The sequence below is a fragment of the Condylostylus longicornis genome, unplaced genomic scaffold, assembly GCF_029603195.1.
Source record: "Condylostylus longicornis isolate FDR11 unplaced genomic scaffold, ASM2960319v2 ptg000162l, whole genome shotgun sequence".
In the NCBI taxonomy this organism is placed as follows: Eukaryota; Metazoa; Arthropoda; class Insecta; order Diptera; family Dolichopodidae; genus Condylostylus; species Condylostylus longicornis.
In genome coordinates, this window is record NW_026578130.1 from 828,636 (window position 1) to 900,724 (window position 72,089).

The window sequence follows — 72,089 nt, forward strand, 5'->3', positions numbered from 1 at the left end:
TTTTTTTTGCTTAGAGGAATTTAGTTTTTTTTTTCGCTCATTTTCATTACCTATTTGGAAATTTCGACCGATATTAAACACCTTAGTACACATGTAATATATTCTTGTGTACACAATGTAAAAATATTTTTTTTACTCCTTTATTAGCAAAAAAAATTCGTCATTATTGAAAAAAAATGCTTAACTCATGATTTGAAAAAAAAAAAATTACACCATTAAATGCATTTTATTGCTATTTAATTGCTCAATTACTAATTTAATGGCATAATATTAAAAAGTTTAACTGTTATTTGTATAAGAGTATGTGTACACAACGATTTAAGTACAATGAAGAGCTTTTATATTTTTTTTTACTTTAGAATATATTGTAGATGACATTTCTATTTTGAATTATGTACTAAAATATTTAATTAAGAGTTTATTGGATTATTGGTTTTATGATATTAATATGCGGATTTGTATGTACATCCACAAATTGTAATGGCCTTAAGAGTTGCGAAATATTAAATATTAGACAAATTGAATAATTTTTTATACAAAATGCAGAACCAAATCGTTTTAAAATCAATTAAAAATAAAATAAGTCATTCATAATAATAAAACTTTAGTCAACTTCAGAAAGGAATAGTGAATATAAATACAAATTGATTGGTAGAACAGTAAGTAGTTCACGTTCTCAATTAAAGAGAGAGAGAGAGAGAGAGAGTGAGAGAGAGTCATAAATAAAAATAGTCAAAATTTAATCGGCAATTATTGTAGATAAATAGGAAGCTAATCATATATGAGGTTTTATTCCATGGGGGTTTCACATTGTTCAACACATATGACAATCTCTTTTCAATACCCTCAAAGAGAGAAAGAGAAAGAGAGAGTTAGATCATAAATAAAAATAAGATCTACAATTCCTGCAGACAAATAGAAATCTGATCAAATATAACGTCTTGTTCCACAGGGGTTTTACATTTCAGTAACCCGAAATGTAATAGAATGAGCAGAGATATTTTATGGCATTTTTCGACATAGTGCCGGTTTGCAAAAAAGGGCGACAACATAAGATGCCGAACTTACCAAGTACTTTTATTCGAGTCATATACATAAATGAGTCAGCTAACAACTCCATGAGGAAGACATATACGGGGAAGATAAATTTCTACTTAGACATAAACTTAATTTTCTGAGTTTAAAAACAGTGTGCATATTATAAGATAATGTAATTGTCACTATATCAGATCTATCTGTTTGATCACCATAAGACTAAAATGTAATTAAACCACTTGTAATTTAAGGCTTTAATTTATAAATGATTGTACTATATTCTCATTATTATGGATAGATTATATTTGGATTTTCATAAGAAATTCAATAAAATATGTTGTACTCAAATTTTGAACATAGGTCCCATAATGTAAGCATCTTTATTTGTTTTAACACAAAAAAAAATATTTTGTTACCATGTTATTTTTGTGATATTAAAAATTAACGGTTAGTCACGATCCTTTACATTATCATTTCAACAAAATAATTAGACAACATAAAACAAGATCCATAAGGAATAAAATATTTTCTTTTCTATTTTCTATATTTTTTTATATTTTTTTTGAATCTGTTTGCAATAAAGTTGATTGCAATGCACGCATAGATTATTTGAGATGATTCGCTTACTCTCAAAACACTTTATTAACATATCACGATTAAAATATCATTTTTAATATCACGATCGAATGTAAAGTTGCCATCAAAAATGATTTTGGTCGTTTGAACCGCTTAAATTTTTCAAAACATAACATATAGAATCTGTGTGCGCATCTTGAAAAATCAAAAAAACAAAAAATTTTAAAAGGCTAATATTTTTTACTATTCAATGAATATTTAATTTGTAATGAAACAGAACGGCAAGTCATTACAAAATACACTAAATGTCAATCACAAAAATAATAAGTTTGTTTATGTTGATTGATCAGACCGTTATTAAAATTAAATAGAAGAGACACGTCATGATTAAGTCAGAGTCAGAGTAAAACATAAAAACATTAGTTTTGCAACATGAAAATAAAGTTCTCTTCTCTTCTCTTCTTGATCATCGCTCTCCGTAAATTTTATATTGTAGCGCTAGTTGCTGATTTTTTATAACAATTATTAAAAGTTATAAATTTTAAAATATAATTGTAATTTTTAAATTTTTAGAATCGCACGTATACGCCATTAAAAAAGGAGTGATTCTGTGTACTCATTAAGTTATGATTTTAAGCGTGCAATAAAAATTTATTGGGAATAATAATTGTTAATTTTTATATTTCTTTAAAATAAAGGAAAAATTTTTAATAATTTCAAATTTAACAATTCTTCTAGTACAACCATCATGTCTAGATCCGGATTGTTTCAAATCAAATCTTGTCAATCATAGTTTCAGTTAAAAAACAAAAATCAAATTTTTAATTTTATAAATAACTTCTAACTGGAAGGTACACTGCATTTAAGAATAAGTTTTTTATAGAATTGACAGCTATTGGTGTTTGACATTTAATTTATTACAAATCAGTTCTTAACGTGGAATGCGGCCGTCACTGGCGGGACACGAAAAGGTGCCGTCATGCGAAAGTGTTTCTTCCGGCGTGCTCCGGCGGATTCGCCGCGGAGTTGCTGGGGATGAGCAGGAGCCGGGTTCGCACTATTGCGAATTTCTTCACGGGGCACTGCCCGGGAAAGTACCACCTGCATAGGCTGTGCACATTCTCTGCGACTGTCCGGCACTAGCTGTTCGGCGCCGCAATTGTCTTGGACATGGGTCCCTAAGTGTTCGGGAACTGTTGTCCAACTCCCTTAGGGATATCTCCGGCTTTGTGATTGGGACGGGGATATTATAGACGGGAGAGTGGGGTGACTACAATAAGTCAAAAATGGCTGCGGTGGCTTGGGGGGATGCTCCTGTCCCACTCGGTTCCCTTAGAATCTACAATCTACAATCTAACGTGACAGCTACTTTCTCAAATTGCTTTTATAAATGTCACAAATTGTTAAAAAAACATTGACAGCTTATAATATTTCTACTATTGGATTAGCTTAGATTTATTATTGATACATAAACAAGGAGAAGCGAGGAAAATATGGCAACATACAAACGTGAACGATAACCAAGGTGTTGTTGTTGAATATAGAAATGAATAAGAATAATGGTTCGGTTGAAATTGGTACTTTGATGGGGCAGTGTGTCTCGAGTAAGATTACCAAGATATTGGGATGTTAAAAGATTCAGCCATGTATTCAGCAAGAGCCATTTCACTCGTGAAACTGAAAGAGCTTGAGCTAAGTATCTCTTTTTTCATAAAAAAAATTACTTTTCTACGAAAACGAAAAATTTTGACATACGCCATTATTAATGTAAATTCCACCGTACTTTGTCTTTAAAATTCTTAAAATTAGAAACAACACAAAAATATGCAAAACACAAGTGCACCATGTATAATTGGTATAGAATGTATGTGTGCATATATATGTAAAATGATCACCTTTTAACCTCAAAATAGAACAATGACATTTTAAAGTGATTATCAATAAAAGAAGATCAATCTTACAATGAGCGTGTGTCACGTTAAAAAAAATCTAAAAATTTCAATTCAGTTCAAATCGTTCAAGTCTTTTTCTTATTCAATTCCTTTGTTACATCTGAAGGTAATCCTAAAAATTAAAACATTTTAAATACTGCAATTATTAAAATAAAAAAAAATTTACTTTAAAGAAGATTTTTTGTTTCTTAAATAACAAAAATTATTAGAGGAACAAAAAAAAAAGCAAAACAAAAATTAAATTTTACAAATTTTGTTTTTTTTGAAGATCAAAAGAAACAAAATTTTAATGCGGGAAGGCATTAGCTAAAATTTTGTCGGTGTATGCAAAAGAAGTCGAAGCAAATTATGAACTATAATACCAATTAGTTAATTTTCTGTTAAAGAATCAATTATTTATCGTCTTAAAAAATTAAGTATAATAAATTTCAATATGTAGATCCATTCATGGAAGCATCTAAGAAGTTTTCCTTAAATTGTTACAAATTCTTTTTAAAGAATTTCTTTTGTATAACAAAAAATAACAAAATTAAAATCATTGTTTCTGGTAACAATATACAAAAATGTTATACACGAGACAAAATTTAAGAAATATAATATTAAAATCACGATAATGCCAAAGGCACTTAATCATTTTGAAAAAAAAAAATTGTTAAACAATTGTTAATAAAAAAAATGGCACATGTTTCTTGTTATTAACTTTAAGGATTAATTTATCTACTTTTAAAAAATTATCTTTAGAATGACATCTGAATGAATTGAAGACGTGTTGTTTGGACAAATTTATTACAATTTTTTATCTCTTAAGTAAGAGATAAAAAAATCTCTTCTAAATTTAAGTAAGAGTAATTTGCAAGTAATATTATCACAAAGTATTTCCTTGAAAATGAAGAACAGATAGATGACATAGCTAAAGAGACGACAAAGCAGAAAAATTGTATAAATGTTCTCCTCAAATTAACCTCGAACCAGTTATTTCCCGTTTCCTGGAAGAGTGCAATATGAACTGATAGCTAAATAGATACAAATATTTTCATAGAAGAACATACTTTATTCTTTATTTGAAACAGGTATTTAACAATATTATGTACTAGATTTTAAAATGCAACTTTGATACTTCTAAAATTTCTGGTCCAATATCCAAAATTTGAATTACAGTAGAAATACAGTAGAATGCACAAAACAACTTTGTTTCATTCAACATAAAATTTCATAATACAAAACTTGAAATGTACCTATAATTGTAGCCAAATCCATGTACTTAGTCCCACTCCAACATATCATAGAATTTGAGATAAGACGAAAGTTTTTGCGTAAAATCATTCCTTATTAGATAATGTAAACCTTCAGTTTATAGAGTGAATATAACATTATACAAAATTAGATGTTACAGTTAATAATTCCACAAATTAAATGTACAATGCAGTAAAAATTATATGTATAACAGTTTTTCGTGAGTTGAGAATTTAAAATTTTCCAAAGAAGTTGATTTTTGATTCAATCATAATTATATCATCAAATCCTTATATACAGTATTAACAATAATATTAATTAACATGCTTCAGGAAATAAAGCACCTTTAGCAGTTGCATAATATACTATGTTTGTATAACAGTTTTATGTTAAAATTTAATTTATTTCATTAAAAATTAATGACTCTATAAGCAATAAATTAGTATATTATAAATAAATATTCGCTTCTTGTAATTTGTACATGATTCATTATAGCAGTTTGCATTATTATTAGAAACTATTAAATTATCTCAAATCATTAATTAATCAACTGTTCTATTTTAAAATGAGGAACTATAAAGCTTATTACAATTATGATTTTTTGCCTCCAAGATATTAACGCCTCGTTATTATAATATTGTCTGCCTCTTTGTTATAATATAAGAGTTTACATAATGTATTACATATAAGCGAGTAGAATATTTATGATTTATAAAAGTTGTCAAAGATTCAGGATGTTTAAAATTCATTGACAACATTTATACAAAATGAAATTTAATATGGTTATTGTTCATTACATGCATTTCTATATTTTAATACAGAATAAAATATTGAGTTTTTCAAGACCGATTTAAAATGTCTGTAACAATGAATACTTTGATGTTTTTACTTACTTCTACAAAAATTATTAATACCTTTATTATATTTTTTTAATATTTTTATTTTAATAAACTACAAGGTTAAATTATTAATAGTTTTAATGGCTAATTCATGATTGTACACAAAGGTATATGTAAAATTCATTGTTGTAATATTGCCAATATGTTTGATGGGTAATATAACAATTATTACTATATAATTTTTAAATTAACATCCTTTTATTAATTTCAAAGAACAGGGGGAGGCTTTAATTAAAAATTTCTATGGAAAAATAATACGAGTAATGTACCCATTATATGTGAATAAATTTATGTAGATGATGCGGGTGGTCTTCTTGGTCTTCAATTATTAATGAATTATAATACTAAAATACACACGTACTTATACCCAGTTGTATTAATATAATGGTATTGACATTTTCTAAAGGTATTTTGTTTCTTTCTCTCTAATGGTTTTGAAGAAAGAAATCAAAGTATATGACTACTAAATTTTGTTTTTATTATTGAATGCAATTTTAATAATAGAAAACTAAATTTTTATTATTATTTTTGTACTTGAAATATCGACCATGATTCATTATAAAATTCCTAATATACTTATACTGTTTTTTTTTTGCAAATAATTTTTGGAAAGTCATTATCGAAATTGAGATCAGAAAAGATAAATTAAAAAAAAAATAATAATATGCAAATCATAAATCAAAAAAAAAAAATTAATCTTAATTATTGTATGTAAGGCTGCCAATTTCATGAGAATTTTTTTAAATTAAAAATTTTAAATTTGCATTTAAAGATTTTGGCCCTAATTACACGTTCAATATTGTTTCGCAAGGCAGTAATCGATGCCATTTTCCTGATTCTAGACCTCTTGCCTATTCTAATAAAGTATGTTAGCAGCCACACTAACATGCTGAGTAATAACCCCCTATACTTCAATATTATTATCGTTTTCCTCTTCTAACAAGAGTCTCTCCTTTCAATTTCCTTACCTATATTCCTGAAATCCTTCAATGGCAAAAACAAAAATTCGTCCATGTGATATATATCATCGGACAGGCCGGCCCTACCAAGATCTTTTACTACCTTATTTCCCTTTATGCCGGTATGTATGAGAACATTCCACACTGTCGACCTGCTTATATTGCAAAACATTCTTAGCGCGTTCACTCCACTTAATCCACCAAAACTGACCTAACTGAATAAGACCCGAGGTCCTTGGCTACCGCACAAAGATAGCAAGATCACCCCCTTTCACCGGTTTGGCTGCGGCCAATTCTGGAGCTCTGAGCAATGTCAGAAACTCTGCCTAAAAAAAACTCCAGAGACATTAGATAATTTAATCAATAACGGCAAACCCAACTGTTTTATTCCAAGATATTTTCGCCCTCTTACCATCACCAGCCTTAGAACTATCCGTGTAGATGAACATTTCAGCATGCGTCGGTAGCCCTCCAGAACGCTAGTTCTAAACTCTTTCAAAAACCCATGCAGTATATTATTCTTCATAAATTTTACAAATTCCTGTTGATTGTTAACTTCTAAAAATAACTCTTCTTCAAAAGTATGTAAAAAATTTTTATAGTTATTTCCTTTTTACAACAAATTTCTCTTTAAAAATACATGTATACCGAATTAAAATAAATAAATATTTCATGGAATAATTATTATAATTAATTGATCAAATTAAGATATTACCAGGTTTCTTTGAATCCAATACTTTTTTATTATGAAGTTTCGTTACATCTTAACAAATTTATTCTAAATATAAGCACATATTATTTTAAATAGATTTTGAAGTTTACTAGAAATATATTATGTTAATTTGGAAAGATTGTCATGACATCGAAGACAATATGAACTTCACTTAATTATGCAATCAATTCTTCATAATATGCAATTTTAATATTGTATAATAGCAATAATTTATTCCTTCGACAAAGGTGGGTGTCATAATAATTTTCCAGAACCGGAAGTTTAATTTCGAATCGAATATTTAATATAATAATATATTTGATTTCAATTGTAAATTTTTCTAGATAAATATTAAATTATGAAATAGTAATTTTTATCGTTTGTATTAACAAGGTCTAGTGAATAATAATATAAAATTTAATATAATTATTTTGATAATGTATTTTAGTTAAGTTGTTTCCAGGACACTTCAAATATTTTTAACAGTCTAGTTCTAGGTAACAACGCATTGAGACCCTAGAAGATAATTCCTGTATAAATAAGAGTGCTTTACACGAAGAGGATAATCACCAAAAACATGCTTCCACTTTTCTTTCCCTAGACATGCAACTGTATAAGATAGGTTGATCTAGTCTCAACTTACTCAGGTTTCCGGTTAGTTGGCAATATTCCATTAGGAGAACCATGGGAACTATTATCTTGTTCTTCCACATCACTTCCTTGAACCAGTGTTGGTTATAGTTATCCAGAAACTTCTTAGCTTGTCAAAGACTAGAAATATTTCTTCAAAATTCTGACAATTTCCTCATTAAGTAATTTTAATTTTTTTAGCTGTATTGCTTGAAACTTTTGTTCATATAACTTCAGAGTTGAATGGTCGATAAATGAAACGAGTGAGTAATAGCATGGTATCGAGAAATGGATAATTGAAGCCAGTAATTGGCATAAGAGTAACATATTAAAAACTATATCGTATTCAAAGAACTGGAAACGATATACTTAAGTGTATGCTTATTTGTAACCACAGAAAAATTAATTTTTGAAATTATTCTGCATTGGCATCAAATTCTCTAATGCAGTATTTTTGTTAATTTCGTTCTAGTTAAATTTATAAGCATTAAAATATTGAAACGACCATGCAATTAACATTAACAAAAATTTTTAATTATTGAATAATTTTGTTTAATTTTAATAGAATTACTGTCTACTCGTTAGAGAAACCCTTCCATCACATTATGTCCAATTGTGTCCTACTTATATTAATTTTCACATACTTCATTAAAAATCTAATTAAAATATAAAAAGAACAAAACTAAATTTTCTAATATCATTTGCAAATTCAGTTAACAAATTTAACCAAAACTTGTGCCTTCACAATAAATTTCTTAATCAATAATTTTTTATTATCATGAGAGACGTCAACTACAATGTAAAACTATTAATTAAAAACAAAAACGTTAAACGGTTAAGACTTAAATGAATTTTTTTTATGTCTTCTTCTTCTACTTCTTTTTGGAATTGTAAATACCTTGTTTTGAGAAAAAATACAATATTATTACATAAAATTTTTAATTTTTTTTCAAATAAATATTTAAAATGAATTTTTTTTTTCTAATTGAATTGCCACGCTTAATTGTAATCATTTTAATGACTGTGCGCATTTTAATGTTAATTTTTGTACTATAAAATTTATATAGGTATTACAAATATATAATATAATTCTTCTGAATTGTTATAAACCCTAACTGTATTACAAGTAAATATGTGATCGTGTAATAATATTGTACAATAACATTATTTTTCGTGTATCTCATCAGAAATACACAAAAAATTAAAAAGTAACACAGAAGAAGAAGGTACTTTTATTTTTCTGGTTAAGAATTTAAAATTTCCATTCATACTTACTGGTAATATGATTACATATGGTTAGGTAGTATTAGAAGAAGCTCTTAAAACACATGTTATGAAAGACCTTATAAGTGAATATACAATGAATTTTTACATGAAAACACAAATTGCATTTAAGCCCCAACAATGTTTTTCTCTCTTCTTTTCACAATTTTCTGGCATTTTTAGCCTGGAAAGTAATATAACTAAATCTTCCCATCTTCAATACAAAACTGAAATATTTAATTTTTATTTTTATTTGTAAGTGCATGTGTATGTATGTGTATATGGGTAAAATATTATACGTGTATGTGCTTAGACCCAAATTTGAATTGGTTACTCGCGCAAGATCACTAAATTAAATTCATATTAAAATATTACAAGAAATTACATCAAATTAAAATAATAAAAAAATAAAAAATATTCTCTAAGATTGATCATTATGCTGAAGTAAATTTAACTTTTACGAGTAACATATTTTTTTATTATTTCTCTTCTTTATGCCTTTACTGGTGATTATGTGCAACTGTTTGTGTGTGTGTATGTTAAAAAATTATACTATATTATTAGATTTATCATTTTTTTTTGTTTATAAAGTTTAAATATCTGGAAAAATTTATATAAAAATATTTAAATACCTTTTTTAATTTCGCGAAGCTTTTATAAGGCGTTATAAAATTTTTTCTGTGTGTATTCATTTGTACAGATAATGTTTGCAATTATTGTAGTGGCAACATTTTTATTCTTTGAATAAAATAAGTGAATTAAGATCAAAATAAAGATTTTTAAAGCAGTCCATCTCCAATTTTTTTAAATAAATTTTTATATAAGGCTTAATTATTGCATACTTATAGGATAATAATAAAATCAAAAGTAACATTTAATTAGGTAGTTAAAACATTATTTAAATTTATATTATTTTCTAATAGAAAAGGGTAGCAAGGGTACTTGCATAGTAAGGGTGAATTCTTTTCTATTAAGTTTCTGAAAATTTTTTAAATTTGACGAATTGTGATAACACGGCAGCAATGTAAGGTAGAATAAAATTATCTTAAAATTTGCTAATTATTTATTGATATTTCAAAGTTTACTTTAGATTTCGGAATTAAAAAAAAAAAAATGATAATACTTGTATATGGCATTTTAGTACCAATAAAGTTGGGTCAAACCAGTGGTTTGTATTGTAGCACTTTTCCCTTCAACAAGTGAAAATTCTGCTTTTAAATACAGTCTATGTATACCTATCACACTATTAAAATTATTTTCCTTCATATACAAAACTATTTCTAGGATTGCATATATTAAGGATGACCGATTTATGCAGTCTTTGAAATAAAGCAAAAATTAATATAAAGAGGGTTAACGTAATGCGAATTTAAGGGTCAATTGTGTGAGTTAAGAAAAATAATTATATTTTTTAATGTCATGGAATTTACCGTTAGCTTTTTGTGTTTATAGAAATTTGAAAAAGCTTGCGGTTTCGGAAATATAAGGTGTCAAAAATTCAAATTTTACAAATTTCAAGAGGCAATAACTTGAGCGGGGGTGGAGATGCAAAAAAATTTTCTTCTAACGAAATGAACTCTTTGTTAATGTCTAAAAGCCCCTAAAGCCAAGCTTGTACAGGCTGGGGTTTAGAAGAAAAACGAAATCAAAAATTTGGAATAAAAGGACTTTAGATAACGGTAAATTTGAACGGCCATTTTGTTTTTATAAAGTTTAACTATAGTATAAAAATTTTAAAAATGCTTATGGTTTCATTGAAACAAATAGTTAAAAAAGGTCATTTTTAGGGTTTTGGTGAGGGAGGGGGGGGGGGGGGGGGTGGGTAAAACTTCTAGAGGGGGAAAGAGAGGTAAAAATTTTGTTCAATGAAAATAGGTTTCTAGTAAAGATCTATGTACGTATAAAATTTCAGCTTTCTATCTTCAAGGCTGTAGAAGTTTTGTAAACAAACGCAAGGACGGATGGACGGACAGACAGAGTGAAACTAATAAGCACTTTTTTTCAAAAAATTTTTCGAAAAGTGCTAAAAACCATAAGAGCTATTTTAGGAGCCATACTCACTAGATTTAGTTTGTATAACAGTTTTCTTCTGGAAACATAAGTTTCTTAGGACGATCTAATATTTCAATACAAAATTTCGGCTTTCTATTATTAAAGAGTGTAAAAGCACAATAAAAAACTAATAAGCGGGAATTTTTCTTAATTTTATTGAATTTTGTTGAAAATATATTAAAAAATGATATTTCTCATAGTCTTTAACATTTCCAATAATCTTTTAATATTGAATATCAAAAGATTTAATTAACATTTTCTACAACAAACTTCGAGAAATTTATTTTGAAAATAATAAAAATTATTACTTATACATGTAGCTTAAAAAATTTTCAAAATTTATCCTATAATATTAGGAAACACTTTTAAATTTACTTTTAATTTTTGACTATGGAAAAACTTTATAAAAATCAAAAAAAAAAGAAAACAAAACAAAAAGTATTTATTCCTTTTTTATTTTTCATCTTCTTATATCTGTGTGTGTCTCTGTGTATGTGTGCCTCTAAATAACATGGTATGTGCATTACAGAAGATCAAATTCATTTTTCATTCGAATTACTTACATTAAATAAAATATTTAAAATAAAATGTATGTTTGTATGTATGTGCATTTGTATTTAAAATAAATAAATAATAAAAAGTTTAAAAAAGTGAAGATGAGAAGAACACAGATGAGAAGAAGAAAACTTTTTTTTTTACAATAATAATTGTAGTCTAGATAGAAAACGAAAAAAAACAACAACAATAATAAAAAAATCTAACGTTTAAGAAAAAAAAAAACAAAAAGTACCCATCCAATAAAACACAATGAGATGTGAGATGCAAGTATAAATCAAAAGTGTGTTTTTGTTATTTCGGTGCCATTTAGTAAAGTAACGATAGTAAAAAAAAAATAAGACAAAATTATAATGTAACAATTTTTTTTTTTATATATTTTGGGAAAGAATTAAGTTTGAAGATAAAAATAAAAAAGAAAAAGAAGAGAAAAAAAAGTAACAACAATTTTTACAAATAAAATTTAACTATAGTTGGGGGTATATAAGTAACAGAATTTTTTTAATAACCTGTACATTAAATCTAACATTATTCAATAGATCGGATGAAAAACGACTCTATATAATCTTCGAAAAATAATAAATTCGAAATTAAACTAATTTTATAATTAAAAAAACAATAAATTTCATTAAATTTAATTTTAAAATAAAAAATAAAATTTTTAATTTAAAAAATTGAATATTTTAATTAAAAAATTCATAAAAGAAAAGGATAACAAACGTTTACTCTAAAGAGAACCAAGTTCTTGGATTAACAATTTTTTTTTTTTGGGATTACATACACGCACACTAAGAGGACATTCAATTTTTTTTGTTCATTTTTGAAAAAAATAAAAATGAAAGCGGTGAGTATTAGAAAAATTAATATCCTAGTAATTGAAAATTCTTTTGCACTTAAAACTCAAATAGATTCTTAAAATTTCAAAATTTAAATTTTGTATCTAATTAGTGTTATACATATAAATTAAATTCAAAATAAATTTTTATATTGGCATGAACACAGAAATATGCTCTAAAGTACAAATTGTTTATAATTGGAATTGAAAGGAAGTTGTTAAAAACACAGTGGAATAAGTGTAAAAATGAAAAAAAGAAACAATTAAATGTTATATTAATTTTAAAAAACTGTTATACAAATGAAACTGTTATACAAGTAAAACTGTTATACACATAAAACTGTTATACAAATAAAACTGTTATATATATATGTATATACATTTGATACAAAATCTAGATAACTGCATTAATTAAGCTTGTGTTCCATTACTTTCCGAAAAAGTGAAAAAAATTCTGAAATCGTTTTCAATTTTCAATTTAATATCCTCAAAATCTCGCGCAAAATATAAATATCAAATTATAATCAATAGTTTAGAAGTTTACAATAATGAAGAAGTCAAGGACAAAAATCGAAATTTCGCAACCATTGGTCTTATTACAACCTATTGTATCTTTCACGAAACTTGTGTATTTTTTCTATATGTTACTTTTCAAACTGTTAAAAATAGAATATATTGAATTGCAAACTCTTTTAAACGCTAGATCAATTGAAAATTATCAGAATTAGAAACCACAAAGAAAAAAACAAAAAAAATACTAACTTTTCTTTCTTTCCAATTCCAGTTCCATTATAATTAGTATTGTTAATATAGAATTTTCCCGATTTTAAGATCCTAAAATTTTTAAAGTTAGCATAGATTTCACATACCATTTGTACAAACACATGTACTTACCGTTTTACAAACCCTCATGACATGGTAAATTTTTTATATGGGCACAACGTTTCAAACTTTTCTGAAATACGATGATCTAAAGTTACTCTGTTTCTATGTCAGATAGATGTATATTAACAGATGATTTGGAAAGCAAACAACAAAGATTTTCTTATGAATTTCTACATTAGTTATAATACTGATTCCAGACTCGAACCGAATCATATGACTTTAAATTTCGAAAATTTAAAAAGTTTTAGCATTTCACTTTTAAAAAGAACGTCAATTTTTGTATGGAACGTAATGTTTTTTGTTATGCAAATATTCAATTTATGAACTAAATTTCTCGCGTTTTAATCGTTTCTAATACGAAGAGCCTGAGCCGAATCAAATTTCATCTTTCACTGATATTTCATTTCATACTTCATTTATTCAGATTATACTGTTCAATATAAAAATTTTTTTACTCTTACAGTTACAATAAATACCACATTATAATTGAAGAAATCTAAAATTATTGAAATATGTAATTAAAAATTTAGAATTCTAAACTGATTTCCATGTATTACATTAAAATTACCACTTCTTCAGTGAAAAATATACTAAAATAATTAACAAATAGCAAGCTCGAATTAAAATCAAAATTTCCTATTTATTAATTATAAGCTTTAATTAATTTTATGACAATATTCTTAAAATTCATTAATAAATGCAGAGATGGTGAAAATTTCAATTGTCCTCAAGTCAATCTAGTAATTTTCCCAATTTTAAGATACGTATACTCAATTATTGTAAAAGAAATTACGAAACTATATAAAAAAAATACATATACAATTAATTGTGTTAAAATTACTCACGTATATGAACGTATTTGCAACAGTTTTCAATTATTTACTTTGGAGTATAACAAAAACATCTCAATATTTCCAAAATTACAAATTTAGTTCCATAAATTTCATAAATTACCAATAAATATAGTCATTTAAATTAAATAATTGCATAATTTTTCACAAATAAACTATTCTATTGTGACTTGAAATTCACAATTTATTACAAATAGTAACTAGTTACTACTTTTGCTTTTGAAATTTATACAACTTACTTATTGTTCAAATTGACTTATTTATCTAGATCTCTTTTTCGGTTTAACAATGCTTTTTATAGATCTTATCAGAGAAGATTTTCTACTTCTCAAAAATTTTGCAAACTCTTTATTTGCAAATTTATGGTACTTAATATACTAATTTGTGTACTAAAACCGAAATATAGGAGAATTTGTTATGTAATGAAAATTACAAAATAAATAAAATGCTATTACGTAGATCTTTAATTAATTTTCCATTTAAATGAGGGAAACAAATTCGTAATAACCTTTTAATAATATTTATTTTACATTAAATAGTTAAAATATTTTTTTAAAGATCATAGTAATTTGGATAACATTTAGATAAAATCTTTGTTATGTTTAAAATTATTACCGAAAATAAATTCAAATTCAAGATAATCTGAAAAATGAAAATTCCGAATCGAAAATTAAGTCATAATTATATTACTAAATGATGATTATCTAGGTATAATGAGGTTTACAAGTTAAAGAAGAGATCAGGTAGCATTTTGTTGCCCAATTGTAATTGTTGGTAATTTTAAAATTATTTTTTGCATTTTTAATAAAATTATGAAGGTGTTTATTTTATGGTTCTTTTGATTAAAGATTGTGATTTAGGTTAGATTATTTCCGATAGATTAAAAAAAAATTATGAGTAAAAGAAAAACTGGAAAAGAAAATTAACTATTTGATTTTGTATTAGATTTTTTGTCTTCAACTCCGGAAAGTATGCAATTTTTTTTGAAATTATAAAATTTTTTACTTCGAATTTTTAATTTTTAAATTTTTTTATAGGGCAATTAATCATAAAAAGAAATTATTAATTAAATATTTTTATTGTAATAATTAAGTATTTAATTTTAATTTACTCTACTAACTCATTGCAACTTATGACTAATTGCAACTTAAAGTAAAATGTTTTCTCATTTATTACATAATCTGAAAATTTAATAGTACCTTGCACATTTAAATACTCAATTCTCCGGCTAAATAATTTTTTAATAAAATTTTTATTCTTCAATATAATTATTATTAAAATTTTTTAAATTATTAATTTTTTAATTGAAAATTTTAAATTCTCTTCTGAATTCAATAAAATTTTAATAACAATTTACTACAATTTTAATATGAATTTTTTTTTCATATAAATTAAATTTATTTACAGCCCGGGTGTAATTGCAATTTGCAATCTCATCAATTTTTAGCCATTAAAAAAATTTAATTTTCATAAATTAGTTTTTGAAATTCTTCATTCCTAACATTTATTTTTTGTAACTCAATAATTTTTTTCTTTTGTTATTGCATTACTTAATACATAGACTTTAAATTTATTAAAAATTTTGCCCTTAAAAATTTTATAAATATAATTTTATTCGAAAAACATGTGTCGTACTCATGTCAAAGTTTAATTGTTCAATTTTTTTTATTGTTCTTTGTTAACGCAACAACCCAATTACTTTTTCTGTATTTATTTTGTTGATAGGCTATTTTAGACATACTTACTAAATTACATAATAACTATAATAACAGGCATAAAATAGCATACATTTTAAAATTTTGAAATTCAATAGATAATATAGGTAATCATAATTGTTACGATATTGCGTTACATTATTGCTAAACGTGTTAAATGGCACATACAATTGTACAAATTTAAGAAATGTATATATACATATGTGTTTTCGTACATATTTAATTTATTCATCAGCTCTATTACATAACATAATTATCTGTAAATTTGGGAAAAAATTTTTTTTTTTAAATTACAACATATAATTTGACGCCGCGGCCTTAATCTCATGTATATTTACATTATGTAATTTTATACTCTGTATTTTTTTTGTATAACAGTTAAAATAATCGATTATAACCGATTAAAAATTTAATATTCACCATATTTAACATTATTTTTAAAATATTTTCATGTTTCAATTAATTTCATGTATATTTTAACATGGTCAATCATTTCTCCCTGCATACAAATGCGATGATAAGTAGAGTTTTCATTTGATACGACAATTGACATTCTTAAAGTCATTTATCTATAACATTTAAGATATATTTTGTAATTAAATATTAAATATATAAAATATTATAGATAAAATTACAGAAAAACTACTGCAATTGATATTGTACAGTTTGTGCTGTAGAATATGGATTCCAGTTCCTTTAAGATTTTACAAATAGACACACAAAAATTTTCCATTTTAATTAGATTTTTCAAATTAGCAGTTAACTTTTTATAATATCTCGATTTTATGATAAATTCAATATTATTATTTATTTTTCAATTTATTCCCAAATTTATTTTAAAATCACAAAATCTTAAATGAACTTTTTATTAACATGAGCACAAAAATAATTTTATTTGTTTAAAATTTTTGGTTGTACTTACATGTAATCATGCATCTACAATGACTCATCTCAAACATTCTGTATATCAGTTTATCCAAACATTGTTGTCGTACTAGTCATTATTAACTGTTTACATAATTACTTTGTTGCTACATTATTTTTTATAGAAAAGAGACAATAAAACAAAGAGAAACTACATAAGAGACAAGAAGAGGCTTTGTTTAGGAATTTAAAGGCTATAAAGGTTACCAGATTCAATTTTAATTCAACCTTAAGACAAAAAATTTTTCACATTTTTTTTTTATTATTTTTCTATAGCTACCATTTAAAATGTTCTTTATTGGAATTTTTTCAGAAAAAAAAAAAAAAATTTCAATGAATTCTAAAAAAATTATAATGAAGAATTTTATAAAATTGAGTAAAAAATATTTAAGAAATGAACTTTCAATATTTTTACTACTTTTTTGTGTCCCGAACATTAATGATTTGATTTCATTAAAATACCAAATTCCTATATGTGGTATGTACCAATATTTAATATTGTTAGTTTGGTTTATTTTCTATTTAATACCAACATGGTAAAAATGTTCAAACAATACAAGAAAATCGTGATCTGAATGATCCTAGTTTTTTTTGTATGGTTTTTCTTTAACGAAGAAACCTCCAGTATTTTGTGTATCGTGAATTCATCTTTGCATCTTTTCACTTTTTTTTTTCTATAGATGATCCTCTAAAAAAAAAAAAAATAACACAGAATTTATATGTGATCCACCCATTTTTTTTTTTTAAATATTTGTTTTTTTATTATTTTATGAATTAACTTGAACTATTTTGGGCTTTTTATAATATTAGAAAGACATACACATGCACTAATGTATGAATTTTTTTTTTTCGATAAAGAGGAGCGCTTAAATACTTTGCGATTATTTTTAAAACTCATATACGTAATAAAATGTAAAGTCATTATGTAATATAGCGGTAATATTCTTCTCTATCATACCATGTAGAGAATATCTGTGGCTTTATAGTCAACTATATTATTGGTGATTTTATTTTTGTTAATTAAATTTACTTTTATTTTATTTCAATTTACTTTATTTTTAACATTGTTTCGTTTTGTGCACCATGCATTTATAGAAACCAATTAAAAAATCAATTGGTTTCACACAAGAAATTGTCAATGCAAAAATTAAATGCATATAGTGAGAAAAGAACGATAATTCTTCTTTATATTTTGAAAATTAAAGAACATTAATTCATTCAAATGATATTCAAGAGCATTTGAACAGAAAAAGAAAAACAAAAAATTACTAGTCTATTAAGTAAGCTTTCAAATGATTTATTTGATTAGATTATTTTAGATTCATAAGTTCCTACAAATGTGCACAATACAATTCTAAATTAAAATTACTATTAATTTTATGTAATTTATGTTCAAATATTTGAAAATTTTCAAAGCTATTATATAACAGTTTAAATCACCATTAACATTATATAACAGCTTAGATCAGAAAGAAAAAATTAAATATTCAATTAAATCTAAAATTATTTATTGAAAAAAATTGATATATTTTAATGGTTATTCCCATTTATTATAAATTAGAATTGTGTTTAAATCTTCGGTGTCGCATTTACAATGTTAATATACACTTAGACATTAATTCTCTGTTAATTTGTTCCCACTGGTTTTGTTTTTTCCAAGAAAATTAATGTTTTAATGGTGTTAATATTTAGATTTTTATTGTTTAAATCCAATTAGTTTTTCATTTGATTTTCAATTAATTGACAGTCGTAATAATTAACAATATGTTATAATCTTATAATTGGAATTAATTGATTCTAAAATAAATAATTAAAGTATAGTAAAATTTAATTTATATCCGGATTAGGTACATTGGTCTTTCAATATATTCAACGAATTCAATTCTTGCACAGTGAACATTTTTTTCACAAACTAACATTTTATTTAAATTTTTAAGCGATTTTCAGCGATTTTCTAAAGTTAGAACGTTATTATTATGTCTCTAATATTGTCCATGCATAATCCGCGGCTAGATAGCAGCAAATTACACATATGTCGTATATTTTTAATTATATAAGTATCATTAAGATTAAATTTCAATCAAAAGTTATACAAAAATTTTTAAGAAGTATAATATTAAAATAATATTATATAATGATATTTAACTGTTATATTATATTTTAACATCATACTGTTACTAGCAATGTTCGGTAAAACATAAATTTTTATAATTGTTATATACTTAATAAGAAAATGGATAACATTTTCAAATTTAAGCATTATTTTAGAAAGAAATTTAAAGTTTATTCTTATTTCATTTACGACAAATTTTACGACAAGTTTTACGACACATTTTACGACAAATTTATTTTTCTCTCATAACTATTAAAATTATTGAAAATTCAAATTTTTTATATGTTTTTCATAATTTTAGCTTAATCGCTTATTCAGTATTAGAATAATTTACAACTGATCCGTACTTCATATTGGAATAATTATTAAATTCGCAAAATCTAAAAATCGTCTCAAATATTTCATAGCACTTCTATAATATATACGTACTTTAATTATTTCCAATAATATTAAATTAACTAATAATGAATTACAAAATTTTTTTAAAAAAAAAACTAGACCTAAATTATTATACTCCCATTTTATTAATCTATCTTCCTGGATCACAGGCTACACGTACCTACAAATAAATGTAAACTTGTAATATATTTCTTAAAACACAATTTTTTTAAAAAATAGAAAACAAAAGTAACGAAACCAATTTCTCTTATTTTTTTATCAATACACAATACTTTTTTTCTCAAAATTCAGGTTAAAAGATCTTTATTAACTCATTTTTCTAATTTTTCTTAAATTCAGAATAACAAAATTATAGATTCACATGCAGACACAAACATTTTAAGATGAAAGAAAAAACTATATTGTACATAAAGATTAAGAAGAGTCAATAAACTTTTACTCTCATTTTCAATCAAGATTTTATTGTAGTTATATAACAATAATGAAATTAAGAGAGAGCAACAATAAAAAAAATTAAAAACGTTTGTGATTTATAAGCGTTGTGTCGTGATATCAATTTAAAGCAATTTATTTAGTGCATATATAAAAGGTTTATAAAATTATAACAAGAAAAAAATTTTTCTAAATAGGGCTTGTTAATTATATCAAAATCATTGTGTGTTTATGTAGAACGCCAATAAAAATTTAGTTCAAAAATTTTCTCATTATAAATAAATTTTTTAATTAATTTTTATTTGCATCTCTTTTTAATCTTAATTCTCTAACTCTAGATTTACAAATTTTTACTCATCTTATTTTCTGTAATGAAATTCAATATTATTCTGTAATGTTAATGTTAATAACAATATTAATATGATAATTATGCAGAAAAAGCACAATACAAAATTATTAAGAAGTCCAAATTTTTTTTTTTTCAATTCACGAACATGAAATATTTTAGTAGCAAGAGGGGTACGTAATAATTTTTTTTTTGCAATACTAATTTTGTATAGCAAACAAATATTAAGTTAGAATTAAATGCAAAGCAACAATGTAGTCAATGTAGTACAAGTAGTTTGAATTCGAAATCTCTTTCTCTCTCTTTTGTTATTAAGAATATTTAAGAAATTAATAATTTGCAGAGTTAATAAAATAAATAAGTACAGTTGTTTATTGACAAAAAAAAAAAATAATATGAGAAAATAAGAATAACGTGCAGAAAAACAAAATAATAATAAAAACATAAAAATAAAATTAAAGCATCTACATACCAATGCAAACATTCATAACACAATAAGAGTGTGTTTATTTTTCTAGCAACATTGAGAATTTATTAATAGCAAGAGTAGTAAAAAATAAAACCGCTACAACAACATGTTGTCAGTCATAATGTTTGAGAACATTGTAAAGTGAATAGCGTATTTTTATGCTCCAAGAGTTTATAATCAATTTTTTTTTTTAGTTTTCGTTTTGCTCTTCTCAATGTAGCAAGAGTTCAAAAGGTTAAATAAAGCGTTTTAATGCAAAACTCTTTAAAAAAAAACAAAAATTTTTATCGTGCTTCTTAATAAATATAAAGCGCGTGTTCTTTATAAATATTATGTTTTTTTTTTTTTCTTGGAATTTATAATTGTAAGGAGAATTTTTTTGTTATTTATTATTATTGGTATATAAAAGGCAATCATTCTCATCTTACTTCTCTAGGCTATATTGTGTTTATTTTTATAAAATATTTGATTTTTTTTTTTATAATAATGCTTTTAAGCATTTTTGTTACCGTAATGTTGTCTTTACAGGAAAATTTAAGAAAACTACCAACCAAACACAGTAAGAAATAATAATAATAATTGTGCTTGAGCCCAACCCTCTAATCGCACTTAAAGTTGTAAAAATTTATGATTATTCTGTTTCTTAAAAAAAAAAACAAAAAAACAAAAATTGTCATTACTTTATTAGATTACTTATCTCACACTATGTCAAATTAACATTTTAAAGTCAAAATATTGTTGATTTGTTTAAAAGGCTTCTCATTTAATTTTTATTATCTCTGAGATGGTAATAACTATTAAAAAGGTATTTATAGGTACTATATCGCATTGTCATTCCCAGTTAATTCAGTGTTAAAGAAATACATAATAATTTATTTAATATGGAAACGTATAAATTATCAATATCATTATCAGTGATTTTGATATTTTTTTGAAAATCAAGATTTTAAGAATGAAAATTTGCTCAAATTTATATACATACTCGTACATACCGTTATAAACCATGTATATATGAGTGATAATAAAATGTAAAAATTTATAAAAATATTTTGTACGAAAATTTAAAAATCGTGATTAAAATTTTTTTATTTTGCACATGCATAAATCTAGAATTGGAAGATTCTTGTTATGCTAACTGTTATATTTGTTATACTACAAACATGTATACATATAAATTATATTTAAATAATATTATTAATATTATTATCTGTTTTTTCTTTGTTTCTCTATTTATAGCTTATTGTAACCATTTTATTGACTGCAAACTGTTGGGCTGCCAAATTAGATAATAAATATTTACCACCAGCTAATGCAGGTATGTATGTATATTAATTTAAATTGGAAAGTTTAATCCAATATAAATATTTACCTATAATAATATGATGCATAAAAGTTCAAGTTGAATTTTTCACCTTACTATGGTATATACGACAATAAAATATTAATATAGAATTAGAAATAAAGAATATGATTTACCATATTGTCATAAGAGATTAGAAGAGATTAGGGAAAACTATTAAAAACAATGGTTTAAGAAGCTCGTAAAAATTTAAATTAAGTTAATTATTATTGCCATAATATTAATCATAAATTTTGTATTTGAATTTTAAATAATTTCGATAAATTGGACACAAGTGAATTTGGATGGAAGGCAATTAATTTTTAATTGTTTTCTTTAATTTTAAATTATAAAATTCAGCTTTATTGCTTGACATTATAAGCCTAAATTCATGAATTAACCAATAATAAATTGATGGTGGTGTTCGTATTAATAAATATTTAAGATAAGAAATGATATTGAGAAAAATCCGAAGGATATATACTTATAAAATTTTCATAATTTTCAATATAACAATGTTATCAATACCCTTGCCTGATAGTCACTAAATGCGCTCACAATATTTTATTTATTTAGTTTACCAGTTATGAACTAAATAATTTTAAAACATACAATGTTCCTCAGTTGGATGAGGTTTCTGTGTTTGATAAGATGCAAGAGCACTGCCTTACAATAGATAAAATTTTACTTGATTACTCCAAAAATTAACTCCCTTAATTATTGCAGTTGTAAAAATTGGCACTTTCAAAAATTATAATTTTTGCAACTTCTACTTATCTTATCCAATTTAAAAGTTTCCAAATACTAGTATAGTTCAAACAATACCTTTTACATAAAAGATAAATATTAAAATTATACAAAATTAAAAATATTCATGCTCGTTTACAATTGCTCTAAAACATGACATTTTTGTTTGCGTGTTACAAAGTAATTACATGAAAGTTGCTATTGAATTTTTTTCTTAAATCGCACTTGCATTATTATGTTAATGCTTTAAAATATTTTTAACAGAAACCTTTTTAAGTCAAATTTCTTCACACCTCATAAATAAGTGCAGAATAATTATTTAGTTGTGTAAAATGGAAAACTAAATCAAAAAAAAAAAGAACGTGAGAAATACTTTTAGGAACATGTTTTTAGAAACATTTTTTAATTGTTGCGAGGATATTCTTTTCGAAAGGCCACTATTTGTACATAGTTGTAATATACAAGTGAAGTTTTTCACATTCATTAATATTCATTACTGATATGGCAATGTTATTTGCATCATACAAGTTTTAATTAGATTTGAACTAGTAAAATATATTTCTTAATTTTCTTTAAAAATAGGTGGAGCTGCTGGAGGTCCTGGGTTAGCTGCTCCTGGTGGTGGTGGTGGTTTCGGAGGTGGCCGTGGCCCTGGTGGAAGACCAGGTGGTGGAGGAGGCGGCGGTGGTGGTGGCGGATTTGGTGGTGGAGGCGGCAATGGTGGATTAGGTGGTGGTGGAAGACCAGGTGGTGGTGGAAGACCAGGTGGTGGTGGTGCTGGTGGTGGTGGTGGATATGGCGGTGGTGGTGGTGGCGGCGGAAATGCCGGTTTAGGTGGAATCGGAAGACCCGGGCCAGTTCCCGGTCCAGGAAGTGGTTTTAGTGGTGGTGGCAGACCAGCAGCACAACCACAACAACCGTCTGGTCCCGTTATAGAAATTTTGTCATTTGAAAATGAGCCACCATTAGATGGTAGCTATAGATTTAGTTATGAAACTGCAAATGGTATTAAAGCACAAGAAGAAGGTGAATTAAAAAATAAAGGATCAGATAATGAAATACAATCGGTGGCAGGATCATTTTCATATACAGCTCCGGATGGTCAAGTAATCAATATTCAATATACAGCAGATGAAAATGGTTTTGTACCTCAAGGAGATCATATTCCAACACCTCCACCAATTCCAGAAGCCATAAGAAAAGCATTACAAGCACAAGGCATTGATCCCGACAATTATGCCACAGCTGGTGGTGCTGGAGGCGGCGGCGGTGGTGGTGGTGGATATGGAGGTGGTGGCGGAGCTGGAGGATATGGAGGTGGTGGTGGAGCTGGCGGAAGACCAGGAAGCGGCGGGGGTTATGGTGGTGGTGGACCTGGTGGACCAGGAGGACCAGGTGGGCCAGGCGCACCAGGTGGACCAGGTGGACCTCGAGGACCCGGGGGACCAGGAGGACCAGGTGGACCTCGAGGACCTGGAGGACCAGGTGGGCCAGGCGGTCGAGGACCTGGAGGCCCTGGCGGCCCAGGCGGTCCAGGAGGTAGACCTGGAGCTGGTGGAAGACCCGGTGGTGGTGGCGGTGCAGGTGGCGGAGGAGGATTTGGCGGCGGTAGACCAGGTAGCGGAACTTTCGATCCACAATCAGGATATAATTATTAAAAAAAATTAATTTTGGCTTTAAAATTCTCCGCCACCTTTTAGAAACTATTCTAAATTAATAAAATATGAAAAGGGTAAATAAAAATTTCGAGGCAAAACTGTAAAATATTTAAAAATTTTAAATTAATTTTTTATATTTAAAAAAAACAGATGAAATTTATTTCTCATATTAATTTGTGATCGAATTTAATTTTTCCAGTATTTTTTTATAATTTTTTTATTTTGGAATAATTTATTCTATTTTAATTAGACTTATAATTCAATTATATTATTTATAGGTATACATTACATTAAATGGCGATATACTCTAAAAATCTCAAAATAACTTTTATAAATTATTGTAAAATTCTATCTCTAAATATAAAATATTTGTAATATATTATTAAATTTTTGTATAATAATTTATTTTAGAAATTATAAATAAATTTTATTATAAAACAATTTTTGCTTTTCAAGTTACCAATAGAACATTTTGCTCTTCAACTTTATATTAAAATTGGTATACACCACATCAATTCTTTCCTGGTTAAAAAACACTTATAAATTATTTTTTACTCCCAATGAAAATTTCGATTCCTAAAAGTATTATATGGCAACAATTTTGTTAAAGTCATGCTTATAACTGCCTTCATTGCACATTAAAATGTTTATATTTTAAACTTTATTACTTAATATTTAATTACAAGCTATAACAAGTTGTTAAGCATTCAACATTTTTTAATTTCGATAATCAATTACACGTCCCAATAACAGCTATAACAGTATTAATTGATTTTTTTATCATTAAATCTATGAAATTGCAAGTAACTTGTAGAAGCATCTTACCTGAAAAATTATATTTTAAATCAATAAACAAATGTTTCTTATCACTTAGACAACATCTTTAAACGTCTGTAACATTATTTGCAATAAATAATTTTTCAATCACTATGCGTATAACAGCTATTATACAACAATAAGAATATAATAGAAAATTTTGTGTTTATTAAGAAGACAACTCAATTAACAGAAGTAAAGTTGAAAAAAAAAAATTATTTTGCTAACAACATACGAGTACCATCGTCTGGCATGAAACATAGCATAACTCGCTATTTCTAAAATTTTCAGGAGACACCATGAAAACTACTTAATTTTATAATGTGTGTGAATGGAGATTTCCAAAATTATCATTTTTTTACGGTGTTAACAATAGTGATTACAATAACTTTGGTGCAAAAAGGTTGCTGTTGCTGCGCAATTTAGGATTCAGTAAAAAACTAGGCTTTGAAAAATATGCAAATAGTACGGTATAGTATGTGATCCGATGATAGTGTAAGTAAATTGCAAAACATTGACTTTTCTGCATTTAAATGTTGTTATAGTAATTGTGCATTCTAAATTGGTCTTCGCATAAAACAATCAAATCCTTTTCTAGTGTAGGTAAGTAAATTTTAAAATAAATTTAATTAATACAAAACACAAATATTTTCAGAGATGTAATGAATATTTTTGACCCGAAATATTCCATATAAATCAAAATGTGATCTTATCGTTTTTAATTATTAATTCAATTGAATAAAATATTTTTAAAATTTTCAAAACCGAAAATAAATTTTGCTAATTCATTCATTCTTTCCTTTAAAAATTTTAATGTAGATATACATAGAAGATAAAATTTTAATTAAATTAGAAAATTTTAAAAACACTAAGATTTTATAATGCAATGAAAATTATATAAGCAAAAAATAATAGAAAAAATGGCAAAAATAACTAAAACTTGATTATACTATACGAAACCCCCATCCCCCACTCCCCCACTCCCCTAAATCTCTCACTCTCCCTCTCTCTTTCACTGTGTGCAAATACAATACAAAACATCCAAGGAGCAGCTCATATACATACGTACAGTGAATTTATTACGTAATTTTGTTAAAATTTAAATTTTCACATGAATATTTATCATTAAAATATCTAAATTTGGTTATAAATTTCAAAAAATATCATAATTCATTTATGAGACCACCTGACAATTAAATATATTTAAATTAATACATAACAAGTAAATTTAATATAAAACAATAAATTTTTCTAACATCTTCACTAATTGCAGTCATAGCAACAAATTTTACTAACATCAATGTAAATCAAATAATCAATATGATTGCATGAACATTGTAATGTAATTTTAAATGTCATAAATAATAAATGGCGTTATCTTATATAAAAAAAAGTAAAACATAATGTAAATTTTATTTGAATTTGAATACGAGTAAGTATAAACATTGCTGTATAGTTTGATCAAATTCTATACAGGTATAATAACAATGATTGTAATTTTAGAATGCTCTCACTAATAGTATTATGAACTAATAACACTGCTGCGACAGCAACAGCTGTTGTACGAAGGGTAAAAATTCAGTTCAATGCAAAATATTGAAATTAAATTTACTGTCATTGCCATACTATAAAAATATAAACAGAATTTGGGCAACAAAATTTCTGCGATTTCTCTCACGACTCTCACTCTCGCTATGTAAACAGCGCATATCTTCTTCTACACATGATTGTTGCTAGTTTGAAGTTTTTAAAAACAATGGGATACTATTAACACGCAAATTATAGTATTTTAATAATAATTATTACTGTTCCTTAAATTTTTGAAAAATTAATACCTTTTTTGCAAATCGACAATATGACTGAGGTCTTTGCTTTACATTTTTCATAAATGGATTCTTATAACAAAAAATTTAATTTTTTCTGTACTATATTGAATGCAATTAGGACAACATGATTTTGATTTTATTGAAATTCTCAAAAAAAAAAAAATGACAAGCAAAATCAAAGAGCGCACGGATAAAAATCATTTATAACATGTTTTTAGACTTAAATTATACACAAAAAAAATATTGATTTGGAAATTTGAAGAAAATTGTCAAGAAAAAATTGAAATCGAAAATGATTTTAAAAAAGGAGTGGCCCTTTTAAAAAGAGCGATTTATAAAATTTTTTTGCACGAAATTATTTTTAAAATTTTTGTTATTCTTCTAATTGTTTTTCTACTAAGTTTAAACTATTTAAGAATGTTTGCTAAATTTATAGGGAAAAATATTGGAACAAAGAAAGAAAATGTTTGATTTTTCTGAAAGGAAAAATCTACAATGTTCAATTCTGCATTTTGAAGCTCAGTTTAAGGCTTCAACAATATAACAGTAGCGAGTTATAACAGAGAATTTCACGAGTTATAACAGAGGATTACTTAGACACTCTAAACTTAAGAACATGAAAATTATAAGTAACAATTTTTCAAGAATATTGTGTCAATGTTTTTGACTATTCTCCGTTTTGAGCCTATTCTAAGGGGAGCGAAATAGGAAACTGAATAAAAATTTGGAAATGATTGCAAAATGTGTAATAGTAACAGTAATAATTGCTTATGAAAACAGTAACAGCAACATTTACTATTAGTAATAATTCCTAATTTAAATATTAAGTAAATAATAACGGTTAAATAAACTGTTTGTACGAATACTATGAACAAAATTTACTTGGTAGTATTAAAAAAAAATATACTACTCCGAAAAATATGCAATTATTTTTACTGAAGTTAATAGCTACCAATCTTTTCATCCTAAATTTATTAAAAAACTTTTCTAAGGAAAACTAGTTAAACGGCTAATTGATTAAAATATTTCGGAGGTACATCCTAAATATATGCAAAATTTTCGTACTTTAATATTTTAAATAAAACCGTATTCGGAATAAAATTTGAAAACTAAGAATTTTCACAATATGTTAAAAATTAAATAATTAAATATAAATGGATGTGAACATATAACACTTTAGAGACCACCAAAATAATTAAACTGAGAGCATTAAAAAAAAAATTTATTAAAAATAAACGATTTAAAATATTTTTCATAAAAATTCTAAATTTAAATTAAAAATTATAATAAATGGTTCAACGCTACAACTACGTATAAAATTTAATATATTTACGCATAATGGTTGTTAATGTCATTATTAATGTTAATGTTTCCGTTCAATTTATTATACTATTAAAAAAATTAATGAAATTTTATTCAACCCTTATGACTTTAGTTGAAAAACGCTTTACTGTATTATTAATATTATTTTTCACCAATTCCTTTTTATAACGTCGGAATTTATCGTAACCAAATTGATTAATAATTTCATTTGATCTTCCTTGAAGTTGTTGAGTTGGTAATAATTGTTGCTGTTGCTGTTGTTGTTGTTGCTGATGTTGTTGCTGTTGAAAATGTTGTTGTTGTTGAGTTTGTTGTAAATGTTGCTGTTGTTGTAATAAAGCTGGATTATTTTGGAATGTGTTACCCAAAAATTGTCTTTGTTGTGGTTGTTGATATTGTAGCTGAGGTTGATATTGTCCTGCCTGTTGTAGTAAACGACTTTGTTGTTGTTGTAACTGAATTGGTGTTAAATTTCCAACATTACGTTGTTGTTGTTGAAATTGTTGTGGTACTATTGGTGTTTGAAGTGGATTTATATTTGGTGCTATTAAATTTTGATTTAAATTTGATTGTAAATTTGGACTTAATGGATTAATATTTGCATTATATGGTTGATTTCCGAAACGTATTGATTTTGCTATTTCAGGTGGAATTGGTGGTGGTGTTGGAATATGTGCACCTTCAGCACGAAAACCTATCAAAAAATTTATTCCAATATATTATTAAATTTTTGATGTAAAATTATTAAAAATATTATGAAAATTTGTCACCATTTTCATCGGCAATATAAACAACACGAATTGGTGTGCCATCTGGTGCTGTATACGAATAAGATCCTTGAACTACTTGGGTTTCTAAATCTTTAACACCTAAATTTTTTATATATCCTTGAGCTTGAGCTGTAGTACCATCACCAGCTGAATAACCATAAACAAAACTGCCATCGTAATTTAATTCATTCTGATAACCGGTGATTGGAACAAAATTTTGTGGATTTATTTGTGAGTATCCTAATCGACTGTTATATGGAGTCTGTAAAAATAAGGTAAATATATTTAGATTAAAAATATTAAATTATATAACATAATTTTCACTAACCTGTTGAAGTAATGGCGAATATGGCTGTTGACGATTATAAATATTTTGTTGATTGAAAGGAAATTGCTGTTGATTTCCAAAAACTTGTCTTTGTGGCTGTTGCTGTGTTTGCAATGTATTAAAACTTGTTTGTAATCCACTCCGAAACTGATTTTGATTAAACAATGTATTTTGTTGTTGTGCTTGAATTTTACAACCGTTTAATAATATTGTTAAACAGATCCAAAGCTTTAATTAACGAAACTCAAAATATTATTCCGTAATATTTTTTAATATTGTTGGTCTTACCCAAAATTTTGTTTTATCCATTTAGAAATTTATTTCATGAAACAAACAACGTACTTAATTTTAAAATTAAATTTTTAAATAAAAAGAGCACATAAATAAAATATTTTTATTTTTAAATTTTACGATAAAAATAGAAATAACATTAATAGTAAATCCTTGATTTTATGATTTTGAATTTTTTTTCGAAAACTGTTACAATAGAATATTGAAAATTTTCTCAACACTTATTCCGAATAAGGACTATAATGATTTTAAGAATATTTCAAAAACGAATCTAATGCAACTGAATGAATAGAACTGAATTCTAATTACTAAAAATCTAAGTATTTATACAGAAATCATCTCAAGTACTATAAAAATTAATCCACAAATTGGCATTGTTTAAAAATATAGTTAAAAATGATAAAAAGATGAAAACAAATAAAACTGGATGCAATAAAAAAATCTAAGTTAAACTTCTTTCATAAACAAATATAGAAAATATGTGAAAAAGTTAATGGAGAACAGAATTTCCTGTGTAAACTTTACATTATTGACCTGAACACATCATGCGCACAAAAAAACAAACATTGAAAACCTAACAAAATTATACCAAAAAAACAAAAAAAAAAATTAAAATTGCATTCTGTAGGAAAAACTTACAATATACAACTGGAACGCTACAAGAATTGTAGATCTTCGAAAAATTCAATAACTAACAATTTGACAATTTCTTCTTTATAATAGAAATATCTCTTTTAGCATTTACTTCTTGGGACTCCCTGAAATTTAGTTGTGAAGTGTGTATTTTTACGTGCAGGAACCATCCATCGTGATCCACAAAATTTCTTTATTGTGCTTCCTAAGCCATTTATATTGTATCTCAACTGAGAGCGTTCCGTCAACACCCACTTTCTTAATAGAGTCGAATGTTTTAATTATTAGCAGCTCTTTTGCTGTAAAATTCAGTTTGATTGTACATTTTTTCCAACAAGTATTACTAAAAAAATAAGGGTTGTGCAGGAACCAGGTGAGAATTCTCACCGGTGCCTTGACGGGGTATTGCTGGCTTAAGAGCCACTCTAAGAGCATGAGCCTATATAGTCAAGGTACGTGCAGATTCTGCGAGGTGGATAAGGAAACCTCAGTGCACCATCCTCTTCCAGGCGGGGCCCTCAACCCTAGGAGAAGGAAAATGTTTTGGAACTGCGCACTCACTCCGAGTGAATTGCTGAACCTTCCAACTTAACAGAATTAATCGTGATGGTGGTTTTCGAAGGGCTGTTGTAGGGGCGTATGCCATAGCTATAGTGGAGCCATAATAGAACAATTGTGTTAAATCTACAAGTATCACTAATAAAGTCTTACAACTGAAATTCTGCTACCAAAATACATTTTCAATTACAGACAGACGAACGTGTCATAAATAATTAGCTGTAAAAAATATTTCTTTTGCTATGCGTTAAGAAAAAATTATAACCAAAATAAAAAGTTTTCCATGAAAAATTTACGTGTTTTTGCAATGACACAGACACACAGTAACAAATTTTTCTCATTTAATTTAAATGTTCTTTATGGGTTTGCAATTTTTGTTTTGTTTTTTTTTCTTAACAAATTGGAATTACTCGTCTTTAGAGAATAATAATGAGAGAAACAAAAAAAAAAGCATTCTTGAATGGCCTTTTTTCCATAAGGAGTTTTTTTTAATTTTAGAATTTCAGTAAAAAAAAAACAGCTTTGCCATTTTATAATTATCTAACATGAAATTATAAAGTTCGTCTGTCAAAAATAAAGTTGTGGAATTCACGTTTCACTGGAATTCACATATCAAAACTATTAAGAGTCATCGAGAATACCGTAGCAACACTTTAAAAAACCTCTAACTATTATATTAGTATTACAGTTTTTATAGTTTGAGTATAACAGTTCGAAAAATAATTGATATTTATTTATTTTTATCGTTTCTTCGAAGCTGTTGGGGATGGATCGAAATTAGGTTTGCGCTACTACTGATTTCTGCATATCGTCTGCATAAAATGACAGGATAAAGAGCCCGGATAGAGAGGAGACAGTTGTACAAATGCTGAGGGGCTATTCTTCTCTGGGCTTCAGGAGGCTCGAATGTTTGATCGGAGCCTTCTCAGTGTTGGACAGCTCGCGTTCTAATCCAATTTTCTGTGGGATATCTTCGGGTATTTAATTGAGACCGGGGTAGTACAAGTGGGGACACAACAATAAGTTATGCCTGGTTGTGGTGGTTGTAGGGGAGGTGTTACTTTGCTTATATCTCTCTTCCGTGATTTACAATCCACAATTATATTTGTAGGCTAGATTATGATTTTAGTCATACATCGTTCATAGCAATCAATTACTTTGAAAAATTTACAATCGAAAGCCCTATCATTTCCACTCTTTGCAATTTGGCAATTACTTCAACGGACACATCAAATACTTCTTTTCGAAATGCAATTTTTATATTATAATTGAATATTAAGGAAAATAACTATAATGAAAATATACGGAAAACATTCATTAGAAATAAAAAAAAAAATGTTTAAGACACAATGAACTTCAAAGTATCAAAAGCTTAAAAAAAAAACAAAAAATAAAAATATTGTTATATTCGATTTTATCGGAATTATAATCGACATCTTTAACTGAATGAATATAAAAATGAAAATCTAATAACCCTGATAATAGAATTAATTTTTTTTTTAACAATCTTCATTTATTCCAAATCTAGCATAAAGTACACACATAATCTTCTCTGATGTGTTCAAATGATGAAGATTGAAGAAGTTAAGAAAAATAAGATGGAAAAATATTTTCTTTTAATTAGGCGGCTTTTCAATTTGATTAATTTTTGACGTCATTTAATGAACGTGATTTTTCTTTTATTTGAATTGAATTAAAAGAAGTTTACATTTCAAATTGTTAAAAATTCAAAATGAATATTCATTTATATAAAGTTTATGATTTTGTAATACTTTTTTGATCTTCTAAGTGCATATATAAAAGTGTAGATGGATGTGGGTAGTATTTATAGTATTTTTAAAAATTACATAAACACATATATTTAGTTACTGTAGTATGAATGACATATGATTATGATAATATTAATGTATATATATCTATCTGAATTTTAGAAAATTCAAATTGAGTTATGAACCTGATGATGACCGCTATAAAATGAATCAAAATTGATTCGTAAATTTCGTTATTTAAAATGCAATAAGTTTCCGGTAGGTTTTGCTGTTGCCTAATCGATTTAATTGTATCTTAACACATTTCTGAATTATTATCAACTGCTGAAATCTATTTTTAATTCAAAAGTTATTCAAAACTTATTCCAGTCAGCACATTTTACGCATAGTTTGACAACTTTCAAAATAAAAGCTGAATTATTTGACATTTTCAAAATATCAGTCTGTAGTTGCATTTACTAATCTTCTATATTTATTCTTTTACAAATACTCTAATATATCCATTGATAAAGCAATAAAGGCTGAACTCCGAAAAAATACACTAAAAACTATAAACGGAATGAATAGTCAAAACGCAAGGCAGTTGAAAATGAATGAAGAAGGAGGAACGCAATAATGATTTCTTGAGTAAAACTTCTTGAACTAATATTTGAATTTAGAAGAATGTGGTCAATAGAAAGACAATTAATTTTGTATTGAAAAAGAGTTAATTTTGTATTGTATAACAACCGAATCTGTGATATCGAAGTTTAAATGACTTGGAGTAGAATTAAAAATAATAAACAAAGAAATCACCTACAATGACAAGACTGACACATATAAAGAATTTAGTAAATGACAGATAGGGATTAGGTGGAAATCATATTCTCCTGAACGAAATCACTTTAAAAGCGGAAATTCAGCCACTTTCAATTGAAGAAAATTTTCTATTTCTCACTTAAACTCTTACCTACTTACAAAAGCCAAAATCAAAATAAATTATACAAACGAAAACCTACAATTTTTGACATTTCGTCGACCTTGAATAATTTGCAATTTAAAATGAATTTTTTTTGTTCCATTTCCCTCTTTACCTAAAATAAACGAATCGAAATTGAAATCGAAAGTAAATTAAATAATATTTTTTATGCCTCAAGTTATTTCTCAGATTTCAATTCACCCGAAAAATATAAAAATAAGAAATAATAAAAATAAGCGATTTACGGTACTTAACCGTTTCGTTTAGCATTCAAACACAAAGAAAACACACAAAATCATGATCCCCTTAACAATATTCATTTCATTTTTTTTTTCCATTTCATTTTCATTTCGTTTTCTTTCATCTTCCCATTTCTTCAAAATGCACGAAAAACATTTTATAATCGATGACATAACTTTCTTTGGCCGAAATTTTTAATGTTATATTTCTTGTTTTTTTTTTTTCAATTATATTTTTTACAATCGAACAGAAAAAAAAGAGAAAAAGAGATAGAAAATCATTGGGAAAACATTAATTTTTATGAAAAATTATTGAAACTGCAAAGAAAATTTATTAGTACCTATAAGTCATAAGAACATGAAGTTGTCAAAATTTAGATTTAAATTACTTGACAGCAATAAAAATTAGCTATGTAGTCTCTTTTACTATATATTGAAAATATGCACCCATTTTCTTGTATAATTTATTCGAGATAATTTTCTTTTCAATATAATATGAATTTATTATTCTGTAGAAAGAACATAAGTGTGACGTTCTGACAACTATAGGATTGTAGATTGCAAAGAATGGGTAACAATGGACCGCAACCAGTAAATATATAGATCTATTGTGTCTCCGAACTAGATGTGGGACGAAGCCCTGCAATACCCTTTCGAGACTCACCCTCATCCGCAGCTGCGCCGATGTGAGCGAGTACCTATCCGCCGGTGGAGTTCCTAAGTAGCTATCTTCTCATGTGTGCAAGGGCCTCGTATTGTGCTAGAAGGTGTGCCGAAGATTCCTCGTCCTGCCCGCAAATCTTCACTTTCTAGGCCCAGCATCCTAAGGTGACCCTTAAGTCTACAATTCCCCGTCAAAATACCCGTGAGAATTTTCACCTGATTCCTGTCGAACCCTATTACTTTTCTATAGCGACTCTGGTCGTAATTTCCCAAAAGCTTCTTAGCCTGTCGAAGGCCCGGGAGGCCCTTCAGCACTCTGAAGCCCCTCCTCAATTTTCTTCGAATCGTATATGGAAATAAATCGTTCGTGTAAATTGATATATGTTCGTGAAAATTCGTACCATGTACTCAATATTGTAATTCATATTATCGAGATTTAAAAACGACGTGTAAATATACTTACTAAAATAAAGTTAAGCAAATGGAAGACTTAACCAGAGCAAAAATTTAACTTGATTATTAGCAAAGCAAGTTACTTAACACAATACCTTGTAAACGAAGTACACTTTAATTAATTTATTCATTCTTATTGGAGTACACTTGCTATAAGCAGAAATGGCATTAGCAAATTGACACACCTTACTGTGTACAAGTGTAGTAAACTGTGAGCTCACAATAAACTCAACAAAAATTAAAAAAAAAAATTATAACTCTTTTTCTAAATTTTATTATTTATAATAATGACTCTTTTTAGGTTTTAGATTCAACATGAAAAAAATCTAAGATGAAGAAAAATTTGGTTTTTTTTATTTTTGGATCATCAATAATAACAATAAAATTATGTAGGATAAAATTTTCGGTTAATAAAGTTGGGTCAAACCAATGGTTTGTATTGTAGCACTTTTCCCTTCAACAAGTGAAAATTCTGCTTTTAAATACAGTCTATGTATACCTATCAAACTATTAAAATTATTTTCATTCATATACAAAACTATTTCTAGAATTGCATATATTTAGGATGACGCATATATGCAGTGTTTGAAATAAAGCAAAAATTAATATAAAAAGGGGTTAACATAATGCTCGATTTTAAGGGTTAATTGTGTGAGTTAAGAGAAATAATTATATTTTTTAATTTCATGGAATTTACCGTTAGCTTTTTGCTATTATAAAAATTTGAAAAAGTTTGCGGTTTCGGAAATATAAGGTGTCAAAAATCCAAATTTTACAAATTTCAAGAGGTGATAACTTCAGAGGGGGTGGAGATGGAAAAAAATTTTCTTCTAACGAAATGAACTATTTGTTAATGTCTAAGAGCTCCTAAAATTTCAAGCTTCTACAGGCTGGGGTCTAGAAGAAAAATGACATCAAAAATTTGGAAAAAAAGGACTTTAGATAACGGTAAATTTGAACGGCCATTTTGTTTTTCTAAAGTTTAACTATAGTATATCGCACTAGGGGAAGCAAGCCACTGCCTTTCTACGTTTGCAAAATTTCAAAAATGCTTATTGTTTTATTGCAACAAATATTTAAAAAAGGCCATTTTTAGGGTTTTGGGGGGGTATAACTTCTAGAGGGGGGGGAGACAGGTAAAAATTTTGTTCTACGGAAATAAGTCTCTAGTAAAGATCTATGTACGTATGAAATTATGTACGGACGGACGGACGGACGGACGGACGGACAGAGTGAAACTAATAAGCACTTTTTTCAAAAAATTTTTTGGAAAAGTGCTAAAAAACTAATTTCTAAGAAAATTATTAAATTTTAAAATATTGAAAGTAATCGTGAAAAATAAAAAACAAAATCAAATCTCTAATGTAAAATTGTAAAATAGAAAATAAATTAAATTTTTTATTGAAGTTAACAATTCTATATGATAGTGAAATAAAGTGGTCACTAGTACAGTATTTTTGGTTTAATGTAAGTTTTTGTTCAACAATCAGCACAATATATTTAATTGGGATTACGGAAAACAGTCCTATGGGTACATTCAAAATTGTTTAATACAATATTATTATTATATGAAACTTGCACATACACTACCGGAAAATTTGACGAATGCTATTAACAAGCACTGCAAATGGAATCATAACACAGAGACTGCAGTTTTATCAGCCAAAAATTTATAACCGGCCACATTACAGCAGTGTTGTCTGCACAAATAATATTATTAAATTGTTTGCCAGTTGATACAAATCAGTCATTACTAATTAAACTCTCTGTTAAGGTCGTTCCACAGTTGGAATAGTTTTCAATATTTTTCAGCTTTAGTTTATCATAAACTAAATTAGTCATCATTTAAAATATTTCATGCATTAAGTTACAATACAATATTTTTCGTTTTGGTTCACTCATGCAATAATTTTATTTTTCAAGAAATAAAAATAGACAGGCTAACTTCCAAGTTTACCTTGTTATATATTATATTTAAATTCACTATTAAAAATATAAATACTTAATTCTCATCATTAATACGGATGTAGAGTATTAAGGATGACAATAAAGTATTTTTAAATTAATAAATTGCTTAATTAGTGACCAAGACTTAAAATTTCAATTAAATTTAATTTTAATTAAAATAATACTCACTAAGTCATATTAATTTTATTTTATATTTATAAAACAATTAATAATAATTAAAATAGTTTATGTTAATTGTAAAATGGCGCATACCTATTAACTTATTAAAACTAAATAATAATTAAAGGCTTTTATCTTTGATTATTCTTATTGTTCCTCAATTCTTGTGTATATACATATTAAATATCTTAAGTATGATTTTTCACAGAAAATCGTGGTATAATTTAAATTTTGAGCAAATCTCTCTTCTCCGCCAGTTCGTATAAAATGAGTGAACGAATGAGTTTTCATAGTAAATGAGGAAAAATATTATTTCTGATCTGACTATAATTATAACAATTATATAAGTCTTTATATAATTGCAGTCTATATATTCATAATGATTATTTTATTATTACTATTATTACCATTTAAAATTGTGCTCTAAGGAAACTCTAGGAGAAAATCGAATAGCTTATAAGAATGAATAAATACCGTGTGAAATATAAAATTGAAATGTTTTTTTCTAATCTCCGACAAGCACTAGGATTACAAAAGTCGTGTCTACAAGCTTTACACAAACAATGCCAATCCTGTACCCCCACCTCTTTTATAAAGCGTAATAAGTTATCTAGAGATTTTACAACTTCCACAAAACTCATAAAAGAACAACACACCCAATAAGCTCACCTATAATTCAATTTAACCCTGATAAACTTTCAAATATTTGATGCTCAGTTTCATCACGAAATATCACGAAATTGAGGACAAGAAAAATGTCCGGAAAATCGATAATCCGTTCGCTTTTGCAGCAAATCGTTAAAGCCTTCGTCCTTGTCACATTTCTCTTGTATCAAACTGTGCGTACTCATACATTATAAAAATAGCAGCAGTAATATTGCATTATCTCAGGCAATAAACCATCTTTATCCTGTTGTTTTTTAATAATAATTCTTACCACCTTTTAAGTGAGTAATTCAAAAATTAATTCATCGGAAACAAAACAAAAATTATTGAAATTCAACTCCCTCTTTATTTGTAATAATGTAAATATTAATAGAAGTACCTATATATGTATGTATATATGTATTATAAAAAAAAAATATTTGTATAATTTTTCACGGATCATCTCATTTTTCTGAGCCATATTGAGAATTGAAGAATATATGTACTATTGTAACATGTACAAAAATAGCTAATACTCGTATCTTATTAAAGAAGAAACAAAAGGAAAAAACAACAACAACGAAAAAAAAAGATGTTAAATAAGATTAATATAAGATAGGTTTACAAGCGTGTAAAGTAATTTACAATAAATCAAGATAAATTTAAAGATATAAAAACAATCAAGTATATAGATTTGAAGTGGGTATGAGTATGTATGAGTGTATAACATCCAGGGGCAATTTCAATAATTGTTCTTTTTTTTTACAAGACGTAACAAATTGTTTACAGTGTTGTTTATTTTGTATGCGAATTTAGAAAAAAATACCTACATATATGGCATTTAAAAAGCTACAAAAACAGAACCAATAATAAAGCAGAAAAAAAATTTATTCTACTACGAAATAATTCTTAAATTCTATAATCCGGTATCAGTTAGTCATCTATGTACATCAAAAAATCTAACGATTACCAATACATATGTATATGGAATCGTAAATTACTGTACTTAGAATATTTGGAAATGTTGACATATATTTGCGATATCTTAAGCTTTGATAGAATAGCGATATTCTATAAATGCGGGAGGAGCGATCGAATAAACATCTTCTATAGTTAAGCTTGCGCATAAAAGACTAATCTTTCTAAAGAAATTACGTATAGATGCAATTCTCTGAAGAAGAATCGGGTATCGGGTATATCGGATATATATCGGGTATATTCATTATGAGGTGGATGTATATGTATTATGAGGTGGATGGTTTTTCCTTCCTTGAATTTCGGGAGGGTGGCATGGAAGGAAAGGAATTTTTCTAGTACCAATAGGAGAGGCCTAGAATGATTGCAGAGACTTGCATGCATGTATATTACTGGATGTATGGGATAACGTCAGCCGCCAGAAAAACTCTTCAGGACAAGGGTGATGCGGGTTAAGAGAGGCTTGTGAGATTGAGAGATTGTGAAAACTTCTCGAAGGACTTCATTCTTCTCCGTTTCTTCAGTCGACATCTTTCGAAAATACAGCTTTAAGAAAACTTTTACCTCACATCCGGAAAATAGGGGAGCCACCAACTGGATGTTAATCCACAGCAGAAGGAAGTCTGTGGTTGGCTACGTTCTTGCAACAGGAGGGCTACAAAAGAACGACCCTCATACGAGATACTCGAATTTCTCAAAATATATAAATATTTGAGACTATGACATTTAATTCTAACGTCAGCAAAATGACAGTTCGCCTAGTCATTAAGATATCCTTAAAATCTAGGAGAACTATCATTTTTACATCGCCATTTAAAAAAAAAAACTTATTTTTTTCTGAAAAACCTACAACTTTAACAAAAAAATTTTTAAATTTCTTAATTCCTGAAATTTTGTCTTTCAATCGTGTTAATGAGTACCTATACATATAAATAAAATGTCATTATAATTACACAAACTAATATAACAATGCTCTATAAATAATATCAAACTATCTATAAAAAATGTAAAATGCCAAGAGGTTCCAAAATCTTCCTAATATCTTATAATATAATTTTTATCTCACATTTCTGTTTTTTTTTATGAATAATAATCTACATATTATTATGTAATTTCAAAACTATTTTAATTCGGCCACACCATATTATCATAAACGTCAATAATTAGCTAGACGTTCTCCTTTTTCTTTTTTTTTTTAATAATTTTCATATTAAAAATCCATTTTATTAACTAAGTACAATAATTTTGTACACCATAGAATGTAAAAATCAAAAATGCCAAAATATGTTCCATAAAATAGTTTCTTCTTCAATATAATTTCATGTGCGAGGCAGAAAAAAAAAAAAAGAGTTTATGAAAAATTTATAGCCTGTAACAAAATGAATTAAAATTAAAAAGTAATAATAATAATAATAGTTAGTTTATGTAGAAAAAAATATAAATATATGCAAATTTTGTTATAAATAGAAAATATAATATTATAGAAAAAAAATTTTAGATAAATTATTATGATTTTCAATATTTTTTCTTATTTTTTTCGCAATATCGCAAAAAAAATTCATTCAACCCACCCATATATAAAACATCAACAACTAATTTTAGTTCACTTTTCACTGAATTAAAAATTTTTCTATATAGGGGGGGAGTCATTACAATGTGTTCTATCAGATACCATCGCTTAGGCCAACAAAAGTTAGACAAAATTTGTCTAATTTAAAATTTGAAATTTCAAGTATGGTGTCAAATTTTAAAAATTTTGAAGAAATTTTCTTCTTTTTCAAGTTCTTTTCCCTATAACGTCTACTCCAAGAAAGATAAAACTTTTTGAAACGGCTAGTAAAAACTGGAAATTAATCCTATGAAATCCTATTTTGTATTGTATGAAATCCTATTATGTAATATACTTTCGAAATAGCGAGTGTGTTTATTTTAGAAAAGTTCAAATTGCTCCTTTTTTTAGTTTTCTTCAACATGATAAATTCGTATGAAATTTGTTGAAACTTCAAAAAAAAAATTTATGGAATTTTTTCCAGTAAAACATTCAAATACCTTTAATGGACCAGGAAATAGAGCAAAAAAAAACTCCCATTTGAATTTATTTATACATCACCCTGTAGATCAAACATTTTTAATCTTAAATATTTCTTTAAATGAAGCAGAACTTAAAAATTTAAAATACTTTTGCATAAATACATACAAACATACAAAATATTATATTTTTGGTTTGAGAAAAAAAGACAAAAAGTTATTAAGATGTGATGAAGATTATATAAGAGATGAGATATAGAACGTCCTTTAGTTTCCGCACCTATAACTTTGACACAATAATTTTAGTATTTTTTATTTTTCTCTCATTTGTTTATATCGTTTTTGTTCTATTTTAGCGTGAAAAATTATTTGCTATTCATTCAAACGACAAATAAAATAACAAGTTGTAAAATGATCCAAGATACAAGAATATTCCACGCCATTTATACTGGCATTATATAATTCTCTGTGTATTTTTATATGAGTAATGCTCATAAAATCAAATGAAACGAAAATGAAAAACAAAAAGTATAAAAAAAATGTATAAAATCATAGATGGAAACTGAAATTATGATAGAATTGTAAGGTAAATTCATAAAATATTTGATCAGATACTGAGTATTGTATAGTTTAAGTCTCAAGTTATAAGATTATAACAATAATATCTATTGCAGTCTGTAGTAAAAAATCCAAAAACGAAAAAAAGTCAGTGACGGTTCTTTAAAATGTAGGTTGTATAGGTAGTATTGAGAGGTGGTGACGAAAAATATTGAATCGCCGAAGGGGGTTTTTAGAACGCGATTCTTCTGATGCACCGGGGTAACTTATGAGATCGGACAGAGCACAACCGTGCCTTATTATCGTGTTATTGGAAGAATTTGGCTTCTTTTGTGGATCAATTGCCCAAATTCTCTTAGAAGGTATGCAGATGTCTCACTCTCTACTCTACATATACTAGAACAATTATTCTCTTCTAGGCCAAGTTTCCTTATCTCTGATTCGACAGCACATATCTGAGATCCCTTACTTGGTTTCATGTACATTCTCATTATTACTTTAGATCGTTTTAGTCATAGTCGTCTGAGTAACGTGTTTCCACCCGTCAATGCAATGGAGGATATCTTCAGTGCTCGGATCGCTCACCCTCTAATTCCTTCCTTAGCTCTGCTGGAATTATATGAGGCTAAAATATCTCTAAGCACGTCTTTGACCCATTCGTATAAAGCAGAATGGTATGTGACCCACCCTTCCCCCACGGTCCAGACACTTCAGTTTCTTCTGTTACCTAATATCAGAGGTAAGATCTCCTTCGAGAGTCGCTCTTGTCCTGGCTTCCAGTTAAGTTGGTGTGTATTGATGTTTGGTGAATATAACTCTGGATCTTTTCGTTCTAACCTTTGACTATATTCTTGCACTAACACGATTCTTGTATTAAAGAATGAAAAGCTCGTCACTAAAGCTCATAAATAACAAAATAAAATAAACAACACTTTATCATATTTACCGTAAAAAACAAAATGTCTCCACCACTGATATTATAAATTGATTGATTTCCTATACTACAAGATTGATAAGGAACAAAAAAAGTAAACTTTATAGAAAAATAACAAAAAAAAGACTATTGAAAATACTTACCGAAACTTAAATTGAATCAACAATTTCAAAGATTATAAATGTTTTATTTCATCACTTTAGCACCTTTTATATCACCTTTAATATCAAAAAAACTGGCAGTATTAGAAAAATTTTCAATGAATTTATAATCAATTCGTGATTTATTTTGAACACAATAGAATCATTAAGGACATGCACATCCTCCTCTTTATTACATCAACATAAATGGTCATTTTATATTTAATTTAAATATTTAAATTTTATTACAAAATCTATATATACTTAATATAAATGTAAATGATTAAAATAATGTGTAAATTATGCAAAATACATGAAATTGTTATTTTACAATAATTATGTAATTGAATGTAATTGTTAGTTTAAATATAAGAAATTATTTTGTTTTTGTGCGTAATTGCTAATTATTATATTGGAATAGATAAGCAGATCTTTCTATTGCTAAAAATGGTTATTTTAACGATTTAACTTGAAAAAGTAAACGTTGATTTTAATCTTAAGTGTTCAATAACAAATCACCTTTGTTTAAGATTGATATTTAATTTACTCTGTGGTTAAAAACGATTAAGTTAGAATTACCAGTTTCGAGAAAGACAATAACAAAAATCACGCTTTTAAAATTTAGAATTCAATAGAGATTCGAAATTTAGATTAATAACACAACAAAGAACTGAAATAATTTTCAAGTTGAATGAAGCGCAGTTTTGCATCAGTATCACAGAATTAATGGTATAGAATTTAACAATTTATTTAGTTAGCTGTGAATGCTATGTATTAGTTAGTTAGCAATTAAAATCTCATATATTTTTAATATTTCAAATAATTAATTCTAGATTTGATCTTATACTGTTTGTAGGTATATGTAGTTAATTTTTGATAAATATCATATTTATGTGCTTTGAATTATGAAACTAAATTATGAAAGATCACCATTCTTATCATGTAGAATATTTAATTCACAATCGCTCTGTTCTTAAATTTTAAAATCTCGTTCACTATTTAATTGCATAATATTATAAAATTTTATAATTTATGTATTTATTTAAATATATTACCTACATACAATATATATATATATATATATTAGGTATACATGTCAAAAAATACTCACATAACTGAGTTTTTGTGAAATCTGGTTTTGAAAACAAAGAAAAAAAAAAAAATTTCAACTAGCTTCAAAAAATTTTTATTTTTTGTTTAATTTTGAAAAAAAAAAACAAAAAAATATTATGGAAATTAAAAATTTTTCAAAGTGAAATTTACCATAGAAAAACCAGATTTTTGCGGCAAAATTTGTTTTAATTAATTTTTATATATAGTTAATGTGTTGGCCTGCTAGTAACGAAGAGGTCTAGTCATTTAAAATAATAATAATCTGTTTATGTATTAGTAAATTCTAAAATCATTATAAAATTGTGGCAAATATTTAAGATAAATTCAAGTTATCTGACTGCAAAACTCAATGTTTCATTCTGAGTTCTTTCATTTTTAGTTCTTTTTCTAGTTTTTGAACCTACTACAAAAGTGTAACTCAATTTATTATTTGTTTACCCAAAAAAATGTTCACATTCGGGTAAATAACCGCAAATTTTAGGCATAATCAATTAATTTTTAAATTTCATATTGCATTAACACGGGTTTTTGAAATTTGATAAGGTGTTTAAGATTTAAATTTCGTATCACTCTTCATTGTGGACAGCTTTACTTCTCTTGATTTGAAAAATTGTTCGTACACCTAAATTTCTTCTCACTATTTTTATTGAAAAAATAGTGTCCTTTGTCCAATGACATCATTATTTATTCCTGCTCGTTTCTGAAATTAATTAATATTTTCAAAATAATTTTTAAATAAAACTAAGTAAATTAATTAATTTTTCATTACTATTATTTTTTTTTTACTTTTTTTAAATAAAAGTGAATACACAAAAACAAAATAACATTTAAAGGAAATTTTAATTAACAGCTTAAAATAATGAAAAAATCAAAACATATAAAACTGTTAAAATCACCTAGTTATATAAGAAGAAAATTTATTTATTTTTTTTTTATTTTTTATGTTCTATAGATATTCAAACTTAATGAAGACACTATATTTTAAATAAGTCTAGCTGGTAAAATTAAAATATATATATACAATATATATTCTTATATAATATAATAATTGGCTGGATCTTAACGACGATGAATAAAAATTATTATAAAAGACGTATATATGATAAAAAAAACAGTTCTTCCGTTTCAATTCCATAAATCATAAAAAATAAAAAAAAAATAAATAAATTTTCTTCTTAAAAACAAAAAAAAAAACACCAACAAACAGCACTATTTCTTTAACATTAACTTTAACATCGTTGTACTCTACAATTTAAGCTATAGTCATAATTTACAAAATAAGGCAGTTAAATACATTTAAGGGCTACAATATTTCTACTCAATATGCTTATGATAAATTCTATAAGATTACATAATTATTTACACTTAATATAAAAAACATTTTTTCGAATTTTTTTTTTTTTTTTTTTGTAATTTTAGGTACAATCAATCAATTGCGATTGCTTTATTGTATTTTCAACTTTGAACTCAATGTTTTTTAGGTTCATCATGAGCATGTTCAGCTGCTAACCGTGCTGCTTTTGAAATATCTTCTGGAATATTTGTTCCTGATGGTATAAATCCTTTATCATCAGCTGTATAATGTACTTCAACATTTTGTCCATCTTTATCAACATATCTATATGTTCCAGTTATTTCTAAGTAAGCATCTTCTGTTCCAACATTTTTAGGTATAGCTTTTTCTTCACGGAATGAACCATCAGCACCTTCAAAAAGGAATGAATATGAACCATCAGCATTAACATCAGTTTCTGATTTTAAAATAGCAATTGGTTCATCAGCAGGACGTGCCTGTGTAATTGCAATTATTGCTAAAAGTGCCAACTATAAGAAAATGTTTTTTTTTTTTTTTTTTTGTAGATTATTAAAGTAAAATTCAGAGCATAACATTTAAAATTCTATCGTAGAAACAAAATTGTTCCTAAAAATAGAAAAGAAAAAAATTAATTGAATATACTTACGAATTTGAACATGATGTTGTTTTGTTGATTTTGACGGCGTTTAAGAATGACAACTAAATCGGGTTTCTGACATTCAAGAACTTTTTATACCACCATTTTTTATGTTAATTTTTATTTTTGCCTTTTGTTTTTTTTTTTCTTTAGTTTATTTTCGCTAATATATTTCATTTCGAATCCAGTTCCGTTTTATTATCTAACACCTTACCGATTCGTATAAATGACGTTTTTCTCAAAAATAATCTACCTTTTATCTTTATTATACTGTTTTTCTCGCAAGTTGTTTTTTACTAAAAATGTTAACAAATCGCTAATAGAAATTTGTGTCTGGCATTTTAAAATCTTATAATTTGTTTTGGCAAAAATTTGATGATAATTGATTCTCAAGGTATAGTTAATGATTTTGTTATCACTTTTATGAGGTTGTTTTATAATTAGCAAAATCATTGCTTTATAATGATGTAGCTGACAGAATTTTTTTGGTACATCTTTCTGGAAAGAAATATTTTAATAAATGTAATGAAATTAAATGTAAAAATAATTACTATTTCAGCTTATTTCATTTCCGGATGGTGTGTGTGCACATTTTGAAGTGCAAGCCTTATATGTATTTGCATTTATGTTCCATATTACTCCAGATTTACGACAATATTTCGGCAAGCAATAAACTAAAAATTCTACCACAGATACTAAAATATACGCCACGGGTGAAATATTAAGGCTACCCAAATTTGAATTTTTACTAATAATTAAATTTAAAGCGAGTTTTAAACTCTAAAGCATTTTTAACACTCTAATACAGTTCAATAAAATTTTCATGACATAAAAAATCATGTAATATAAATATGTCACTCACAATAAGTGTGACCAACTACACAAAAACAAAAAAAAGAACAATACTAATTCCAAGAAGTAGGAAAAAAAATTGTTTTGAATATTCATTAAATGTGAAGATTAAATTTTTAGAAATGTTTTATTCAAATTAACTTTTTTCATCCATTTAGTATTCTTTTTTAACAATTTTCAATTTTTGATTTTTTTTTCTTTTGATATTTTACTGTTTATTATGGAAATAAACCTAAAAAGAATTATGATTGTTATTTTTTTTATTTGTTTTTATTTTTGTAACCGTTCACATTTATATTTCAATCAGTTTTCTATTACTGGATATTAAGTAATAATTTTGAAAATTCATAAATAACAAAAAACAAAGAAAACAAAAATTCAATACTCATAAATTAAGAAATTGAAAGTTTCTTCAAATTATGTAAACAAATGTGAGTTTTATTTTTTTTTTAATAGCCTAAACACCTTTTATTCCGAAACCATTGCTTCATCTCTCAATTTCTTAAACAATATTAGAAAGTGAATAATTAAATAAGAGGAAGAGAGTATAAAAATTTTTAAAAAATTTTAAGAGAAAATAATTTTTTATTATAATTTTAATTTTATTGTGAGAAACGTTGAGAGATGAAGAGAAAGAAAGAGAGAAAGAGAGAGGCGGCGGCGCAAATAATATAAAAAAGGCTAATAACCTGACCTTGCCAAATTTTTATGATTATGAAATAGTTAAACTGCTATTGACCTTTATCAAGGTCAAATTTAATATGCACAATAACTTTTCTGATGTTGTTTTTCATGTCATAAAATACTGGAATATTTGGGATGGTGACTTTTATTATGGGTTATTTTTTTTTTTTTATAGATAATCTAAAAATGCGCTTTATTAGACAAAAAAAAAACTATAAAAAATGTCATTTTTTATATTATCGTTAATAAATAAAAAATGAATTTGCTTACAATAGAAAATGAACAGAAAAGTTAAACTGGTTATAAAAAATTTAATTTATTGCATTTCCTTTTTTTTTTAATATTTGATTTTATAGAATTATTTTGATTTTTATGAATAAAAGCAGGATATTAGGCTTTTATCGTCTTCCGAAACTGGCGTTAGACTTATATAGTTTATAAAGAACGTTTTATATAGTGTCTGTATACCTTAATTTTATTGACAGACAGGGACTACTCGAATTATATCACATCTATTCTAAATATGCAATAATGATTCTTCCATCGAGATTTTTTGTACATACATAATATTGTCGTGCAAGGCAGAAAAAAATTGCATTTATTTGTGCTCTAAAACTAAAATTGTTCTCGACGTTTAAGAAGCATATCAATATGGAATATAGAACTGTGACACTTTTATCGGGAAAATATAGAAATTTTTATTGTGAACACAAACCAAATTTTTAAAAATGATTCGTGTCTGTAATTAAATTATGAAAATTTATTCTACTCAAGTGGAAATAACTTGATTTAGCTTATTCTTTCAATAAAAACACAAAAAATTCATTTTTATTAATTGACTACAAAAATATCAAATTAAAATCTTAATATTAATGTGAAGAAGTAATAGCTAGCATTTACTAGAACACAATTATTTCTCAATAAAATTTTAATTAATTTTAGTTTGTTGCAGCATTTTTAAACACATACAAAATGATTATATAAATGGCTAGATTTTAAACAGTTACCGCACGAAAACTGTGGTACCATGTTTTTTTTTTCAATATTTAATTGTGATGTTAACATTCAATTATAATTGAGTTTTGAATTTCTGACAAAATTTGCGTGGTTTTTTTAATTAAAGTTCATAATAATTTTTCTTTTTCTTTCCCTTTTTTTTTTTATATTTGTGTCTTTTAAAGATTCTACATTTAAACAAGTTTCTATTTTTAATAATTCAAATTCAATTTCGTGACATGATTTAATAAAATCAGAACCTCCCAAACAGAAGATAATAGAAAAAGATTAATAAATAAATTTTTTTTATTTTAATGGTGTTAAAGATTTACCACAAGAAGAAGAATAAAATTATATTAAAAATTTTAGCTATTTTAATTTTAATTTCTGCATTTATAGTATATAAAATGAAAATATTTTTAATAGTTAAGAATTGCGTGTTAATTAACTACCAAAATAATATTTTGGTAAATTAACTTAATTAATATTTATTTGATAATTTTTTCTTAAATAAGAATTTCAACATACTAATTGTATGCACTTGAAACTATTTAATACTGGATGGTTCCATTATATTTCCTACGAAAAGTAACTGTAGAAGTCTAGATCATGATTATGGTAGTTTTATAATGGCACTCATGTATTTGACATCGAAGCATAATTAAATGAATGTATAGTAAGCAGTTTCTATTTAAGTGTTAAAGCAATTTCATTTATATCCCCGAATTGTATTTAAGTTGTGCTAGATTGTGATCAATTTGGAGAAATAAAAATTAAATATGATTTTACAAATAACATTAAAACTTTCTTATTATCTTATAGAATAATTGATATTATACTCATTAAAAATTGCAAAAAATTTTTCATTAATTTCAATCATGGCAGTTTCTAGACATCAGCGGTAATATGCATGCCTCTTAACAGCCTGAAACAACCAGATCTTCATAGATGTTTGAATTCATTGCCGCATGAACCAAAATCTTCAACATTTGTTACACCAGACTGTGTTTTATATTCTGGAATAGTTCCCCATTCGTATTCTTTCTTTTTAGAACTGCTTAGTTTGTTATGTTATCTAGCCAAGATATTTTCAACATTCTCCGAAATGTCTATATTTTAAACGTCTCAATTGTTTGTTTATGTTATCGATTTGACTTTTCGATGATATACAAGGTTGCCTCGGTCTTCTTACTATTATGTATTTTGTCTTGGATGCATTTTCTTTAAACAGAAAACTTTACTATGTTATTTTATTTTTTTTTTTATTGGTGTGAAAAGAAAATTTAAAATTTACTATGTTAATTAATTCTGTCAACTATTTGTTTTACTAAAAAGACCTTTATTTTTCCTTTAAAACACAAACATTTTTACAACAATATATATATTAATGTGAAAATTACAATTCATAATTAAAAGTTTCAAGATCTTAATTCATCATTTTAGCATACTGTAAGAGCGCCATTGGTCGTCAAAAATGTTAATTAAAACTTATCAATACGGTAGAGATGCCAATATGGTAGAGGTCACTTATTGTAATTTTAAATAATGTATGTCATATTTAAATTAAAGATATACCAATATAATGTGTTCACACAAAAGCATCATCACCTATCATCATCACATATCATTTAACTCAATTTGATCTAATTTAAAAGTAAAAATCATGCAATTTACTTAAAGAAAACAAATGCTTTCAAATTCAATAACAAAAATGTAGGGTGGTGTTCAAATGAATTTGAATAATCAAATAAAATTGTATGGGGTCAAACAGAATAAAAAAATTTGATGATATTGCAAAAAAATAAAAAGAAATATTGTTTTTCTATCAAATTAAAGGTCAAATTTGGAAATCAAAAAATTCATTTTTATTTTTTTTACATTTTGTGTGCTCTAATGTAATGACTTGATATTATTTTATGTAAAGAAGAGAACATCAAAATTCTTGTTAAAATCAAAATTTCTGAATGCAAAAAATTAAAAAAAAATTCAGTTTGTTTTTTTCATTATGAAGGTCATAAATTTTTATTGAATTTTTCTTGTTCATATATGAAATTTGTATTCTGCCACATGTCTCATTATAATTTTGCAACAATAATGCAATATAAAAGGAAAAAAAGTCATTCTTTGAAGAAAAACTCATGCTGATGGACAATTTTTATTGTTTGTTTCATTTTCATTTGATTTCAACTCATTTCAATTATGCTTCTCTTCTACATTTTTTGTCATTAAACAATTTAATCTTAAAATCATTGAAACGAAAATCGATTATTTTATATATTCGATTTATTGTATTTATTTTAGTATTATTATTTGTTTAACTATTCATTAGTGATAATTAAGCATTTTTTTGAAAAATTTACTTTTGATAGAAAAATCACTGATATCTTTTGTTTTTTGATATTTAAACCAATTCAATAATTTTTCTATTATGTTGATTACTGACTACTTGAGTACTTGTCTTTGAAGAATGAATTTCCAAAAAAAAAAAAAAAAAATAATTTTGATTTCATTGTTCTTCATTCGATTAAAAAATTATGACAAACCGCGAAACAAAAAAAAAATCGTATCGAAATTTGTTTTTCTTTTTCTTTCGTTCATTTTTGCTATTTTTTTTTTTTCAATTTAAGATTCAATTCAAAAACTCGCATTGCAAATGCATTACATTGAAATTCAATTCAAAATTTCGTATACCTGTTCATCTACATGGTGATGACTATCCTTATTTTAGAAACAAAATCTAAAAAAAAAATAAGATTTCTTCTTGTTCATTTTTAATTAAATTTTTTTTATTATTAAATTTTTTTAGAGTGCTTATTAGTTTTGTTTCGGCCATTCGTCTGTGCGTCTTCCTGCAAAACTGCTACAATACTGTTAACTTAGAATTTTTATATCATACGAATAGAGTTTTTGCGAGAAATCTACTCCTTTAGAAGAAAATTGTTGCTTATACTTCCCTTTCTTCAAAAATTATAGTCTCTGAAAGCCCTACTAATTTTTGACAATTTGTTACATCGAGGACAAATTTCGAAATATCGGTGATTTTCTCCTTTTAGAGAGAACCAGCATAGTCGAACATTATAATTGCAAGATTACGGTTGAAACAAACCGTTATCATAAAACTTTTAATTCAAATTTTTGACTTTGTTTTTGTTTTAAGATGTATAAGAAGTCTAAGATTATACACTAGAAATTATTTAAAAAAATGGGAAAAAAAAATTTTTCATCGCTCTTCTTGCAAGTTATGGACTCTCAAAATTAAAGAAGCTTCAATGTTCGGTTTCTTCTTTTTCTGAACCTTCAAGCTTTCTGAAAAATATATAAAAGTCAAGAACTATTTTTTTTCCGAAAAGTATGCAATATTTTTTTTATTTTATACTATAATTTTTGTATAGCTAAATGAATTTAATTAAAACGAAAAATTCTCTTCCTCAAAAAAAAATATTCTCAATTGTTTAAGGAAAATGTGCTAGTTTATAAAACATTCGTTTTATACAGTCGTATAGAATAGAAAAATGTGTTCGAATAATGTGTACATTTTATAGAGAAAAGTGAATCTAAGCAATTCCCACACCCACAATTTAACTGAAAGAAATACAAATAATATTATAAGAGTTACAATATAAGAAGAGTATGAGAAGCAAAAGAATGCTAACAGAAAAAAAAAAGAGCGAAAACAAAAATAATAATAAAAAGCGGGTTAATTTTAATTTATTTCTTGATTTAGGAGTTTTTTTTTTGTTTTTGTGCTAGTTTTACGGTTTTTCATTTTTATAATTTGGATGGTTTATTTCATGCCGATGGCTATTTCAAAGGTTAACTATATGTATACAAAAATCTCATCTCTAAAAGAATAATAATATTTTTGTAGTTTTCATTTTTAAACAATAATTTTTTTGGATTAAAAAATTATTGTTATTCTCATATTTTCTACATAAACAGTAAATGAGCATTATTGAATTATTAAAAAAAATTTTTAATGATATCATTTTATAAATTGTTGTAAATTTATCAATAACGCAGATTACAAAAAAGAATAAAACACAAAAACAATTCAATCGATATTAAAATCGATTTTTAAAAAGATGAGGTTAGGTATGTCAAATTTAACATTTTAAAATGTCTAATATATTTCTTAGTAGCTAATTCAATTTATCGAGAGCATAGTTAACTATATTTGATTCGTTTTAGTGATTTCTATTACAATTTGACAGAAAGTGCATTACATAACCTTAAAATGCCCATGTATGATCTTATTGACATGTTAATAAAATCATTTCTATTATTAATACGATTTTTTAGTTATTCAGCACAGATTTCAAGCAATCAAATTAAAAACCAAATGTGTGCCTTAATGTTCAGATTTTATTTTCATTTTCACCATAACTTTTTTGTCCTTAACGTAAAATGTTTAACGTAAAAAGCATGTCAAATTTGTCATTTGTCTCTTAGTAAAATGTAATGTCAAATAAAGAGCAAAAAATCAGAATTAGTGATTTAATAAATATGTAATATGTACTTATGTATAGCATTTCCAAACTACTTAGTTTTCTTTTTGTATTCCTCACTTTGAGAATAACATGTATCGCATTATGTCGTATTATTCTGAAATATACCTATAAATTATTTTAAATACGACCACTTTTTTCATTTATTTACCATTAAATTCCATAATTATTATTGAATGTTTAATTCTATTACCATATACAAAATGACATATCTGTTAATAAATAGTAAATACGTGCATATTTACATCTTTTTACATCTATATACTTATACTACATTAAATTTTTCGTATATTTGCCGCTAAATATTCAACAACATTTTTTTCTTATTTTAATTATACAATCGATTTGCTCTAAAATTGATGACATGATCTTTACACCGATAACTATACACACATACAAAATCAAGCAAAAAATTATCATAAAACTGTAAATGAATAAGTAAGCAAGCATTAAGCCGCGATTATGATTTTTTTAATTTTATTTGTTTTTTTTTTTTGCTAAAATAATTCGATTGATATTTTTATTTTACGTGATGCGATGATGGCGTAAGTTTGGCGCGCAAAGGAATCAAATATTTACGTAATATACTCGTATATATATATTTTTATAGATGTTCATCTATATAGACAAAACTGCTCTTAGTTAATAAATGTAATAATATTAAAGTTTTGTACAATGTTGCCAATTCAAAGTCCTTTAAAACAAAAATTTTTTTACAGCGTTACAAAACAGAATTACTGACATATTACACAGGACAAACAGTATCTTTTGAATAATCATACATAAAATGACTTTACTAACTGATTTTAACATTTTAGTATGAGATGTCAAAAAAAATTTAAAATAATTGAATCGAAATAATTAAATAAAATTTAAAAATGCTTTTCAATTTCTTCATTATTTTGTACAATAACGAAAAACATGTGATATCAATTAAAATTGATGAGCGTGTGATCGACGCCTACGAAAGCTATAGGTACCAAAAAATCGCATTATTGGCTATGTACCTATAAGTCTTTCCAATTATGGGACAAAATAATTATTTCTTCTATTTGTTCTAAGTACATAATAAATTGTTAAAATAAAGCTGGCAACAATATTGTAGGCAAACATTAAATTTAAACTTCTACTACACATATTTTTTTTACATTATACGAGTACTACACACAGTTTCAAACCAAAAACAAAACACATAAAACACGCACATTTTCTTAATAAATACTTTGTAATTATACAAAAAATAATAATATTTATAACAAATAATTAATGACGATGGTTATAAGCACTTCAAAATGCTTATTTATACAAAAATATACTTAAATGAATTTATTTTTGCGCAAAGTAAGGTGCGCGATCTTTGTACGTGTATACCTATGTTTATAATCCATAAAAAGCGATTTAAAATTAAATGATATTTATTGAAAACAATAAAAAAAGCTTTAATTTTTTTTTTTTTCAATTTAAATTTCTTAAGAAATTCATGTACTAAAGAGTTCATCGATGGTCTGAGATCATATTACAGCATTAGCGAGCATATTTAACATTAAAGTTTAAGACATTTTGAATTATTTAGTATACTTACTGTTTTAATTTCTTGTATATTTCTATTACTTTTGTTAACAGTTTGTACTTGTATTGCAAATGCCCATGAAACTTAAACATTATTTATGATATTGCAATATTGATCAAATTAGTATATTGCTGAATATATTTTTTGAATGATTGTTTTTATAGTAATTTTATGGTACTTATGTGTGGGTATTTTATGATCTTTATTTATTTTTGAAAGGACATTATAACCAAACAAGAACTCTTGTTCTATTTGACATTATTTTAGTATTGTTAACAGAAAAAAAAATTGAAATATTTTATATGATTTTATATTTTAATATCATCTTTATCTAATAAATTTTGTAATACAATTGCGATTTAAAAGAACGTCTTATGTACAAGATAGAATTGAAAATTGGTAATTAAAATTTAAAATGGCGCATTTATTTTTGAAGTCTTCTGCGTTTTTATGATTCTAATATTTTATGTAAAACTATTTTTGAACAAATAAATATAAATTGGTAATTAAAATTCTCTGAAAATGTTCAATTAAAATAATTACTCTATAATAAACAAATAAATATTGTATTAGTAATTTTTTATTTAAAATATTAAGAACATTTTCAATTAGTGTTAATTAAATTAAATAAGCTCGTAAATAAATATTACTATAGGTTCTTGATTGCATTTTTATAGGAAGAGCTTCACTACGACTCTGAGATTGATTGTTTTTACACGAAAAAATTTCCATTATGATTGACGTCCAAAATGTGACACAGACAGCCAATGAATTTCGGAGCATTTGAGTGACAAACGTCATTTTAAATTACTGTCGTTACTGATGTCTATGTAAATTGAGTTACGACAACGAAATTTGCGAAAACTCATGACTCTCGCTGGCACAGTGTCGCAACAATATATCACACAGTAATACTGTAACATTTGTGTTTTTACAAATAGAAAACCACATTTATTTAACATTATTGAATTTAAAAGATATTCTAATCTTAATTCTAAATCAAATATCAATATTAGATCAAAAGATTATCATAACCTCAAAAAAATTTGTGTAAAACAAGAATGATAAGGCGAAAAGAATAGGCAAAGATATTCTTGAACTCATTTTTTAAATTATTACTTAGAACTTTAATATTTTTTATTTTTAATCATTTTCTTTTAAATTTTCCACTTGATTTACTACTATTATTCATTCATTACGACAATCTTAAACACCTTAACTTTCGCCTTAGAAGAACTTTTCAAAGATTTTTTGATTTTTTGTATTGGGGTATTTAAAAAAATTTTTAAGAAAATTAAAAATAAACTCATTCATTGTTTAAATTTTATTAAAGTACTTTAGGAAAAATCATAGCTATAAAACGTGCACGAACAATTAACTAGATAATTATCATAATAAATCATTTATAAACTAAGAAAATTTTGTTAAACAAATTTAATAATACTTTATTTTATAGGATGATTTTCTTAGAATCAGATTTTTGACACTTTATGTATGATCCATTACAGTGTTATCAACACTAAATCAATCATATTGCCATTTTACCATATGAAGGAACTGACAAAAGAACAAAACTTCAACTTTGTTGAAAAACTATTAAATTAATTAAAATGTTAAACATTGGACTGCCAACTAATTTCACGTTTATCAGCCGATATTATGTAATGTAACGCTTTTTGGTGATACGTTCCATTACTTGTTTATAATGAAAATCCGATGTATAATGATTGCATACAGTGGAAAACAATACTGAAAGTGTAATTAGTGACGAAAATATGGGAAGATCTGGGTCGAACCAACAGTTTATCGAATTAGATAAAAATTACATACAAACAAACAATTTTTTGTACTTTACTTCAAATTTAAAAACAAAATGTTTAAAAATATCACCCGCTATTCGTAAAATTATCAAAAATTTCTTAAGTATTCTATAACAAAATTAAATATTTTTTCGTATTTTGTTTTCTGCAAATTTACTTCAATATTAAAAAATTCTTAGGGAAAAATAACCAAAACTTGAAATTTGTATAATTAAATCTTGATAAATTAAAACACAAAATGAAAACGAAACTTTTATACCTATAAAAATAACCTTAAAATTATAACCACGATCAAACAAGTGCCTAACATCACTACTTGTAAAAACTAAAAAAAAAAGTCAAAATTTAAAACAACAGTAAAAGCTGAGCTGTATCAATTACATAACCGCAAATACTGTTATATTGTCAGTATGAAAAATAACGTTCAACAAAAAAAAAGTTTTTTAAATTCATTTCGCTAAAACAAATTCAGTAGATTTATGGTTTAATGTTAAAAGTAGCAATTAACACACGAGTCAAAGGATTGTCATAAATCAACTATTTAACCCATCTTTTAAAAAAATTTGTAAAAAAAAAAACCGAAAACTAGAAAATTTGATATTTCAGATTTTTTTTTCTGTTGTCATGTTTTTAAGATTAAAAAATTACTTTTAGAGCATGTTTTGTTGAAAAGAAATCTAAGCTAAAATATCAAAGAAGCATAAACAAAAAATCAAAATGCATAAACTTTATTTTTGACCGAAATTTAAATTAATGATTTTTTCATTATATTATTTATTAGTACCATCCCTGTTTTATTTATTTTGACATTTTCGTTTTTATTTTAAACAAGCACGTTGATTTTCTTACACCATGTAAAGTGAATTAATCATATTGTTTCAGGATTTCATCTAAAAATATCAAATATTTCAAAAATGTCAATTTTTTATTTTCCTTATGTATAAAATTGTAAACAGTAATTAAAATTTTCTCTCAATGAATATTTGAGAGTTGACTTTAAGCGAAAAAATTTAGTATATTATAGGTATCATTATTTTTTGATGCAAACAAATTAAACTCGTGATTTGAATAAAACACCAAAATATTTACTCAACTTACCTGAATACAGAGCGCGGTAGCGCACTCATACTTGCAGTTCTTTCACAAAGAATCACAAAATTAACTTTATAATTTTAAGTTTCTGCCCTTAACCATTTTTAATTTAATAATTTTTTTCACATTCATTGATGCTTGCAATTCCAGCTTATAAAATCAGCAAATTTTCAAGTTATTCTCAAAACATAATATTTAATTTGTGTGTGTGTACCATTTCAAAAACTTTCACTATCTAAAAACCACAGTTCACACTTATTTACATTTTCTGACACATCAAAAGCGCCTTTAATTTTGTATATCAAAACAGATATCTCATTTTTTCAATTGAAATATGACGTTTTATTTAGCGGTTTACTAAATGAGTAATATTTTATTAACTAATTAAATAATATGAAATTAAAATTTTTATTTATTTTAAATAAATTAATTTTGAGACATTTTTATTGTTTATTTGCCTAACTAATTAATTTAAATGTGAGTCATTACAATATATGTAAGTTGGTTTTAATTATGGAATATAAATTTTTTTGTAATAGAGTTGGAACATTACAAATTTGCCTTTTGTCTTCTAATATACATTTTATCACGGTATTTACAAGAAATAATCGGATAGATTAATAAACCATTCACAATTTGAAATTTTAGTGAATTTCTTCTTTACATTATGAATTTTGTAATTGAAATGCAGTTTCCTCCATGACTCCGAAGTTATTTCAAACTAGTAATTCAAGTTTCATATGACAGAAATTCGGTTTTCTCGAAAACAAACTAATTATTTAAAAATATTTCAAACAATATGAATATTTTAATTCCGGTCTTAAAGTTTGCAAGATCAAATTTACATTTTATAATAATTTTTAATTAATAAATTTATCAAAAATTATTATCATCTTAATTTATTGCATGATTTCAACAGTTTTTTTTCTTTTTTAATATTAAAATTGATGACATTTTTTAATGAAAAATTAATTAAAATTCTATTCCTGAAACAAAAGACTTAAATATACCGACACATACAAATAGAACAGTATTGCAAAAATGATTTAAATTTTTTTTTCTCCATTTTAGCTTTTTTATTTCTCCAATTAATTTTTAAAAATTTTTGTTTCTCGTGACCTAAGAACGCAAGATCTTCAAAAAAAGAATACAACAGTAAAAAAAAATTTTTTTTTGTTTTCTTTGTTTTTTTTTTTTTTTTAACACCAATCATTAAATAATTGTTGGAAACAAGAAGAGTAAAAAAAAAATGGTAATGCTTAACTGTCAGAAGCTATTGTCATACATAAATATTTTATCTGTCTATATAAGTAGGTATATCCGCTGAATATTTACAAATACTTTTGATAACCAACAACTGTTATTGTTATATAATACAATTAAATTATTATTATTTGAAACCCGCGGTTGCTAATTTTAGTTTTTAATATGTTTTGGTTTTGTTTAAATAACAGTGTATAGGGTAAATGTATTCCACCTTGCATCATGATATGAATTGCTGATATAAACCAAATTTAGGCTTTAAAATATTAACACAATCGGAATAAACTAAATATTTATAAAGTATACCAGATTTTTCCCAGTGATAGCCCTCCAAAAAAAGTTCTACTGTTTAATTTAGCTACATACATACAATATTCTCGTTAATATGTCATGATATATCATAATGCTATTCGAAGACTCGTAGATTTTTAAAGAGACTGGGTGAGGTGGGAGGATCACCCCCGATTCACCGCTGCCATTCTTGACTTATTGCAGCCTCTCCCATCTCCCACTTAAAATATCCCCCAAGTGTAAACTCAAAATATATGCAAGGGAGTTAGACAACAGTTGCCAAACGCTTAAGAAATCCTGTCCAAAACAAATGCGACGCCGGACAGCAAATACCGGCTGTCAATCTCATTAATATCATAATGTTATTGCATATATCTTAATTTACAAAAAGTGCTAACATAATGTGCTAATTCATACGCTTACAGTTTCGGAAAAAATTAAGTGCCGAAAATTTGTTAAATTTTAAAAAGTTGGAAGAATTACAAGGTAGGAATTAATTTTTCTCAAACACAATAAAAATATTTAATAATGTCTAAAAGCTGCTAAAATTTCATAGGATTTTAAATTTCCGAAATATTCAAATTTTCGAATTTCAAATATATTATTTTTTTTAAATTTTTAGCCTCGTCATTTGTCGAAAATTAGCCATAAAACAGAAGTTAATCGAAAGAATTTTAAACACAAATACGGAAGATAGTCATTGACAAAATTTTTACCCTATATTACTAATTTTTTTTTCTTATCTTTCCTTTATTTGAATAATTCCGATGTTTAATAACAAGTTGCTGGACAAGAATACCAATGTCCGATGAAGCATTAGAAAAAGAAAAAGAAGAAGAATATTTATAAAAAAAAAGCAATAAAAGATGAAGATAAAAATGCGCGTTGTGCCTTTTTTTTTACTTTTTATTTATAGCTTTTCCTTTTTTTTCTGACTTTTATTTTTATCTTATCATCTTTCGATATGTTTTAAAAATTTAATCATCAGAACTCAATGTTGAAATAATTTCTGAAATCCGTCATGTATCCACCCAACTTATTTTATTCGAAGAAATAGAATGATATGCGAATTTTGTTTTTGGAAGTTATGATTGTTGTGGAAATTGAGAAATTCTTTGATCATTACAATTAATTTGTAAATCATGTACATTAAACAAGGTTACTCGTAAAAAATTATTTAAGTATGTGTGCGGTACCCAATAAATGAAAAATTATGATTATAGCCTAACACCTAATTTTTTATTCTAAAAGGTAAATGTAAAATAATTGGAATACAATTTGTTTTTTTTTTTAAGTATTTAAGAGTTAATAACACTTTAAGTACCCTCCTTTGAGAAATTTTTGAATAAAGCACATTATTGTCTGACAAGTTATGATGATTATGTAGGTATTAGGAAATATTTTTATAGAAATCGAATCTTTTTGTAAAAATAAATTTTTCATTAAATATTTGAATGTTATTTAAATATTTTAAGGTACATATTTTTAGGTAATTGGTATGCCGTGTGCAAGATTTTAAGTGAATAAATGTAGTTCATATGATGTTCTTGTCGAGCTCGTGTATCATAAGATAATTATTAAAATTTTTTAGCTATATTCATGTCACAGTAAGATTATAACTGTTTAAAAAATGATTACTTTTCAAAAATGATTGAACTATAGAACAGATTATTAGACTGTAGAGCCGTGAGAATATAACACGACAGTGATTTAAGTATTCACGTAGTTGGAAGAGAATTATTTGACTAAAGAAGAAGAATTATTATCAAGACTAAAGAATAAAATATTAAAATATTGTAATGCATAAAATTCTTCATTCTGTCATATTATAATAATAACTTACTTCTGTGTTTTATGATTTCTATAACTTAATTTCATCACTATATTGCACTTTTAAAACTTACAAATAAAATTAAATTGTACATTCACAAAAATTTCCAAAAATATAGTAAAATTTTAAATGCCAATAGGGTTTACTGTATGTTAATCAAATAGAGTAACCATTGTTAAAGGAATGAAAACAATAGCTTGTAACAAACGTGTTTTGAAGCAAAAAGTGTTGGCATATTTTACCAAAAGCAATATAACTTACTGAAAATAATAACGATTTCACATTTGTATTGAATATTCTTAATTTTGTATATCTGGATTAGTGCAAGAATTTCTAGATGACCAATAATCTGCCAAACTTCGCCTCACACAGTTTTTTACCAGCTATTTTCTATGTCTTTTATAGATCATTTTTCTATGTTTTCTTTGACACCCTTGGTTGTTGATATTATACTGCCGAGGTAATTGAATTATTCGATACCTTATATTAGTCTCGAATTTTCGACGAAGCAGGAAGGGTTTGGCTTCGTTTATTCGGAGTGATTTAGGTTTTCTCGTGTTAATTTTCAGATCGATTTCCGTCGCTCTTATATACAGCTCATTCAACTTTGTTTTCAAATCCTTTTGGCCATTGCATTGTATGCGCCATGGAATGGCTGTTGAATTTTGCATTTTTATATCTAGAGTTGTGTTGAACAGTAGTGTTCAATGCAATTTACCATTATGGAGAACTCTTATTTTCGCATCTTTGTATAATGCTTTTATGAGGTTCGTTAGATTTAGTGGTATACCTCTATTATTCAGTGCTATCCATATGGCCTGGCGTTTTATTGTATGGAATGCTTTTTCAAAGTCGACGAATACTATGTACAGTGGCGATTTCCATTGAATCAATTGCTCCACAATTAGTTTCAGTATGATCTATGCATCTTCTTGGTTTTCCGAATTTGATTTGTTCTTCTTTCATAGCTTCTTTTATTTTTATTTCCGTCCTGGACAAAATTTTGAGTGTTGTTACGTTTTTGGCTATGTCCATGACAATTATCTCAAGTTACCCCACTCCCTGTGCTCCTCCTTTTTCACGATTTTGACAATTATGTTTTGTTTCCAACATTCTGCGTTTTTTCACTCTCCTTTATGTTGTGGTACGGATTGCCGAATTTCTTTCATACTACCTATGACAGATTGTAGTAATCCCACAGTAATGCCATTGAGACCTTCTGCCTTAGTTTCTACTCTTGAGTTTCTCTAGAGCATCTATAATTTCTCACTATTTGGTATAGGGACTGTACTTATTCGAGCATATTGATTTTGCAGAACTTTGAATGTTTGTTTGCTGCGAACCTATTTCTGCGGGAAGCCAACTTCTGAAAACTATTCTGATGGAAATAATGTGAAGGCATCAAATTTAACATGCCGAGTTACGGGGACGTAAATAAAGTATTTCGGTCTGTTTATATTTATATGCGCTTGTGTAATCTAATTTCTGCTGAACAAATTTTAACGAAAATTTCTTTGTTTGAGTTTATTTTGGCCATATGACAAATTTATCATTTTTTTAGGTACATAACTCAAATATATACGGATTAATTTTAGAATTGTGATATAATGCTAAATTTGCAAATTTAGTATACCTTCTTATGCAATAATTTTTAAAAAATTTTTTAATTCGAATTTTTATATATAAATATAAAATATTTTCATGTTCAATATAATTTATATTTTATATATTTAGGATATTAATAAATTTTATTTTGTATATATATACGTATATATATAGGATATTTATTACATAATATTCAAATATTTTTTAATAATCAAACTTTATTGAATTTATTTTTTTTCCCCAAATATCCTTTAATATTTTAGTGTATTAAAATCACAAAGTTTATATGATAATGACAAGGAATACAAAGATTTTTTTTTATGAATGTGCCATGTTATTGTTGTTGCCATATTCTTAAAAATATTTCTTTTTTTTTGCAATAAATTTAGTAAAAACTACTAAACAGGTTCTTAAAAAAAAATTATTTGTTCTTTTCATGTTATTTCTAAATTTTTTGTTTTTGTTGTTGTTGTTTTGCTTGTCAAAAAATTTTCGGTAGTCCAAAAAAAAAAAGTATAAAAGGAGTCGAAAATCATGGATGGCATTGAGTTCAATTTTGTTCAATAAAGTTCTATTAAGAATTCTATTTTAGAAATAATTTAATTGAAAAACAAACAAAACAATAAAAATGGTTAAATTCTTAGTAAGTTTTTTAAAAATAGAATTTTAATGTTAGAAGGTTAATTGATGATGGTTATTAAAAACAATTTCGGTATTATTTGTGGATTAACGCGAAATCTCAACAACTGTACAAAATTAAAATTAAACAAAAGAAGAAAAAAAAAATGTTGTGAATAATTGAATAAAAATATTTTTAAAATTTATTTGATATTTAAATATTTTACTTTGAATTTGTTTTTGTCTATTCAAATATTTTCAATAAGTGCCTATGATTTTCAATGAAATTCTAATTGTTTTAATAAAATACAAGAACAAATTCCAAATTTCATAGTGGAATTAGAAATTTCGTGATTTTCATTTAAATTAAAATTATTGAATTTGTTTTAAAAAAAAAATAACAAAGAGATGAAAACCAAATTAAAATAAAATTAAATAATTAAACAAAAAAAAAAAAAAAAATTTTAATATATTTTTTAATTGCATATATTATAGATTGTCTTAGTAGCCGCAATTGCAATTGCACAAGCTCGTCCAGCATCTGATGAACCAGTTGCAATTTTAAAAGCTGAATCAGATTTTGAACCAGAAGGTTCATATACATTCATGTTTGAAGGTGCTGATGGTTCATTCCGTGAAGAAAAAGGTACTATTATGAATGCTGGTAAAGAAGATGCTTATGTAGCTGTCAGTGGTACATATAAATATATTGATGCTGATGGACAACCAATTGAAGTACATTATACATCTGATGAAAAAGGTTTCGTACCATCAGGTACAAATATTCCAGCTTCAATTGAAAAAGCTGCACGTGCTGCCGGTGAAGCCCATTGAAAATTTATTTAAAATTTTTCAAAGGACTTTATTATTGATTTCAGATATAGTCAAACAATATTGTAAATTTTTAAATATTTTTTTTTTCTGGCTTTTCTATTATGTTGAATTTGTGTTCAAAAAAACAAAACGTGTAAATAAATGATTATTGTTTAAATATTTTTAAATAAAATTTAAATAATATTTTGTTATTTAAAATTTTTTTAAAAAAAAATTTAGTTTTAATTTGAATTCCACAGTAACTTAAAAGAAATATTAATTCTCGAGAGAATTATGAGAAAAAATAATTTTTATTTTTGATATTTTCCTGAATTGTACCTCGATTATTTTGATCTTAAAATTTGAAATGACATATAAGCAATTCCGTTCTATTAATTTAATTAATTTGAAATTTAAACAACATTTTCCTATAAAAATTACTGTAATATTTATAGTTCAACATTTACAACGCATAATTTAACATAAATATCCGTAACTAGACTACAATTGAGAAATCCGAATAGCTGATATTCTAAATATATTGTAACAATGAACTCAAATAAATCTCATATATGTAGATTTACATAGCTGAGTTCATTGCTTACGTAATGATTTCTCATTCACTTTTCAAAATGCCGAATTTCACTATAGAGATAAGTAAGAGAGTATAATTTTATGCAATTGCACAAATAAATAAATTAATATTTTTATTGCAATACGATGAAAGAGAAAGTGTACTTGTCATTTCAAAGTATGTGTACAGAATCGAAAAAAATTAGAGAGAGGGCGTGAGATAAGACAGAAGAACAATGTAACGTCATATACCAATTACTCATGTATCAAATCCTAGTTATCAAAACCTAAAAATTCCATTGTTTGTTAAAATTGCCTCAAATGTACTTTGATTAATATTAAATATATTTAATTCGTTGCGCACGTAAGAAATATTTTAATCAACATGCACATGTATAAATATATAAATGTATTCACAATTACAATTTGCAATCATTTCTGTGTACAAATATACATATAATATTTTTATTAGAATAAGTAATAGTAATTAATTATTATTTTTAAGTAAGAATTCATAATGAAATTCTGTTAAAGATGAGATAATTAATCGCTTGGAGGTAAATATCACAATTGTTTACATGTAAACAAGTTCACAATAATTCTATCACATTTGGCTGTATAGCATTTTTGTAAATGGTTACGTATGTGCTAAGTTTTGTATTTATGTGTTTAGATACTTATATAAGAATCATCGTGTAAAAACAATTTTCTCTTGTATATATACAAACGAATTTAATCAAATCCAGGGGCGTCAACTAAGTGATAATTGATTTTCTTCTTCTCTATTTTTTTTTTTCTCATTTTAATTTTTATGCAAATTAGATAATAAAATTTTTCAATTTTACTATATTTAACGTTCTATCAAATTATATTTATGTGTTATTTTTTTTTCATCTATTCTGAATGAATAATGCAACCAAGCCTTCTTAATATTCATTTGTTTATTATCTATAATTTTTACATACCTAATAATATTTTTGAATGATATCACAACTACAATAAAATATTATTATTTTTTTAATTTATTTATGTGAGTTGTATAACTATATAATATTTTGTTTACTCTTAAAACCAATCATAAATATTTGATAATATTGCAAATAGTAAAACAATAATAATAAAAATAAAATTGTTTTGTTTTTTTTTTTAAATCTTAATAATAATATTACTGTCAAAGATTAATGATTTTCACATATCATTTTAACAGCTATAATAACTGTCAAAATCAATGAGTTATCTGTCAATTCGATTTGATGTAAAGTATTCGTTATACAATATTACATAGATAAATAGATACTGTATTACAGTCAATCAACTTTGTATTCTATTTTAATCATGTACACAAACCTTATGTTTATTACTGTAATGGAATTTATTGTTAAGTATACCAAATTTATAGAATCAGAAATTTTTAATACTTTTATACTATTATTATTTACAAGAATGTATATATGTATATATATATATATATACTATGCATATACATATAAACAATGTGCGTGAATTATTCTTGTATGATAACGACATTATTCTATGAAGTGTCAATTTAAAAAAGTTAATAATTAATTTTAAATAATTTATTAATATTTTTAATTTCTATATAAAAATGTATGTAAAGCTATATATATATACATAGCTATATGTAAACAGGATTTTTATATAAATAGTAACATTTAAGCTCAAACTATTATTAGTTAAAGACGCCTACACTTCAAACCAAAAATTAATTAACACCTACAATCAGCTGTTCAACAATTAATAATATTGTAAAGGAATTCAATAAAATATATTTGAAATTTTTGAAGAATAATCAAATAAATTACATTATTTACTATTTTATAATAATTATTAATAATATATGTATAATATAAAATTGTATAATTGAAATGTCATTACACAAGAACTTATAATTTATTTTAGGAATTTAATTTTTAAATAATAGTAATTAATATTGAAATTATTTAATTAATAATTATTATAAAAATATTTATTTTATTCCCTTAATCAGTTATAAAATCTTGTATAATGTCACTAATGTCATGTTGGGTGTGGAAATCGGATATTATATTCGTGTATAATACTCTGATATTAATTTACTAACATTTATAAAAATTAATTAATAGGAAATGCATCTTACATTATTAAAAAATTTTACTAAAATAATAGGTGAATTAAAAAGTTTAGTATACAATTACAATGATGACGTGTGGTGTTATGTAATTTCCGGCTTCAAATATTGCTATCATTCAAAAATTTCACGAGTCTCTTGTTTCTCGCAATTTAGTCAATAAGAAAAATTAAAAGTAAATTATAATTTTTTTATAAAAGAACAGAATAATTTTATTTTTCACAATCAAACAATTTGTTTACACTTTAAAATTATGAGTTTTTAGGGCTTCAGTTGTTTAAATATTTTAGAGTGTTGAAATAAATCCTTAAAATAATAATTGCAACCTCTTGTATTTGCAACAATTCCTGTAATATTTCCACTCTTATTCTAAAACAATTCTTAATTTGATTTTATATTATTTCGTAGGCATTAAACACAATTATGTTGAACATATACTTATAAAAAGCAATTTACACTTTTCAAAATATTACAAGTAAATTTATTACACCTTAAGCATTTGTAATACTCGTACATCAATGTAAAATTAAAGTGTAATAAAATAAAATAAAATTTAATTGTGGTTAAATTAAATTTAATATCTACTTTGCTCATCTTCTTTATTGTTCCATCTTGATAATTAACTAAAAAAATTTATGATTTATACCATCTTCACATTCAATAAATTTTAACATACGAATGTAAAATCAATAAGAAAACTGGTCCCGGAAATGTAAATGCGGTAACATTTCAATAATTTTGTAAATCAAAAAAAGCATATATATATAATTCATAATTAAGTAGAATTCAACATTACTTTAAGGCGCATTCTTTACGGTTTATACCAACGAGGGTTTTTCGTTCATGCTCGCTTTGTCAGAATGGTATGTAAAATTATGAATCTAAAAAATATTCAGAGTTTTATCGGTTTTGCGTGAAAGCAATGATTTTTTTGCGTTTCAAACGAAATTTGAAGAGTTTTTTACGAAAAATACAGAGTTTTTTACATCTTAAACAAAAAATACATACATCTAAAAATACTAAGCTTTTTACATTTACATGAAAATTCCAAGGTTTTAATGTAAATATTTACTTTTAATGTAAAATATAGTTTTTTACAGTCTTTTTATGAAAAATAAAGAGTTTTTTACGTTTTAATCGAAATATACAGAGTTTTTTACGTTTTTTCGAAAAAAAAACACAGTTTTTTACTTTTACTTCAAAATATACAGAGCTTTTTACGTTTTTCACAAAAAATATAGAGTTTTTACAATTTATGTAAAAAATACGCAGTTCCTTAAGTCTCAATTAAAAATAGAGAGTTTTTTAAGTTTTTTACCAAAAATATAGAGGTTTTTGAGTTTAACACAAAATATACAGAGTATTTTACGTTTTGTACGATAAATACAGAGTTTTTTACGTTTCATTAAAAATATTCAGAGTTTTTTACGTTTTTTACGAAAAATATAGAGTTTTTGCAATTTATGTAAAAATATGCAGTTCCTTAAGTCTCAATTAAAAATAGAGAGTTTTTTACGTTTTTTACCAAAAATATAGAGTTTTTTACGTTTAATTCAAAATATACTGAGTTTTTTACGTTTTGTACGATAAATACAGAGTTTTTTACCTTTTTTACGAAAAATATAGATTTTTTACGAATTATGTAAAAACTACGCAGTTCCTTAAGTCTCAATTAAAAATAGAGAGTTTTTTACGTCTTTTGCCAAAAATATAAAGTGTTTTACGTTTCATATAAAAATTCAAGAATTTTTTAGTTTTTATGTAAAAAAAATAATGTAGTTTCTTAAGTTTAATGTAATTTTATTAGTTTTTTACGTTTTGTTCAATTAATACAGAGTTTTTTACGTTTTTAACGAAAAATACTAGGTTTTTTACATTTATGCGAAAATTCTCAGATTTTTTACCGTTAATGTATAATATCTTGGATCTCTTCGGTTTTCCAGTCTTTTTTGTAGAAAACAAAGAGCTTTTTACGTTTTATACGAAAGACACATAGTTTTTTACGTTTTTTACGAAAATTCGAAAGTTTTTTACCTTTTATGTAAAAAATAGATAGTATTAAGTCACATGTAAAAGAACACAGTTTTATAAATTCCGAACGAAAAAACATAATATTTTTTAATGCCTAATCGATTTTAACCCCATATTCGTGTGTATTCTTTAGAAACTCTATTTTGCCAATAGAGTGCAAAAAACAATATTAAAAAAATTAACAATGTATACAATTATGAAAAATGAACTAATGTCATATAACAAGTGATAAAAATGTCATTACTTTTTTTAATATTTAAAATAAAAACCATTTTACAAGGCTTTCAAATATGTACCCATGAATACGTACCTATACATTCATAAATATTATGACTATACAATTGAATTAATGAAGTTTAATGCATATCAAATAACAATTTCATGAAATTTTAAGGAATGGCCTATACGAAAATTGTACGCAAACTAAATTTTCATCATTCATAAAAAGAATCATTGCCGGCTCAAGCAAAAGCACTGTAGCTATTTTTATGTTTTCATTAGAAAAACCAACTTTTTTTTTAATTCTTCAATTTATTGTTTTAGTTTTATTCTCGCATTACAGATTTTCACCTCACTGATAAAAAATATACAAATTTTCTACATGGAGTAATAAAAATTGTCGTTTCGGTATATGAAATTTTGAAATTACGGCAATGAGTTTTATTAGTAAACTGGACAACCAATTTCGTTTTCATTTTGCAGGTGATATTATTCTAGGCTCACATCACCACTTTAATTCAGCTTATGCGACATATATAAATGATTTCTCTTCAATTCAATAACTTCTATTGCAATTGGCTTGTAATGCGACTGTCTTATGCAATACAAGTCATTGAAGTGATGTGGCTTCCTTAACTTCAGAATGTCAATACAACTTGTCAAAATTATAATCCCTAATATTGTTTTCTAATATAATATTATCAAGTTCAATTCAAAGTAAAATTTCTATATTAATTGCTACTCTACTTAAAAACTTGTAATCCTTGAATTCTATTACTAAACGGATTTAAAAATTGTATTGGGTAGTATTTACGCCATATTTATCAGTATGAACTTATTTAAAACGACTTGTAAAAGTAATATTAAACCCGATTCTCAATTATTTATTCCTGTCTATCAAGATAAAGTACTTAGATATTGACATCTTTGGAAATCATTTTTATTTCAAATGGATTTAAAATAATTCTACTGTCATAATTTTCTAATACATTAACACCATCATTATTATTATTCTGACATTTTAATTATATTAGAATTCTTAATTTTTTATTTATGCTAAAATTAATTAAGTTTAAGGTTTTTTTTATGCAAATAACAAGTTGTCATGGAAACAAATTGTCATAGAAAAAATCATGGGCTTTGGAAAAAATATTTAAAATACCTATACTTTTACTTAATAATGAATTTAAGTCATACATTATAATTATAGAAAGAATTTTAATTTTGATTAATCAATGTAAACTAGATCCTATTCACAAGCTGATAATTATAATAGCATCTATAATCCGTTCGATTTTTTTAAGAATTATTTATTAAAACTACATACTTTAAGGCAATTAAATATTATAACTGTATAAAATGACTATTAAACTAGTTCGATTATGACAAACAAAAAATTCTTATTATATTTAAAATTTATAAGTAAGAAATAATTTTGCAGGGGAGATTGTTAGTATTATTCTTAGCATGTTGTAGTTTGCATCAAACTCTTTTACATTACGTCAAATTAAAAAATTATTCTTAGAATTAATAGAGAATTCGAAATTGGCAACAAAATCTACTGCGTCCCGGGTGTTGAGATTATTATGCCTTCTCCTGTAAAAACAAGTTATTTCACTATAACGCTCCTTCAAGACTCTCACTTTCAACAAGTTCCTGCACTTTGTAGGGATGCCGGCAAACTACTTTTCCGGTCGCATAAAGTCGCATGGCACATATTAACTCTCGTTCGTGTTTAATTTCTCAGTACATCTTTTCTTTTTGTTGCTCATGATAGTATTGCATTTCCGCAGAAAATATAAAAGAAATTTATAGGATTCGGCTGTACCTTTTAGATTCATACTTCAAACTATTTAAACTAAAACAATTTCATATTTCACATCATATAAATCCAAAATACTTTTCATACTCTCACATTATAATAATTTTGAAATAATATTAAGTTCTTTCAATATAACACCCAACATTTTTACAACTCACTATCAATTTAAAGCATACAACACAATATTATACACTATAGCAAGAAAACAAAATTAAAACTAACAATATTATTCATACAATTTTATTAAATTTTCAATTTAATTATTGAATTTTCTCACGGGCTTCTTTAAAATACTTATACATATGTATGTATGTAAATGTGTTTATGCATAGTTATGAGCAAAATATTATTGAGAAATTTTAAGAGAAGACATTTTCAAAAATTATTTTAAGTAATTAATTTAATTTTAAAGAAATTAATTAATATTTTTTATTTTTATTGTTTATACTAATTGCAATTATGAGTACAGAAATTGTAATTATAAGGCATCTAAATAAAATAGAAAAATTTAATTTTAAATAAATTATAAAAGTAAAATATTTTTTTTTTTTTTTTGAAAATTGACGTTAATTGAACCATAAAATATACAACCATTAGATTTTAATTTGGAATTTAAAAAAATATCTAATGCATTTAATATGCAATAGGAGCAAAAACTCGCAATTTTCATAATAACGACAGCCTACGGAATGTAATAAACTAAATGAAATAAGGAGCTATTAAAAATAAAAATATACTAGTAAGTAAAGAACAGATTTCTTGACTTAATCTGAAAATTATGGCAATTAATTTTTCAAAATGAATACAAATAAAATAAGAAATTAATATGAGTTCGTTGAAAACAAACCAAGACGGAACAGTTAGGTCCCCTCATCCTCCTCACAAAATCCTTAATATTTAGACTGGCTACGTAAGTCAACAATTGTAGTTCAAAACACCGGTAAAAATTTTCATCCTCTTCTTGCCCAACCCTGTGATCTACTTAAAAGACCCCTGAACATAATCTCCAAGAAGCTCCTAGTTCTTTTCAAACCTCCGCAAATAACAGCTCTCCGAACGCCTCTTCTCCAATTTCTCAATTGGCCAATTCATTTCCCTCTACACATTTCAACTGCGTGCACTTCGGCTTGAAAGACGCTAGGGTTTGTTAATATTTCGACAATGTTTGCTGTAGAAAATAAAAACACAATACAAGAAAAATTTCTTTTCGCCAACAGTATGTTTGCCATTAATCGAAAAACGCAGTTGTGTCAATAATCAGTGTTTTCCGATTTAATTTTCATGCATTTTTACCACAACTCTTCTTAATACTCAAAATAGTACTACAAGTCTATATCATATAACACTACCGTATAACACTTCACTCGTATTATTTTAGCAAATTCAGTAGCTGTGCAACAAAATTAAAAAATTTTACAAGTAATTCGACATCTTCTATTGACGACATTAATAAAGCTTTTCAATTAATACACCTTAAAATTGAGAATTAAATGCAAAAACTAACAACCACAATAATTACTAATTATACGATTTATAATTTTGAAGTAGTATTTTATACGATAATGGTTTGATAATAAAATATCTTGGACAGAAAAAGAAATAAAATTTTTTTGACTTGTCGATTTAATCAAATCACATAATTACATCTTAGATTTTATATACAATGATGTTACAAAGCTGTTGTGGTAATACTACTTT

General features: G+C 25.6%; 4 protein-coding genes across 4 annotated transcripts; 2 read left to right on the plus strand and 2 right to left on the minus strand.

The window, feature by feature from the left end:
- Window positions 1–12,417: 12,417 nt before the first annotated feature.
- LOC129616045 (uncharacterized) lies at window positions 12,418–24,593 on the plus strand. The gene is made up of 3 exons (XM_055531490.1): window positions 12,418–12,710; window positions 22,072–22,150; window positions 23,504–24,593. The coding sequence occupies exons 1-3, from the start codon at window positions 12,702–12,704 to the stop codon at window positions 24,577–24,579; spliced, it is 1,164 nt and encodes a 387-aa protein (XP_055387465.1). The 5' UTR covers window positions 12,418–12,701; the 3' UTR covers window positions 24,580–24,593.
- A 3,985-nt stretch (window positions 24,594–28,578) lies between these two features.
- Window positions 28,579–29,951, minus strand: LOC129616092 (serum response factor homolog A-like). The gene is made up of 4 exons (XM_055531562.1): window positions 29,931–29,951; window positions 29,643–29,870; window positions 29,315–29,576; window positions 28,579–29,238 (listed from the first exon to the last, which is right to left on the minus strand). Exons 1-4 carry the CDS (start codon window positions 29,949–29,951, stop codon window positions 28,634–28,636), a joined length of 1,116 nt encoding a protein of 371 aa, XP_055387537.1. The 3' UTR covers window positions 28,579–28,633.
- Window positions 29,952–45,193: 15,242 nt separating this feature from the next.
- On the minus strand, window positions 45,194–45,819 carry LOC129616094 (endocuticle structural protein SgAbd-6-like). The gene is made up of 2 exons (XM_055531563.1): window positions 45,688–45,819; window positions 45,194–45,550 (listed from the first exon to the last, which is right to left on the minus strand). Exons 1-2 carry the CDS (start codon window positions 45,697–45,699, stop codon window positions 45,194–45,196), a joined length of 369 nt encoding a protein of 122 aa, XP_055387538.1. The 5' UTR covers window positions 45,700–45,819.
- A 14,946-nt stretch (window positions 45,820–60,765) lies between these two features.
- On the plus strand, window positions 60,766–63,639 carry LOC129616095 (larval cuticle protein 1-like). Its single transcript, XM_055531564.1, has 2 exons — window positions 60,766–60,777; window positions 63,301–63,639. Exons 1-2 carry the CDS (start codon window positions 60,766–60,768, stop codon window positions 63,637–63,639), a joined length of 351 nt encoding a protein of 116 aa, XP_055387539.1.
- Window positions 63,640–72,089: the final 8,450 nt, after the last annotated feature.

Coding starts and splice junctions, on each gene's coding strand:
- LOC129616045 (XM_055531490.1), top strand. Junction 22,151..23,503: donor TTTACCACCAGCTAATGCAG/GTATGTATGTAT, acceptor CTTTAAAAATAG/GTGGAGCTGCTGGAGGTCCT.
- LOC129616092 (XM_055531562.1), bottom strand. CDS start 29,951: ATGGATAAAACAAAATTTTGG. Junction 29,871..29,930: donor TGGATAAAACAAAATTTTGG/GTAAGACCAACA, acceptor CGTTAATTAAAG/CTTTGGATCTGTTTAACAAT. Junction 29,577..29,642: donor ATTCGCCATTACTTCAACAG/GTTAGTGAAAAT, acceptor TTATTTTTACAG/ACTCCATATAACAGTCGATT.